This window comes from Apaloderma vittatum, unplaced genomic scaffold (genome assembly GCF_000703405.1).
Source record: "Apaloderma vittatum isolate BGI_N311 unplaced genomic scaffold, ASM70340v1 scaffold39485, whole genome shotgun sequence".
NCBI classification, from domain to species: domain Eukaryota; kingdom Metazoa; phylum Chordata; class Aves; order Trogoniformes; family Trogonidae; genus Apaloderma; species Apaloderma vittatum.
The window spans coordinates 1-63,423 of record NW_009716135.1 but is presented as its reverse complement, the minus strand read 5'-3'; the positions used below and the strand labels follow the sequence as shown (position 1 = coordinate 63,423).

Genomic DNA, 63,423 nt, shown 5'->3' with positions numbered 1-63,423 from the left:
GCGTGCGGAGCGGCGTGCTGCCCTCCCGCAGGGTTACGTTTTCTGCCAGCTTAGCGTAAGTGCCCAGAGATTTTTTTGGGTTTTTTGTTTGTTTGTTTTTATTTTTCCCTTATATATTTTTAAGGAAAACGCGATAGATTGACAGGGTGGATAGAGTGCGAGCTTTATGTTTTGTGTACCCGTACAAGGAATTACATTGTACGGGTTGTGCTATTTATTATGTCGTGCTCTGGGAGGTATATTCACCCTCCGCTTAAATGACTAAATGTGAAGTTTCCAACGGAAAAAAACCCAAACCAACACCATTCTGTAGTTCTTTTTGTATAAGGAACTCCTGGACATTGTACATTGTGAAGTTCACTGGAGTGCAGAGCAGAGTTGACAGAAAGCGGTTTCTAAGAGGGTTTAGTTTATCTATGTCTCAGGTAGAGTTTTGGTTACTGGGCAAAGTGGAGGGAGTTCCTGAACGCTTGGTGGCTGAGGTCACATTTAGGGGCAAGAGGATACGAATTTCTGTCACTGTAGCAGCCTTCATGAGCTTGCACAATGAAAGGAGCTAGCTGTTCTTTTCTGCTTGTATCTGCTCAGAGTGTTTTTTATAGCTCTACAGAGTTGTTAGAAAATTCTACTTGGGTTTCCAGCCAAGCCTCCCCCTACGCCGATAGGGAACTTTAGTTAAAGCAAGAGCACCAGAGCAGGAGGTGCACTGTGGTGCTTTTTCTGTCTTTGCTGCTGCTCACGGTACCTTTCATGGAATCACAGAATGTTAGGGACTGGAAGGGACCTCGAAAGATCATCTAGTCCAATCCCCCCGCCAGAGCAGGAACACCTTCAGTACAGCTCATTCTACGCTGTTAAAGAGCTTTTCAGTGTTTAATTCAGATAATTACTGTAAAATATTACACTGGTATTTAATAAAGAGTATTGTTATTAATAAGTGTCCTATTGAACAGTTTACTGTAATTTGGTAATTGTTTTCTTTCACTTTTTTGTGTCTAATCCCTTCATCTGGGTTAGTAACAGAGTAGTTTTGAGCATGTTTTGAAATAGCTTTTTAACTTCACAGTTCAATGAACTGTACTGTGATCTGCAGCCATGACAGTATGTGGAAGTTGAAACTGTACAAGGATGGAATTTCAGTTGTGTTTATGTGCCTTTGGACTAATAACTGTTCTAATTGAAGGTGATTGATAAATGCAACAGAATTCATTCACTGATAACATTAATGCATCATGTTGAGGGTCTCAGTACCTTGTGGTGTTTAGCAGCTTTGTAAATGATGACTCCTGTCTTGTCTTTCTCTGAACTGCTTGTTGTCTCCTGTATGGTAGGAAAAGACAGAATTATATTTGCGACCAAAGAGGACCATGAGACACCAAGCAGTGCTGAGCTGGTTGCAGATGACCCAGATGACCCTTATGAAGAACAAGGTCAGTAGTAAGCGGAAGAATGGAAATGAGGAGTGATACATCACGTATATTTCAACAATCTTGAAAAACCAAGAACAACAGAAAAAAAGCCTTGCATGAAGTAGAAACAATTAATTCATTCATTTTTAAAGACTGAAGGCAGCTAGCTATTCAGTAGATAAACACCCAAACTCTTAACACTTTTAACTTCCACATTAGGACAACCCTAATAACATGTGTTACACTTTTTTTCCTATGCTTTTAATGATCTTTCAAAGCAGTGTGTTCAAGTACTTCAGTTGATGCCATGTATTTTGGGTTAGTTAGAAATATCCAGAAATTTTTTTTTCTTCCTTTCTTTTATTAACAAACTTAGAGTTTAACCAGTGAAAATTATGGGTTTTTCCACTGTATTAAGTGAAGAAACACAATTTTCAGAGAAGCTGAAGTGAGTTACATACCACTGCCATTGATGGGAGCTGCTCACCTCCTGCGTGCAGCTGAAATTGCCTAATTTGGTGATCTCTGAATATCCAATTTAATATAAATTATATCTGGCTAATCCTGCACTATATTTGTAGCAATATAATTAATCACCAGCGGTAGTACCTTTCAGTGACAGGCACATAACCGGTAAGTTCAAATTACTCAGTTTTTAACTGTAACCATCTTGCCTTGGAAAGGTGCACGTTCAAGTTTTCAGTAAAGATTACAGTTCTTACATGAAGTAAATCCAACCTGCAAATGGAAATTTAAGAGAGCAGAATATTTCTGAGATCAAGACTTGTAATATTCTGATTGCACAAAGCATAGTTTTTCTAATTGCCTTTGTGCTTACAGGTCTTTTAGCCTCTTCACTTTGTGTTATCTCATTGCTTTCAACTCAACCGAGATTGAAGTAACTGCTTCACCCTTTTAAAATTTTATTAGGAATAAAAGTTATGCAAGTGACTCTGTGACCTGTAGAGGGCAGTGTTTAAGCACAGTAGTGGCTGGAGCATGCAGGGTGGCTTTGTTAGCTCATATGGTATGTAATTTCATTTGAACTGTATCTTCCTTTGTCATTAAAATAATTTTTTTCATACATAGATTTGTGTTGAAATGATTTTGCACTTAACTGCCTGTCTTGGCTCCATTACAACTGTATGTAGTTAGTAAGCACATCTAAAAGTTTTGCTCATCAGTAGTGAGGAGTCTGATCAGTTTTATTGCGACCCAGATGAGAACAATAAGAGAATTTAAATTTCAGGAAGATGTTTAAAAAAAACGCAGTTTAGTTTCTGTCAAGAATTCTTCTGCCTGGCGTTTTCAGGTAGGTTCTTTTGCTGGCTAAGACCCAGTACCCAAACTGCCCATCTGTGCTTGGTGCTTCAGCCCCTAGAGATTTCACATAGAGACTCCTACAGGCAATAAAATCTGTGTGGCATTTATGTCTGTTACTGCCTCCACCAGGATGTAAGATGGAGCCTACAAATATTCATATAAAGTAGTTCGTACTTCAGTGCAAAACAGTGTCTGAGGAGAGCTCGTTTTTAACTGTTTACTCCTGTCAGTATGCCATGTGGAAGTGAAGCAGAATCAGAGTTTTTAACTCTGTCTTAGGCAAATTTAAAATCCATTATTGGTCTGTTGAGTGAAGATTTAACAGTCTCTAATGATCAGATGGTGGAATTAGGTTCTCCATTCCTTTTCTGTGGCCTGTGGCTTTCTGTTTCCTCTGGAAAAACTGGAGGCTGCTTGCAAAACAAAGCAAAGAAAGATACTTTTTCTCTGCATCACATCTGGAGAACACACAAACCCTTGGAGCTTTTATCATTCACTGAACTGTTAAGTCACCTTGTGTGGTTTACAGCTGAACAAAGCGGCTTGCCCAGCTAAGTAAATTCTCGTGTGCAGGCTGAATTGCTGTTAGATGTAACTGTTCAAAGTTCACCTGTCTTCCCTCTTATTCGTGGTCTTTGGTGATAATTAAATATTCTGTTAGTAAAAGGTATCTGTCTAGAACAGCATGTGGATGCATATTTATCCTCTAAGCATTTATTTTTGATGCTGGCTTTTAAGAGGAAAGAGAAGGCCGCCCATCACAGACCTGGCATAATAGAGAGACTTATTACAAAGTCTTGGAATGTAAACACAGAAAACAATTCTATTGGTGTGTCTGAAGAGGGGGTTCTCCTCCTGTCTCGTGCCCCACTCCTCTGTTCCGAATTATTCTTTTTCTAGTTGTACATATACCACAAGTATGTAGTCTTGTGTTGTGTATTTGGGTAATATACTAATCAAAATTAAAAGAGCCAATTCTTCCTTGTTTAAATGCCATATTCATTAATTTCACTTAGGTGTATTTTGCTGGATATAGCAAGGCCATGGTGAGAAAGAGAAGTGGTGGGTGTTTTTCCTGGCAATTCTGTATTTACAGCGTGTTAGATCACTTGCTTCCTAAACCACAGAGCAGGGAAGAAAAGAGAGCAAGCCAGAAGCTGGCTGTGTCAGGGACGCTTTACAGTGAAAATGTCTCTCTGTGATTCAAAAGGAGAAAAGTTCCTTTTGTAAGCTCTGTTTGAATACTCTTTTTTCCTTTTCTTATTTTCCTTTCTATTTTTTGTTTTCTTAGCATGTGGTAAATTACTGCTATATTTTAAGGATTCTCTGAAAACTTCTTACCTGAATGATCTTGGGCTACAATGCATCAGGTCGAAACAGAGAAACAATTGATATATCACAGAACGTAGCTGCATCTAATGGGAGTAGAATTTGTGGGCGGGAAGGTTATGGACAAAATGTTTTGGAATATGTTGACGTGCAGAAGCTCCGTTTCGTGTGGTTTTTATTTAAATAAAACTGGAAAGGGCTTCGCTGTACATAAAATAACATACAGGCTTTTCTAATTTAGCTTCTACTTTGAATAGAAGATGTGGTTTCCAGTGTTCAACTTCTATGGCATAATTAGCTATAATGACTCTTTTTATCTTTTCTGCTGTGCAATACACAGAACAGTCATAGCTGGGAAAGAATGGATTTAGTATATGGATAGGCCATAGTCTGTCACTTTCTAATACAGCAACCTGGTTGAGTTTTTTTGGTTTTTATATGGACCTTTTTCATACTTAAGATAAACATGTAATTTGGTATTTTTCCGTAGTTCTTACTTTGCTTCAGGCTTTAATAGACATCAGTCTTTCAGCAGTCTAATTTAGTCAGTAGATCGCTTAGAAAAACTTTGGAGAAAATAAAGTTCTATAGTATTCTTTTATTTCTATCAGTTATGAGGTTTATTTATTTTGTTCTGTCAGTTACAGGATTTGGTAGGCAAAATGTTAATGGCTGACTTTAAGCTGAAAGCATTGAAAGAAATGAAGCCATGTGAAATGGGAAGGTAGACAAACCAGGGTAGCGTTTCATATTGCAGTGTATCTCAGAGTTCACTGTTTGTGCCATTTAACAGCTGTGGCTGATAGAAAGAAATTAAAAATTAATTTGCAGCAGTTTTGGAATAATATTCTCACTGTAAAGCTTGTTTCTGGCCTTATGTGTTGCAGATGGAAGAATTTAAATGTGAAAGATCTCTTGTTTTCACTGAGATCTTTGCTCCCATCAGAATAATTTCTTGGTTTATTAGGCTTATATGAAAGCAGCACTGGTGAGTTTTATGCATGAAAAGTAATTTTTAGTAGCATTACAGCTCTGATAGGAGAGTTAACTGAACATGCGTATGGAATTGCACCTCAAACGCAGGTTGTTGCTGTCTTCTTCCTTCTCTGTTTTTCGAGACTTGTTCCTGTCTTCTCATTTTAGAGACAGTTTGGAAATGGTTTCCACAGAGCACTAATGAAGCAAACCCCCTAATTCTTTTAAGAAAAAACTCGATGACTGATCCGATGTGCAGGATTGGTTTTATGACTGATGATGTCCCTTTCAGTTCTGTGTCTGTAGTCTTGCATGGTGAAACAAGGGCAGATAAACTTGTTATTGGAATATTTGCCCTGTAATAGGAGAGAAACTTGTCTCAGAACAGTGGGACTTCATTACAGCAAGTACAAAGACAAGTGCTGACATGAATGCAGATGGACCTGCCTTCACCCCTGATATTAGCAGACCCCATGAGCTAGGAGAGATTAGGTTGCGTGATGTCAGCAGTCAGTTGCTAACACACTCCTTGTTCTGCTATGATGTAAACACGGTTGTGTTTTTCTCCCCCAAACGCAGGCTTAAGTACATTATGACCTACTGGATCAGTGAGGTTCAGGCTGCATCTGGAAAAAAAAAAATTCAATTTTAACTAAAAATAGTAATCCTATCTATTTCAGATTGCAATTCAGGGAGAATGAGGGGTGAAATCTCTTTCCGTTTTAGTTGTGTTCTAAGCTAGCTGATACACTGACTCATGGGAGTGCGCATTCTGCTGTAGTTACCAGTAGAGGAAATGCTTCCCTTATTCATCTGTATTTTTGTCATTCTCTAGAGCATGGCTTCTGTGCATGTGGGATCTGAAACTGATGCTATTTCAGTGATCAGACAGGTGTAAATTAATGCTTATGTGAGAGACAAGAATGTGTTTTTTAATGCGATAACTCACATTGTTAAAATTTGCATGCTTACAAGGCAATTCTGGTTCGAAAAGAAACTATTTAAGAGAATTATTTTACAAATAACTTGATTGTGCCGTCTTCAGGAACATTTCAAAACTCTTCATGTATTTTTTAGAAAAATGTTTAAAATGACTGATGTTAGTCAGAGGGAATATAGCACTTCAAGTTTACAAAGCAAGCCATCTTTCTTTTACACGGTGTGATCAACATCTTTCTGCTTTATGTCATCCTTGGCAAGAAGCAGTCTGACACTAGCCATCTGTTTCACTGTCTCAGAAATTCTGCTTTTCCTCCAGGCAGCTAGAGATGCCATAATACACTGTACTAGGTATATCTCCTCGGTACAGTGATTATTACAGATATTTTACAAAGCTATCTTGCTGAATAATGCATGATCTATGAAAAATGACAGTATTACTGTAGCTGACTAAATCATACCAAGGAGGTTCTTTCTTTCTGCAATGAAGAGGAGACTGATCAACACTGAGATCTGACTGACTCAGTGTGATTTTCTGCTGAACTGCATTGACTAAGAGCACATCGTTGATGAATTGCAAGTCAGAATAAAATTATCCTTCATTCTTTTTAATACAGCAATAAAAATGATTGAGCAGCTTTTGCTGTACCACTACATAAGATTCATGACGCTGTGGCACAGTGTCCAAGGAGCTGCAAGTGGGAGTGAAACATAAGTCTGGAACTTCGTGATCCCACAAGACAAACACAATAAGTAGACTTACTGAATTCTGTGGGACTGTTTTAGGTAACATCAAGTTACATCAGTTCCTAAATACAGTTTCATGTTCAGGTCAGAATTAATATAACTTTATTGTCCAACAATGGCATTTTCATACCTGCTTCTAAAGGGAAAGTGCTTAAACTTCAGGTTTATGCACATGCTGTTAGCATCTGCAGAAATGCAGTCTGGAGATGAAGTTAGGGAATCCTCCTAGAGAGGAGGAGAGCAGACCATTAAAGCAAAGAAGAAACAACACAGTATTTCTCTTGTTCTTCATAGCTGTGTGTGTGTTCATGCAAAACAGAGAAAGGGAATGGAGATGTATTGCTTTAGAGCAATATATTAGAGACTAGAAGCCCACGGGACCAAGTCCATTATATTACAGTTCTGTACCTGATTTTCTAAAACTTCCAGAAGAAATGAATTATCTGGCTTACCACTTACACTTCATTGTGCAAATCAGTTGGCATCTCAATAAAACAAATGCCCGTTTAAATCTCCACTTTGCTCTTCCATTACTGAAGTATTTCTGTGATGACTTTTAACTGTTCCAGAAATGTACAGCTGTTTCAGTTGAGAGTCTGAAATGACACCTGACTCATTTTCAGCTACAATATGAAGCACAGTTTGGCTTCTGGGAATCAGACAGGCTGGCATGCTCTCACTGTTCCTTGCGTTTGGTGGCATGTGACTTAATCTGTCTCTTACAAAACTGAAAATCAGTTTATTTGTAATTTTGGTTTTCCAGTTCAAATTTTAAGGAGGAAATTTGTGGATTAGTATTCTGGAGGTCATTTAAAACAAAGAAAAATGCATCCATCCAACTTGTTTTAAAAGAATTCCATTAAGTTCTTATGATATACATGACATGATTTTAAGTCTTGCTTGTTCCCCTGACAGAGTCTAAGTCTATTGACTCGACTTTGATCTGTTTTGCAGTTTCCTTTGAATATTCTCAGTGATCCGTAGTCCAGGGAGAAGGACTTAGTTCAGTCATCGATATAGAATTAGTCTGACTTGTGCCCAGTGAGGAGTCGGGCAGATCAGAGACAGAAACAGACCGGCAGGGAAGTGAAAGGCATGTAGCACCCTTGAAGCTACAGAACTGACATGGCTTTGTTAGTACTTCAACTTAGACCTGCAGCCTAGCGGCTTTCATTGAATGAAACCAGTTTTTGGAAGGAGTACTTAACTTTTCTTCTCTCTTGTTTGTTCAGGATTGATACTGCCCAATGGAGATATCAATTGGAATTGCCCATGTCTGGGTGGAATGGCTAGTGGTCCCTGTGGGGAACAGTTCAAGTCAGCCTTTTCTTGTTTCCACTATAGCACAGAAGAAATAAAGGGATCACACTGTGTGTACCAATTCCGTGCCATGCAGTAATTCATGCAAAAATACCCAGATCTTTACCCTCAAGAGGATGAAAATGAAGAAAAAGAGAAGTCGAGTAAAGATTTGGAAGCTACTCCTATGGAGGCTTCTGCTGCCAAAGAGGAAAAAGGATCTAGCTAATGAAGATGCAAGGAGGCCGTTGTCTCCATTTCTCATTTTCAGACACATGGACTTTTGCAGTATGTCTGTCTTATGAGTTGTTAAGAAATATTTCGCACTTGTTCTATACACTGTATCCTAGAAAATAATTTATTACTGAAGGAAAAATCTCAGTGCTACAACTTTGCAATTAAATACTACAAAAAGGATGAATATGTGTATGTACTGTGTAACCTGCTATCAGACACAGTTAATACTTTAACAGCTGTTTTTGCCCTCGAGTTCTCTGTGAGTTTTGACTTGAATAATGTCTTTAAATATATTGCTTTCAACTAAGATTCCACTGGCACACCCCGTCTGTTTTCATTTCAGTATGTTCTGATCGATTGCTGCTCTTCTTTAATGTGTTCTGTTCTCTTAATAACAATTGCATTAAATGACTGTCTTTCCTTAAAGATTTTATTTTGCCAGAGGGATGCAGGACATGGAAAATGTCCACAATCTAGAATTTATAAAATTGTTTCAAATGATCTTACTAGATTATGGTTGCGTTTTATTACTGGTGTCAGGTAAAGACGGCCAGAAAAATGTTGAAATGTATATCGTCTTTGATTTCTCTTACTTACTGTGATGGCTTTTGCATTTTTAAAAATGGTGTGTTGTGCAACTGTTGATTAAGGTGAATGAAAAGAATGTTGGTCATCGGCTTTAATTTTGCTCTGAAACCACAAATTTTGGGTTCCTTTAGTTAGTACCTGCTCCTTCAGTGTATAGACAGGCTCTTCAAAAATACTTTGAGAATACAATGAAAATGTTACCTGGTGTAATGATCTCAACACAGATACTGTGACTGAAGTGCATATTAAAAAGCAAATACTTTATACCTTCGTTGAAAGCTCCTGTGTCTTTGTGGGGTGGTTCATCAACGCTGCTTGGATCTGAGATAACTCTTCAGTGTTGTAAGCAGATTTCGAATCAATTTCTGAGTTGTAAAGATCATTTACTCCAGCTTGTAAAATTTTTATTTCATCTGCTGCTTTTCTCCCTAGCTCCAGACAGGAAGGCATAAAAAAAAAAGGCATAAAATTTTCAGTACTTGTAGTAGACTGGATTATGAAACAGCACTACAGAGGACATGAACAGCTATTAAAATACTTGAAAATTACTTTAGAGGTACATATAATTTAATAGGAATTCCCTATAGCTTAGTACCTGTAGGTAGGGGAATGCTTTGTTCTGTTTTTTTGCTCTCCCTGTTTGTTGTTTAAATTAACCAAAGCTTAAAAAGTTGTATTGGCAGTAATGCAGCCCAGTAAGGCTTGTCATGTTTAAACACTTGCCTGTCTCTGTGGGCACCAGTCTTGAGTGCTCAACAACATTAATTCCATAAAATGTTTTGTTATCTTGTTTGCATGAGTAATTTCAGTGTTGGTCATGATGTTTCTGAATGTTTGAGGAGAATTTCTGTTAAATTTTATGGTGGTTTTCACTTGTTTATATTTTGGTACAGCTGCTGGATTGTCAAGAAAAAATTTATAGGCGATCAAGTAGCTGACATGACTCGGTTTTGAGGGCATGGGTAACAGGTACTCTCGGCATCTTTTTTTCTTTTAAAAGAAACAAAATGTGACAGAGCTTCTCAGTGTGACTTTTTCAGGCATAGGAAGACGAATGCCGCGATAACCTGAGTGAACAGGCACAAAAGCAGCAGTGATAAACCTTGGCATTTAGGCAGTTGGACCTTGAAAATGAAATCTTGGGCAATCATATAAACACTGGTCACCAAATACAATTAAAATAAATCACGTGCACCCAAGCTTTTGGTTGTTCAAATAGAAATCCAGTGCATTACTTGTGAAGAAGCAGGAGCGGTTTGTGAAGGAGGGCTCTGTTCTAAGACCAGTCTGCCTCCTGGTTTTTTTTCTGCTTGCCTCAATGCTCTGCAGGTTTGGGATTTATGCTCTGTAACAGTATTTATAGCATCTGTGTGCAAGACATGAAATGCAAGAATCCTGGTCCTACAGTAACTAGGGACCTAATACTGACAGAGGGAACCTGCAGCACACAAACATATTTGAAAATGTTTTTAGTATGGAGTTGATTCTTTCTAACTCCACTATGACTTGGTAACCTGTTGTGCTAGATCCAGTAGAAATAAGAAAAGCGTGTAAGGGCCTTACATCAAAACCAGTGAAAAACACTGTGTAATTAGTGTGTTTGAGGTGTATCTGAGAAAGGAAGTCATAGCTCTAATCCTGAAGAAGTCTTTGTGGAAGTTATCACCTTCTTCTCCTCATATCCTTGTCAAATTAGAAACTAGCATAACTGTCATCACTTCACTGCTTGTGTGTTCTGGATGGTCCCTTACAAGTGGAAGTGATGTAACTTGGACTAAATCAAGTCTCGTTCTTCTCAACTACTCTTTTTTTTTCCTGTTGTTTTTTTTTTTTCCCCCTCCTCTCTTGCTTCTGCTCCTGCTGTGCGTGCTGGCTGTTTCTGACTGTGGGGTTTTTTATCATTAAAAAAATAGGAATAAAGATTTGCTTGACAAAGTACTAGGGCTGTATGTTGAGATGCAGACTCCAGTACCTCCTGTTTTCTGGTTTAGTTCTTATAGAGTATGCTTCCTATAATGGAATGTGTATTTTGTTGTGTTAAGACAGGTAAAATGCAGTCAGTCTGCCTTATGGATTTGAAGTTTATGACAACCGTGTAGTGTAACTTGCACTTTAGTGAAAGATTAGGCATTAGAATGTAGATCAATGCGTAAATATAGGTTGCCACTTCCTTGGATCCATGAAAATAAAGAAAGATAGTTGTAGCAGATTTTGATAATGCAATTTTAGGATCAAGTTGTCTTTCTTGACTATTGTATATCCTTTGAAAGTTTTACAGAACTTACATGGAGATTTATTTTCCATCTTAGAAGATTTGTTTTTAACCCTAGATGAATGGGAAAAATAAGTTGTCTGGGATTTCTTTTTTTGCTAGGTAAACTACTGCAGTTGTCTGTGTATAGATAATGTAACTAACTGCTTCTATTATGCTGTCCAGCATTGTTTTGTTTACATAATTTTTCTCTTACAGTTGCAAGCTCCCATTCTAAAATCAATCAGTGGTTATTTTAATCTCTAATAAAATAACAAAATGGTCCCTGGCAATACATGGCAAGCTTGTGAAATAAGCAGAATTTATTGTCTGAGTACAAAACTTAGAGCTGCATATTGCTGTCATCTAATGTATTTCATATTTTCTGCATAACTAATGTCTTGGTTCTCTATCTGCCATCAGTGGCCTACTGATTCTTGGGAGGGAGTAGTAGGTTCAAATGTGTATTTAGTAGAGTTTAGCTAAAAAGCAACTGTTATCAGGACATGAAGAATTTCTAGATGTAATAAATGTTTTTAATACAAGTTATTTAGCCTGAACAGTTACATGCAAATATAATCCCAGTTGGATTTTATCCATTTAGTTTTTAGAATAAAAAGAGATCGTTTTAATTGTATTCATCCTGCAGATTATCGTTGGTCCTAAAATACTGCCTTGTATGATACTACTGTGTAGTACTTAAGTTTTTGCACACCCTTGTAGTGCTGGAGTTAGTGCAGTGGTCAAACAAACTGTGGTTTTGAAGGCTGGGTAGGACTGTTATCAGCTGGCACCCCTGACTGATGCAGGCCACAAACTCATATATAACTTGTGAGAACTTGCTTGTTAGGATGGAGTTATTCCTGCAATCAACTTAAACTTGAAACAGTGGAGCATATGTCACATCTGATGTGGATAGCTTGCCTGTAAAACTTCTCTCCTGTAGGTGATTGTTTTAATATAAAATATATTCTAAAATATAATTAATCACTGAAAAGTGGTTAAAATTAGGTTGTGGATTTGTAGCTAGAGCATGAGGTTCTCCAGGCCTAAAACAATACGATGTTAGGGGGGTTTTTTTTGAGTGTGTGTTCTTCACTGTAGGCTACTATGGACTGCGTAAGGTAAGACGATCAGAATTCTGGTTCAAGACTTATGGATCTGTAACTTCAAAAGAATTAACGTTCCTGTGGTTTGAGGATTGCGTGGTTTAAAATCTTAAAAACAGATCCCAAACCTCACGTCAGTGTAAGTGTCTGAGTATTTTAATTGAAGTTTTAAGTACAAAAAAAAAAGTGCTACAATACATAACAAATAATACACTAACTTTTCGAGGTCTGGAAGACTTGAAGGAGCACATCATGTGAATTTTACCAGTTCAAAGAAAGCTTACATCAATCAGCATGGATAAATTAAGAGACATGTAAATGCTTCATAGAAAACTTACTCTTTATAGCAGTGATCCACTCACAAAAGCAGTGCACAAAGTTTGTGCACAAGTACATTTTCCTTCTTGGGAAATCCGTATGCAGGATTTGCAAGTGATACATCAGTGTGACTGCTGAGCAGTTGCTGCCCCTTGTGAGATCCCTTGTCTGTTTGGGCCCTCTAGGCTTGTTCACATGACCATTTTACAGGCAGGTCCTATTTTAGACACACTAAAAGAAGCTGTGCTGCCAATTCTGTATTGGGCAAATACTTTTTTGCCTGTTAATATTCTTCCTATTACTGTGCCTAAGACATGCAGTCACAGGGAGGATCACACAGTATGCAGTAATTTACACAGGCTTACCAAACAATTCTTTTTTGATACAGGAATACCATACCTTCTGTGGTCGTTCTTTTCATTTACTATATATTACCTTGTTTGCTTGTTCTGAGGAATATGTAACAGCTTCTACTACAAAGACAGTTGTCATCTTGCACTGTCTCACGGTCATCTTTATTTCAGGTACCAGTACACAAGAAAATAACATTTTTCCTTTCCAAAGTCTCCTGGAGATCAATTTAAGTTTTCTTATCTCTTCCTTAATGAATACTTGTTCCTACTTGATCTATGCCGTTCACTTCTATTTAGACACTTATTTTCAGACAGGCTAGCTGGATTGTAGCACTGCAGGACAAAGAGTTTGCATGTGTGTGAGTTGGAATTTTATTCTTTTATTTTAATTAGTAGAAGTGGTGATACCAACACAAAGTCAACTTGTGGTGTTGACTCACCCTAATGTGCTTCCGTTTTTCATTTTCAGGTTCAATTCCATTCCTTGGGAATACCTGCTACTCTGTGGAGCAAAACCAATGTACATGAGCTAGTAGTTGGAATAAAATGTTCAATGTTTCTTACTAATGGGGGGAATGAAGTAGACTTAGCTATACAGGTACCAGCAAGTAAACTGGAGATTAAAGAATGGGAAGCTAGAAAGAGGAGAAGAATTAGCTGAATATTTTTGGGTTCTCTCACTCCACTGGCCTTATACTTTTCTCCAAAGTGTGTGTGTGTATCACCTATTTTTGAGATAAATGCAATGTGTGATATATTGATGACTGTCTTGCTTGCGTACAACTTTGCATTTGGTAGTCATTCATCACTATGTAATAGCAGGCCCCAAGAGAACACACTGGGGTATCAGTGTTCCAGATAGTATTTCTCCTGGCGGTAGCTTGTAAATGACCATGTTAAAAATTCTACTAGCAGTAACTCATAGATGACCATGGTAAAAAATAACTTTCCATCCACAGAAATGAACTATGCAGATGTTTGGCATCCCCACAAAATCACCAGTCTGGCACAGAAAGTGGAATATGGGAGTTTGCTTTAATATGGTACTGAGTGTAAACCAAAATGAATATGAGGATCATTAAGTAGGATCTCCTGCAGATAAAGCGGCCCCTATTGAAAGGCATATTCCGTAGCTTAGTTCTAAACCTGTGCTTGATTTTCTTTTATTCTGAGAGGCCCTCTGAGAACAGACTGTAAATTCATGTACATGTCTTTATTTTTGCTGATATTTGAAAGAGAACTAGTCAATCTTTTTCTTGTGAGACAATTTCTGGAGACAGTAAAGAAAGCAGTTGCTACGCTCTTAATTTCTATAAGGTGACATTTCCAATTAAGTCAAATTCCTTGGTTAAGAAGTGTTTTATTGCATTAATTAAGTGGTCTGCTGGGGATGCCTCATTGTTGGATACCACTTTAGGTAACAACAAATAAATAATTAAGAGACAGAGGGAAAGCAATGTCAGTAGCAGAGGGGAGACTTCCTGAAAAGCGGAGAAGAAGAAAGATTATGTGCTCTTGGGAGGGAGGTGAGGCTTTTGTTTTTTAAATAACTGCATGTCATCCGTTTCCAAGTGAGCTGAAGACTGTTCCACTTTTCAACAAATATGAAGTTAAAAAGAAACCAGCAACAAATGGAATGAAAGAAGATTTTTTTTTCAGGTTACCAGTGACAAAGAGAACAAACTCATGTCCTAAGTTGTAACTGGGACTTCCGTCATTCTTCTTTAGTATTAGGTTTTTCTACTCCATGTGCCAGTCAGACAGTGCTAAATGAAGATAATCTCCTCTTTCCTGAGAGCATTAAAAAGTATAGACATGTAATAGAAATATGCAAAAGTAGCACATGTGCATGCTTTTTCTATATAAGCCACTGAAAGAATAGACTGACGTCATTTCTGCTTTACTTGAAAAGGGGATGTGCTCCAGCCAGCTTCATTTGATTTTGAGTCCTTAACAGGGGACACAGGTCTTAAACTACAATTTCCTCAAACTGCTGTGTTGGGGAAGGGTTTAAGTAGCTACCTCTTAATTACTACAGGCTAGGATAAAATTGATTTGGAAAGAATGCTTTTGCAGAACAGAACTTCTTTTAGCTAGAGTGCAGATGTTACCACCTCCTGTATTTCTGTGGAGGAAAACCCATCCCCAGGCACAACGGGAAGGAAGCCTTGCTTCAGTATCTTAACGTGAAGTGTGACCAAGGGAAATAAAGCAGAATGGAAGCGCTAAGTGCCATCAAATGCCAGTGGTCTGGAGCACAGTTTGAATAGTCAGATTGCTCTAAAAGGAACTAGAGCTACCTCATTTCATACACAGGCCAGCCAATCCATTTACCTCCTCCTGCTTCTGCCTTGTAGCTTTTGTAGTGTTACAGTCTCAACATGAGAGCAGCTGCTGGTTCCTCGCATGTTTTGGCTCTTTCCTAGCATTAAGCTTTTTAGTGGTAATTGCCCTGAAACCCTTGTGGTGTTACAGACTGAAGAACTAAAGCAAAGAGCAAAATGACCTTAAAGAGCAAGGGTTTGGATTCGGAATCAAGTTTGAGGCAGGGTGATTTCTGCAGCAAACCTCAGCACTAAGCGTTGCTAATAGCAATGTACAGCTATAAAGCACCTTGTACCAAGATAAGTCAGGTGTTTCTGTTCCCTGATAGGATAATATTGCCTTCTAGAAAGCGACCCATTATATTGACATAATTGAGTCTGTTGTTAACCTGAATTCTTTTAATAAGTGCTATTAGACATGCTTGTTTAGTGTTATGCCACCTGTAAAGCTGAAGGAAGTTGCTGCCTGTTAGTGGTCACTTATAAAAAAACTACACCCAAGTAATGAATGCATCATCTAAGCAGCTTAGACATATTAATACTTCTGACCTCACGTATGGAAACACTAATCTGTATCTTTAATTTTCCCTCATAGAATTGTTCCCTGGGTGTGTGGAATCAGGCTTAAATTAAGAACTGACTTGTAATCTACGTATGATGCACTAGTTACTTTTCTATGATAAGGCTGTGCATTTTTTGGAAAAAATAGTCATGTCCCAGGTTTCCTGTCTAAGCACATGAAAGGAGAAAGGATGGCAAGTCTGCTTTCCTGACTTCAGCTAGGAGCATGTTGAATGTAAACGCATGAACTAACTACACCTTTTACTGCAGTGTTACTAAAAGGCAAGTTCAGTAACTTCTGAAGCAGAAATTATTTGCACCCAGTTCGAAGAATATCTGATACTTGTTTTCCCAAATACGCCTTCCAGGGTTTCACCAGGCTGTTCATGTTCACAAGGAGTTTGCTGGTCCTAGAGTCCTCCTGGCCTGCTATAAGATAATCAGTACCTATTTTAATAAAAAGAAAAACTTCAGTCAATAAATAGCAGAAAACAGAACTAAATGCAGGATTTCTCTGTTTCATGAGGATTTGGCATGTAGCATCTTGGCCAGCATCACCCAGTTTACGCATGTGCCAGGTTGGTATTTGACATGCGAGCTGTCAGTGCTGACTCTGGGCACACAGTGCCCCCTCAGTGCTATCTCTTGGCTCCCTCTTTGGCGTGGAGGAATCAAAGGGCTCCGCCCCAGACAGACTGATGGGAGGGGTTGAGAAGCTGTAGCTGATATTCATAATGAGTTGTCACCAATGTTTACAGGGGGAGAAAAGAACCTGGTAAGCGTTTTGTCCTTACCAGGATTGAGAATGGGACATGTACATCCCCTGTTGGTCCAGGATTCTGGGTAAATGCTTCTGTTGCTCCGAGTGATTTTCACTTTGCCTGATTTCAGGACCTTCTTCACTTTCACAACAACTTCTGCATGGGTCCCTTTGTCATGAGCTGATAGGATTCTTGCTTTTATCACTGCCAGTAAACACATCAAGACAGAGACCAACAATGCATTTCTAACTGAATTTTGGGTTATGCTGCTAAAAGGTAGAATTTTAACAAAGAAGACGTGAAACAACACTGAAGGTATACACAATGTGTGTTCCAGTGCTTGTCCACTTCAGTCATGGTTCTTCTAAACAAATTTGGAGAAAATCATTAGATTTTTCTGTTGAAGTAGTTATCTGATCCTTTCACCATGTTATTTAGCAACTGCTTTTTAATGGGCTGATCTCAAACGCTTTTGGAAATCACAGGAGAGCACTTGTATGTATCCATAGCAAGGGTCGAGAAAAATAGATCAGCAGCCATTAGTTTGCATTAGTTGCACTGATTCCAGGCTTTACATTTTGCAGTTTGAAAACTTGGGTTGAGCTTTAGCACTGGCCTCCCAAAAATTTTGTCCTGTGGGAAGGGACCGTCTGCTCTACAGGAAGGAAGTCGGGAAGTTTCCCATCAGACTGCAGGCATGTCATGGCTAAAATTCCATGACTGCAGAACAAAACACAAAAAGCATTTTTATTTTGTGGCCCAACATCTGCTTGCCATGATAAATTTCTTTTCCTTTCATAGGATGCCATAACTTTTTGGCAGGATAGCCTCATCTAGGTTGGCCCCACAAGCAGGCTTTGTTATGTCATGACACGAGCACATCCACCCTTTGGATTCCAGATTCTTTTCTTGCTTGCTGTGATGGCATGAACTAGCTGTTTGTAAACAACAGTATTAAAATACTGTTTTGGTAAACAAGCATGGACATTTGAACCTGTATAATGAGCGCAAACCCAACAGCAGTTCAGATGCAAGGTTTTTATAATTTATTCTTGATTTAGAGGCCAACTATTCCACTGAGTCACAGTTTTAGTACTCCTCCTGTAAAGAGGGAAGGTAATCGGGTGGGAAGGAGACACCCTGGAGCCTTGCATGAAAAATGCTATTCACTTCTGATCAGAAGTTGGACATGTCACTAGACAAAAAAGGCAGAAGAAATCCTACCTCTCATTTCATGACTTAACTAGTCCTGTCGTTTTTCATAGCTATCAGCTAATAACATGCATAGAGGGAACACTGTGAAGTGATCGTACCTTGAGGGCATGCTACCCACTTACCGTAAGCATATTTCATTTGGCAGAAGTCAGTGACGCTTCCAAGCACCTTTTCTTTGCACACACATTTTTCTAGCAGGACACAAAGGTTTGGAGAAGAGCCAACGTGAGAGAGAAAAGCAAATGATACTCAGTTATAAAGTTACATGTATATAGCTCCCGTACTCTGGATTGACCTTGAGAGTAAGTTTGAGAGTGAGCTCTGTTATTTGTAAATGTTTCTTGTTGGATGATACGATAGTTGTTCTGAAATCTGATCAGTACTGTCAAGTAAAATGCAGCCCTCATGGGGTCTATGGTACAATTAATAAACTGATATTAATAGAGGGATTTTTAAGAAGCAGATCCAGATATAAATCAGGTAAGTAGTAACACCCTTGGCTTGAACCTATAAGTTAAGAAATGCGGACTCTTGCTGGTATTGAGGTAATGTCCATCTCAGAAAGGTCAAGATATGCAATAGGTGGCACTGTTAGCTCTGGGTCTTACAAAACCTTGATGCTGGTAAATGCTGGCCTTCATGCATGGCGAGCGGAACTATTTAAATATTAAAGCTCCCACCTCATTCTGTAAGCGTACTTGCTTTGTAACTTCAGCTGGTTACAGTATGTTTTACTTTCTCTCCTGAGCTGTTGCGTCATCTTACTGTTAAATTGCATTCCACTCCACTCAGAGGTGGTGCGTTTCAGTGTGGCTGACATGATCTTTTTACAAATTACATTTGAAGTTCTGAACAGCACCTGAATGCTTGAGAAGGAGCTGTGTAAAATTATTAGCATTATGACAACAAATATATATAATTATATATAATTATGACAACAAAAGGAAAGTATTTTTTCGGCACAATCCTACTCACACACTTCACCCATTTCCGACACCAAGGTTGGACAGTACAGTTGGCTTGGAAAATAATGATGTAAGTGTAATGATAACCTGTCTAGTTCAGATTAGCAGGTGTTGCCAGCAGATGAGGGACAGACAAGCTCAAGATGACTGGAGAAATTTAAGACAGGGTGTAGAGAAGAAAGAGCTGGCACTGAGTGAAGATACTAAATATTCCCAGACTCTGGGCTGTACCTGGGTGCCTCAGCGCAGAAAATCCCTGCTCATGGTCATTCCATTTCCACTCCTCTTCACTCTCATTGCTTGGCGTTTGTATAAGGTCGGGGATTCTTCCCCCAATGGGGATGTTAAAGAATGGCTCATTGTCATAGCTGGGGGGACACATAAAAAAAAAGCCTTGATTAGGACATGAGAGGTGGGTGGGAGGCAGGTGTTTGCAGCATGTGGCTGTATCCAGACAGATGAGCTTGCTTTCTTCAGGTTGGGAGTGCAAATAAGAGCAAGATTTCATGCCATATGGACAGATCGCTTTTACTTAGGGCTTAACACTGCTGACTTAGCATTTTTTAAAGTAACTATGTGTTGGGCCTTTTTTGCTTTTGTTTTTTTGTTTGGTTTTGCTGAATTAAGTAACTCAAAGTTAGCGACTGCTTGATGTCACTAGGAACTGAGGACACCTGCGGGACTCATAAAACTGCAGTCACTCAACAAATCATAGGCCTTCTGCCCTGATTATGTTTGCAGTACAGATGCCTGCCCTCTAGAAACAAGAGGGAGACCTCATAATGCTTTTTACCTCGGGCACAAATGCTCTCAAGACTCTTCCATCCATTTCCAAGGCAAACAGGTGTATTTAAAGATGACATATATATGTCTGTGGGTTTGTGGAGTTGCTTATTGTTATTGCAAAATAGATCATCATTTCAAGGTTGCCTTGGATAATACAATGGATTTAGAAGTGTGCCAGCCACCAAATGGAATCTAAGAAACCTGTTCTGACTTACAGCCACCTTTTCAAATAATTGTGCACCCTCCAGCATCCTCCAATTACTGTAATTGCTGCAGTATTTCAGTTAATCTTTGTTTCATTTCACAGAATCCCATCTCAAAGTGAACCCAAAGGAGGGCTTCTTTACCCATTGAAACAGTTTCCAGTATGCTGGTCGCAGTCTCTGGCACAGTCACAAGGGCGACAGCCATTTTCTCCAAAGCCCCAGTAGCCCATGAGACATCTATCGCAGTTGGGGCCCGCCACGCCTGGCTTGCAGTAGCAGAATCCCGTCTTGGGGTGGCAGCGCCAGCTTCTGCTGAAAGTTGCGTTGGCTGAACCCATTGGCTGGCAGGTGCAAGCTATGGAGATACGGTAAGAGGTGACTGAGGTTATGTGCCCAGGGCTTCATCTGGTTAAGTGACATTTTTGCAAGGCTGATAAACTCATGCCCTCTTCCTTGCGCTCAGCAGTTTTAAGTCAGAACTGGTAAACATTGCAGTGTGAGCCTGCATTCACGATATTATTGTTTCTTCTAAACTCATTGAGCACAGCAAAACAAGCACAACTGGGCCTCATTTATGTATGAAAGGCGGTTCTTCCCTACTACACTAATCTTGACCATATAGCGTTTTGAAGCGGTAGCAGGAAGCCTCTACTCCCCGTTTGTTTTTAAAGGGGTGAATCCCCTTTAAAATATTTTGCAAAAAGATTCATTTAGCATGAGTGAGGTAAAAAATGATAGCTATTGCCTATGTTGTCTTTCCTGTGAGCACAGAGATCACAAAACTCTTGTTTCCTCGGAGGCTAGATGCGGCTTATGCAGGTGGTTCAGATGACCTGAAACATTCCTTTGATGTCTGCCTCCAGAGAGTCCACAAATCTCCTTCAGGGGGAGTCATAAGGGACACATTTCACCCATCAGTACTACATGTAAGGAAGCTGATGAAATTTTTTGTACAAATGCCCGAGCAGATTTGTTAAAAGGAAGGTGGACAGAGTGAGAGATCTCTAAGCTCACTGGACGTATTTTATATGCAGCTGGAGATAAGCAAAGAGGAGTTAAACCCCCCAGATCTTTCTAATGCTATTACCAGTTTGACACTAGCCTGGCAACCGAAGGCAACTTGGCAGTAAAACAGATAATTACAGCTCCTGTGGACAACTCTGCCTTCACAGACAATAAATTGTCATAATCCCATACCACCAGTACATTCCCAGTGTGACAGCATCAGGGAGTGAGGTGGAAAGTAATACACAGATAGTGGTGCAAAGCCAGCGCGGTTGACTCCTCTCCATCGGGGCAGTGGCTAGCTGAAATAGTCTTGTGCCAACAGCTCTGCAGAGGTGGAATACAAGCAACAACAATACACGCTCGTATCTGATAATCAAACAAGTTTGATTAAAATGAGAACTGAGCTGAACTCCAGGCCTTTGTATTTTAGCTCTTTTCTTTGTATTAACAAATCAGCATGCCCTGGCTTTTGCTTGTTGCAGAGACTGAAAAGGAAATGCATCACTGTTTCATCTATCTGGAAGAAGGCAGAAATAAAAATCTTGTGGCTAAGACCCACTTTAACAGAGATTTTCAGTTACATGTTGAGCACTCAAGGTGTTTAGCTAGCTTGGATCGGAGGGCAGCCTTTTGGATGATTATCTGAACCAAGTACAATCTCCAAAGCTTTTGAAGTTTGCCCATCATTGTTTCTGATCAAACTACTTTTCTTCATAAGCTCAGATAAGAGACCAGATGAGCACTCTGATTTCACGCATCATTTTCCAAGGGGAAGGAACGAGTGTATGACTATAAAGAGTGTTAAGTGTAGCAGGGACAGATTCACTTTCATCTGCTACTTCATGCTTAATGCTCAAGAAAATACCTTTTGAACATAGTGCAAGAAAAAGGTTGAACAACTTTGTTTAAAGGGCATTTCTCTTATGAGCTGCTTACTACATAGTTATTTTTTTCACTGTGCCCTGTGTTCTTCATGCCAATATTTTTTATAATATTATTCCACTGTGCTGTAAACGGATCTCAGTCCGTTGTTTTCAAGGCCCACTAGCACAATAGCCTAAGGACAGAAAATAAGCATGCTCTCATGGGCAATGTACTCGGCACAATGAGCTGGTTGGCGGATGGCAGCAGGCTTGCCCGCTTGCCACAAAGCAGTCTTGACTTTGGGAGCAAACCCAGGGATTTTGCTGTCAGTTTTGGAGAGCAGGTGTAACAATGAAGCGCTCATTAGCACTGACAGTTTCAAAGGCAAGTTCTGATTTGTTGCTGCTCAATTTGAATTATTTTTGCCCAGATTTTTGCAGGCTGACTATATCACTCTAAAAGAGGAGACACTTAGTTCCATCCATCACTAAAGAAAATGGATGTCATAAATTTGGCAACAAGGAGGGGAAATAGAAGCTTCCTTTACTGCAGACAGGTCTGAGCCACAAAAAAAATAAGAGGCTGCCAGCATCTGGGTTGGCTTGAATGCAGGTTTCTGATTTCACTGTAGTAACTCTGTATGCAAGATTTAGCTGTGGAGTTTCCACCTTAAATTTCTTACATTTCTGCAACTTCTGGGTTGGTCTTTATTCCCATCTTATTTCTGATTTTCAGGTTTCATCAGTTAGGGCCACATAACAGATGGGTAAACAGCATCATTAGACTACCTATCACCAACTGAGACTAGATCCTGATTCAGGAAGATGAGACCTTCTCCCATCCTATCCCTAAGGAAAGGTATTACAGGACAGTGACTGACAGCACTGGCAGAAGCTGATGAGGAGGTAGGAAATAAGTGCCCTTTTTTTTTTTTTTCATTTTGGGTCTACAGTTCAGGAAAACTAATGTTCACAAATGAACTGGGGGGCATAGTCCCCAATTAGAAACTGAGACAGCTTCTGGTAGATCAAAAAGCAAGCTGAAGCAATAGATGTACAACACTTTCAGATGAGTTATACAAGTGGCTTGCTAATGCTTTATTCAGTCTGTGTTTATTTAGCATTTCAGCTTGGGTATGTACATTGTCTGGCTTCCAGAGTATTACAGCCAAAATCCCAGTTGTGCATCTAAGGTAACTCCCAAAATAAGAGCCCACATGTCACATGCTGAAAGAGCAGCTGTTGATGACTGTGTTTTATCTGTTTAATAGTGCCACAAATTTGCAGATAAAGAAACAATTAAAGAAACATAAAAACAAATTTCCAAAACTTCGCCTTTTTGTATTTCCCAATATTCGACAACACAGCATCTTTCCCTGCTGATTTTTGCTTCTTTTCTCTTGGCAAACCCCCGTTTTCTCTCCATCCGCCTCCCTGTCTAACAAAACACCAGCCGACATGACAATGGCCTTGTTTGTCAAAGGCATCATCAATTATGTTAGGGACGGTGTGCAGACAGTTCTGGCTCAGAGATGGTTGGTTTATTTGAGTTCTCCCCTTGACAGCAGTAAAATGAAAAATTGCTTCATTATACTTCAGAATTGGCTACCGGTCATGAAGTATCACAAAGCACCCTCTTGCCTTTTAGACTTACTCCTGTACTAAGTTCGTTTTGTCAGAAACTACTGTAAAAAGGAGGAGACCAGGAATAATGAAAAATGAATAATTCATACAGCAGTCTCCACTCAAGTCCTCAATAAATCTGTCTACCCTCAGCACAGCTGTCCTTCCCGTGTAATTAGGCACAGATGTAAAATATAATATTGGTTGTAACAATATGGTTCCAACTTACAGAAAAATAGCAAGTGCTCCAAGTAATTCAGTGGACTTCGAGGCATCTTGCCTCAAACTTGTGTCTAATAATACTGCATAAGATTAGCTATGAGCAGACTGCAGCGATTTGATGAAAACCAGGCAAAATGAAAACTCTCACAAAGCCTTCTGAATATAAAATATATACATGTGCATCTTTGGAGCATATGACCAAATCAGGGCAATTTTTAAAGCATGTCAGATGTGGGGGTTGGCTCAGCCAATGATGTTTCTTAGATGAAGGAAGTAAGACAGACAGCTGTGTGTGTGGTCGGGGCTGATTAAGACAGACTTTGAACCAAGATGTGATCAGGCCTTTGTGATATTACAATTAAAAGTTCTCTCCCTCTGCTCAGAAGTCAAAGGATGAGGAGCAGAGCTTTTCAGAGTGTGTGCGTGTGCATGTGCATCTGGGCACATTTTAATTTTCAACCCCTGTGCTTAGAGGAAAAAAGCTTGTTTTCCTGGACACTCTTTTTAATGGGTCTACGTGCCTGCATTATTTTTTAAGCTAAGCAAACGGTGAGTACAAAAGACGGTGCCATATCAGAAGGATCCCTTAAGCCTCCCAGTAAGCCACAGGAAAGAGCCAAGGATACAGCAGCTTTTATAACCATTGGTTAGGAAACGATTAGGCTTCCGAGTCAAAGCTCCCATACAAGTCCATATACAAACTACTTAATCCTGCGTTGTCACCCCCAGTAACGGGCAGGTGTGTGCCTTGCTCTGGGGCTTTTTTCCTGCCTTCCCTTTTTTTTTTTTTAATATAGATCTAAGCAGTGTCAAAACAAGGCTCTGCACATGACCTGCCTGTCATTTATCCTCAGCTGCTAGGAACAAGAGAAGCAGAGGGATGAGGGGCAGGCTACCTCTACAGACAAAGAGGAGTAGCAGATTCACACTTACATATCCAGTTTCAACAGATTTTTTTTTTTTTTTCCAAGGGAATGTCTTTTCAGTCTCACATGGGAGGGTCACCAAAGGGTGGTTTGGATAGTGCCAGGACATCCAATTGTTATACAACTTTTTTTTTCCTAGCAGCGATTAAGAGAGAATGTTGTTCATTATTATGACTAATGCTTAAAGACTCTTTCTGGGCCTGGGCAGTGTCCTGTTAACTTTCTGGGAGCCTGCGGGGGATGTCACAGCTGAACCTAGGCTTTGCTCTGGATGGCAAAGCACTCTTCAAGCGTGCTTTCTCAAAGGGATTAGCACAGCATTTCATTCAGCTTTTTCATCAGATTTCCTTTCCCAGCTCAGTATCTACTGTACACAGGGGTCAAGTTTGGATCTCCCATTGAGGTGGGTTTTTTTTCCCCTCTCTGAGTTGAAAATGGGAAGCTGAGGACCAGGCTGATGTCACTAGAGTCATCCATTCAGTCTGCCGTTTGCAGTTTATTACTTTTTTTCAGCACTTGCCCAGTGGGTGGGTTTTTAATTTCGTGTTGTGAGTCTGGCACTGGTTGTGTGGCTTTTTTCAAAGTGAAATAATGCCTTGGAATTGTTACATTTAAATCCTCACAAACATGCTGATCCAGAAGTGGCAGCTCTTAAATTTATGATCAGCCGGCTGAGGTATAAGAGAAATGTACCTGATGGTCTAATTGTGTAATTTCTTACATATCAGCAATGCTCAGGAACTGTTTTTTACTGAGTAACCAGAGTTGTTTTTAAGGTCACACAACCTGAACAATTAACTCAGACCACTCCAGATTAAGCTTAATAGCAACACAAGTTTTGCAATGTAAAGGGTGGAGAAGAGGGCTTCTATCTTACATTCTACATAATGCCTTTCAGTTTAATTAATCAGCTCTAGGCATAAAGAGCTGATGATGGTCCTAGAGATGAAATCTTCCCTCTATCAAACTGAGTCTGTCCTAGAGATGAAATCTTCCCTCTATCAAACTGAGTCTGTTGTAACCAAAACAGCTCTGCCTGTCTGCACCGGTGTTTCTGGTTATTATCAGTGACAGCAAAACTAAAGTAGTGAATCGTTCCCCGAAAATTCTCGATAGAGGTAACAGCGTAACATGAAGTGTGCACTTAGACACGGCCTGCAAACCACACGGGGAACTGTCAGGGCTTGGTTCTTTCATCGTACAAAACATTACCCTATTAAGGTACTTTGTCAAATGTCATCGTGGGAATTCTCCTCCTCACCTTAAATAAATAAGAGGCACAGACTAACCACCCTCCTCCGAGGTTTCTCTTCACTCTGTAGTTATATCTGCAGCGTCCCTTCTGTTTCCACACACGTACAAGCATCATGGACACATCAATCTGCTGTAGAAGCTGAAGCTCTCTAGAGTGAACTGCAATACCCGTTCCTTATACCTTGCTATGGCAAGTGCTCATGCATATCTTTACATGCCTGTGAAAGGTCACATTGACTTGAATTATGCACAGACAGGGTCATGCTTACCTATTTACAATAATGCTGAATTAAACCTGCAAAATCTCAACGAACAAACTTTGGTGCCAGCTAGTGATCCAGAATAACTCTTAAGTCAAGGACAAGAAATAGATATCCTCTAGAGGGCAATTCAGATCATCTACCTCAGGCACCTACATTAGACCGCATTCCCTAGAGGTCCCACTGTTTCACCACTGACTGTACAGAGAGCTTAGAAAAGACATATAACTTTCAGGTGGCTGAAGAGGGGTGGCAGCTATCTAGGCCTGAGAGTGCAAGTCAGAGTGGAAACAATTGCATTTTGGGGCCTTCTGCTGGCAGCAGCATGTTCCCAAGTGAAAAGAACATTATTGTGAGTAACTGGCACGATAGGAATAAAGCTCTTTCAACAAGGTAAATTTCTGAGCAGTTTTTCTTTTGCAAGGCAGAGTATTGGCAGGAGGTACTGAGAGGTCTGTAACCAGACCAGACAAAAGAGGCAGCAGTAGAGTCAAGGTCTGATTTCATCTAGGCAGACCATTCTAGGGTTTCCACACAGATAGGGCATATTTTCAAACAGTGTTTTTTCCTCTTCGCTGCTCTCCAGTGCTCCTTGACTTTAGCGGTTTTCTAATATTACACGTGATGTTGGTTACTACACCATCACCCTGCTGTTAAATGCAAGAGTTCATACACAGATTCTTTCAGGTACTATGAGATTGAAAACTAATCTTCTGGCACAACAATTTATTCTCATTACAATAATTCCCTGTAGCAAATCTGCTCAGAGTCGAAACAGAACTAGAAAGAGGCCACCGTAGAACACTGTGAGATACAGGGTGAGTGAGATAAGCTGACCCCCAGCCCTGTCTGCTGATCAGTGTTCTGTGGTGAACGTTGTGAAATGGAAAAGAAGGGGTTGCGTGGAAGCAGCCTGTGCTGGCACCAAGATCCAGTGGGAAAAATACAAAAGAGCAGAAACGTAGGATGTGTTGTGCAGAGACAGTCTAAGCAATATCACAGGCCATACAGTCAGAGGAGTTTTTATAACCTCAGCGTGTAAGGAATCTTGCTGAAGAACATCAGTGGGTCAAAAGCGTCTGATGACAGTGAGCACGAGCATACATGGCAGAGGATGAAGTTCTCTGTGCTGGCAACTTATGTCTGAGCAATGGGGAAGGAAAATAATCCAAAGGGAGAAGTGAAATTATGTGTATTGTTGGAAATAGCAACCGCCCAAATAGATGCCAGATGGAATCAGATGTGTGAAGCCTGGCAGGATACTCGGGAAACATTTACATTAAGTAAGGGAGATTTGGGCTGTGTGCCAGGCTGGCTGGGTAAAAACTACCTTGAGCCAGAGGTTGTACACCCTCTGTGTACAACTATTAGTGCCTCCGTTACTTCCTAACACATACTGCTGAGGTGTTAATGAGGCAATTAATTTGGGCAGAGCACCCCATCATACAGCTGTAGAATTCAGAGAAGAGTCTGAGTGAGCTCTGATTTATTTGTTCCCAAGTGGATATACATTGTCCCACACTTCCTACATCTCCTGCAGCCATTATTATATATACTTATGTGCACAGATGTTGCACAATCAAATGGAATTTAACAACAGCTTACACAAAGTCACACACAGTCTTGTGAAATGCAGAAAAAACAGCTAAATAGGATGTGCTTCAAGAAAAGGGGAACCATATTTTTTTAAATGCAAACACAAGAAGAGTGTACTTTTCTCCAGAATGCAATGCATTTAGAGGACTGTAGCAGTTATCACAAAAAAAAGAAAAAAGGAAGTGTGATACTGGGGGAGAGATAAACACAGAAAATCAGGAAGATGACCTTTCATTAGAAAACTGTAGTTTTGGAAAAGAATACAAAGAAGGGATAGTAATACTCATAAGTTACTTCTATGATTTATTGATCCTATAGGAGTTATCCGTTTCTTTCTTTTAATGATTCTTCCACCATGTCTTCACCACACATAACGATAGTCACTTACGTTTGCAGACCTCTGTAGAAGACATGGGTTTCCCTCTATCTCGGTAATACCCTGGTTTGCACCTCTGACACCGATGTCCCTCTGTGTTATGCTTGCAGTTGTCACAGACTCCACCGCTGCGCTTTCCTGATGCCAGCCAAACACTCAGATCAAAATGGCAGCTGTCAGCGTGGTTGTGACAGCGACACTCTGGTGGGAAACGGGAGAATGTATTTCAGGCTTATGTAGTAGACACAGCAATACTGTTCAAATGGTAGGATTGTCCTACTGTGAATCGCGGATGAAATATCTGAATGTAACACATTTCATCTGCCTACAGTCCTTGATTTTCATAAAAACTAGAAATTGCAACACCGAGTGAGAGTCTCCACAGGGTCCGAGAAGCTTGGGTGGCTGTGAGCTGTGTGGTGTTCTTACAGCAAGGCAAAGCAATCTGATGGTATCATAAGCCCTGCACAAAACCCTGACACACTAATGGGCCTTGTAAATTCTGCTTCCCAAAAGTCCAAGTGGGTCAGATGGGTCAGTAAAACTACACGCATAATGAAGTTTTCCATCAATGACCAGCAACTTTCTCCAGTTTCTGTAATGACACCAGTAGTGTGAATCCACAAAAGTCTTTGTTAGGGAACTTTGCCTGCTGGCAATCTCATCCTGAAAGCCTGCATCAGTAAACTCCCTCCCACTTACTTTTGCATTCGTTTGGTGCCCCTGTTTTTCCGTCTCCTGGCTTCCAAGGCTGATCGTTGTAGAGCGGTGCACATTTCTCACAGTGGTCCCCTGCTGTGTTGTGCCTACACACACACTTCCCATGGACCTGTCAGGGGATAAAGAATACGTGCAAACAGCTACAAGCAGGAACAGAGTGGAGTGCCCAACAGCCTCACGAGGAGGTGAGGCCTCTGCACAGCTCCCACCCAGCTGCCTCTGTCTCTTAGGAAACCCATGGAGCCCGCAGCTTAAATGTGGAGCTTTATCTTTTCACACAGTCACTGATGATGTAGATTTTTCCTCTGTCTTGCAGTTTAGATGCATGTGGCAACAATTTCTTCTTAACTCTTTGGTTGGTGATTTTACTACTACATTGATGAACAGCCTCTAGGCTCTTTAAATGGGGCAAACTAACACAGCTTATTTTGATTTACAAGTTCAGGGCAAGAACACTCAAAGAGCCTGAAGAGGCAGTGCCAAGTACACTCTTGGCTAGCAGAGTTGGGTCACAGGAGAGCACAGTCTAACAGAGGATGATGGGCCTCATCTCATTTGACATTAACAGTGGTCTGGAAGAGAGTGAACGTAAGGCAATGAAAGCACCATGAACTACTGAATTATAAATTATCAAAAGAATGAGCAAATAAGTCTGGTCCTCCTAGCACAGTTGAAATCTAGCAAAAAGTATTGAATCTGGAAAAAATACCAATGAGTATACCCACAGAAAAACAGTCCAAACCACACATTCTGTGAGAGGAAAGCATTTAGGTTTGAAGTGACTTAGGTACAGTAGGCACCAACCTACCGACTTACATAGGTATATATGTATAAAACAGGTTAGAAGAGAAGTCCGAGTAAAATTTGGCCCGTGAAACTTAAGAGCAGTGCAACTCCAGCAGTGGATAGGAAATTGTACCTGCAATGCTGTATTCAGTTTTGAACATTTTGTTACCAGATAAATGAAGAATTGGAAGATATTTGGAAAAAAATGAGCTAAAGCTGGACTGCCTGCAGAATGAGGCTGATCTACACACACTAAGCATATAAACCCACCTAAGCTAGGAAACAACACTTTACAAAATATTTGAGGAGGGAAAAAAGAAAGTGCAAAACGTCTTCCCTAAAACTGGCTGAAGAGTAGAGTTCTTTCTGTGGCTATTTGCTTGAAAAAATACTTTTAAAAAGAACTTGCTTCCTCTGCACTTACCTGCCTCCACTGGAACACAGTAATGATATTTAATCATGGAAAAGTTCTAATATATGTCAGTTTTTGAATCAGGTCTTCACACCAGAAACCTGACCTTGGAAACTGAGCTAGTCCAGCCTTCAAACAGAAAGTTACTATTGAAATTAGTTCTCAAGTAATTGCACACACCAGAAATATAACAGCCAGTTCCACTATAGACTGTGACTTGGTGCTCAAGATTCTGTAGTATCAAGCCATATCCAAGAAGGACTTTACAGGAGGGTTTTTATGTTGTGGTTTGGTTTTTTGTCTATTTTGTTTTTTAATTAAGAAGTAGGATTGCAGTATCTGTTTGCAATGCCTCAGAGAAAGGATTTCCCAGAGAAATTATTTGAGGAAATATCCAATGTAAGGAGTGGGAGAAGGGGAAAGGTGGTACTATAGGTCACGTTCTACACTCACCACAAGAGAAGCTGCTCATTAGTGGTAGGCATTTCACATGAAGGAGACACTTGTGCTAGAGCTGGAAAAGCACTGAAATCAGGGACCAGACCCTTCTTCTTCCTTGTGCTGTTGAGGATGCTAAGCTCTGTAACCACTGTCGCAAGCCCTGGCCCACTGCAAGTTACATGGAAACCAGCGGCTTAAATTTCATTTTGACGAGGGTGCAAACTGAATCTAAAACTTTAATCACGCCACTAATGTGAGTTCTGTTTCTCCACAGCCTTTCCTGAAAGTCAGACTCTCCGTTTGCAGCCCCCCCTTCCCCCCTCTCACATCGCAGGTAACCTCGGATCAGGAGAGAAATGCTCAAAGGAGCAGTTGCGGGAATGCGCTCCCCTGCCCCCAAACTCGTCTCCCTGCAGCAATTTGCTCTCCGCTCCCCTGGTTGCTAATCCTCCCCGAGCAGATATGTCAGGCAGCTCGCAGAGGGGATAGGCTGCAGCTGATGCCATCGCCCTCTCTGGCCAGCTGGCAGATCCGCTGCTGCCGGGCCGGTTGGCTGCCTCCTCACGGAAGACTGAGCACAGACTTCAGGGTATGCATTTCTGTCAGAGCTCAGCACCAGTAAACCTCAGGAGGATAAAGCATGTAGCACATTATGTGACGCCTCTCCGGACCTTTGTATGAGAAAGTCAACCACGTTCAGAGCGCTAAATAGGATGACAAATGACAAAGATAAAAATACTAATAAGCAACAGTGTCAAGCTTCTCCTTGTTTGGGTTTGGCTCTTCAGGCTTCTAAGTTCCGCCCTGTGGACACAGTGACAGCTTTTCAGAAGCCATAGAATGGAAAAAAGGACCATGAATGAGAAAAGATAAAAAGAGCCTGACCCAGAACTGTAGATTTTGATGTCCCCAGGCTTCAGACTCGCTCTGAACTTTACAGCTCATTCCAAAATGGATCAGAACCAAAATCCTGGATCTGGTCACTTAGGAAAATACTTACGTGTTTCAATGCCACATTTGTTAAGTTGGCCCACTGAGATTTTTAGAGATATATGAACAAACTGTGTATTCCCCATATAAAAAAAAAAAAAAAGAAAATATGTGAAAGGTGCTGAGATTGTACAGTTGGGAAATGGCAGATTTAAACCATGCAATCTTGATTTAGCCTTGAATGACATGATCAAATATTCATTATTCCACGGGACCCTGTGCTTACAGTGCACAGCACAGATGGTGCGAACACTCATGAACAATTATTCAGAAAGTAAACAGGAAAATGCAGTGAGAAGGGAAGAGTCTGGTAGTTCTTTGGAGCTAAGTAGATGTGTCAGTTTGCTCATTGCCCACTGGTTCGTTGCAAACTGTAGTTTGTGGAGGCTATCTAGGAATAGTATGTTGTGAGTGGGACAGGGCAAAAAGGAAGCTTCCTGCCTGCGATCCTGCTGTTGAACATCTTGCCCAATATATGTGGAAGGAAGGCTGGCTTGGACAAACAGGCTGAAAAGCCAAGCAGCCAGCAGACAGGAGAGCCACTCGGCAGGCAGAAATAAATAGTGGAGCTGTCATAGAACTTTTTAGAAAGGGTTAGCTCTGAGAACTAACCTTTTTTTGGTATGGCTTTAACAAGTAAAAGATAATTTATTGGTATTGAGGCAAAGGTACAGAAAATGGAAAAGAAAGCAAGTCTGCTGTGCGTGGGTACCTTATGGAAGATTTTCCCACTGAAAATAATCTTACAGACAGCATTCATGGGTGAAAACAGCTAAGAGCAGAGTGCAATATGAAGTGATAATGAAGTACAGAAAGAAGTTGGATAGGAGAGAGCAGAGGCAAACAGCTTTATTAGAACACACAAGAAAGGCAATTCATGGGTGTAAGCGTCCATTGCAGAAGGACTGGTTAATGCAGGAGAAACGGAGCTGTGGAAGAGACCTATCACACTTAAGCATGAGGTGAAACAAGGGGAGGTGAGGTGGCTGCAATTAGCAAGACAACAATTTGTTCTGTTAGAGAGGAAGAGATAGGAGAGGCGGCCAAAAACGAAAGTCCAGGAAGGAACAAGAATGAAATACAGGATGCTGTCAGATAAAATAGGGAATGGGATATCTTCTTAGGAAAGGGAGAATGTGAGAGTCACGCTCCACCCCAACACAGAGAGAACAGGCATGTCCCTGACTTGTTATTCATCGCTGAAGTGAATCCACATCTCCCTCACAAAAGGCTGTCCAAAGAAACTGTATCAAATGCAAGGGTCAGGATGTACTGAATCTCATTGGAGCACAAAGGTGATCATACCGACGTAGAGAAAGTAGCCAGAGAAGTACAGATTCAAAGAACTATGCTGCCCTAGAAAGCAGGATCAGAGTTGCAAGGAGATAACCAAGATGGAGAGTGTCAGGGAACAGCAAGGACCAGTTGCTCTTTAGGTGTTGAACTGCCATAAGCTGAGGGTGACTCCAGCATGGGCTGTGCCCTTACTGAGGCGCACCAGCCTGAGCACAGTGGACAGAGCAGGGAGCTGGGACCACAGTCCATTTACAGCCCCAGACACAGCAAGGGTGTGCACCAGGGGCAATTCAGGAGCAGCAAGACACAGGCCCAGAAACAATCTCACTACATGGGTTAGAAGTCCATCCAGGAGGCAGAAGGAGAGACAAGCTACAACACGTGTGAGAGGGTCCACCAGGAGGGAAGCTACCTACGGCATAGGTCCAGGGTCCTTCCAGGAGACAGGCCAGAGGCAGGGAGGCAGACAGGCACACCTCCAGCAGAACTCCAGCAGGGACTGATGGCTCAGGGCTGAGCCTCAGTGGAGCCCCCAGGCCAATGGACAGAGAGCACAGGTAGGAGTCACACGGAGGGGCTCATCGGGGCTGTTAAACACCTTCTAGTGCCTTCAGGACCCTGGTATGAGTACTTTGATTGACTTTGGTTTAATGTCATTGGAAGCTTTAGGACATCTGACTGCTATAAGGCACCTGAGGAAAGAAAAATACTTCAGCTTTCTAGATTTTGAGCTGGCAATCCACGTAGAGGGAGCTTGAAAACAATGTGTGAGAAACAGTGGCTTACATGAGATTCATGCCATCAGTTAGAAAACCTAGCAAGTTTTCAGCCAAAGTCCAATTAGTTTGTTATGTTTTATATGAATATATATAAATGAATACACATAAATGTATTGGTACAGCAGAAGAAAGATTGAGATCCAGGAGATTTCTATCTCAGATCTCACATATTTCCCTTGATCCTCAATGTCCAGTATGTGATGCTGCATCACTCAACATATACTGATCCTTAAATACAAAAGCGTTTAGGCCTGTATGGGCTTTTCCACAGTGCTGACTGCTGCAATAATTGAGTGCTTCAGAAATATTATGGAATTTATTTTTATGACACCTCCCTTCATCTGTTTCTCCTTGTTACTGTGAGAATTCTAGTTGTCTCCAAGGATCTTTCTCATTCATCAAAGCATCATTATACTGAGAGTTCCATTACTCTAACAATTTTATTTTTAAACTGGATGGTCCCTTTCAAAATTATTGTGGGGAATGGATCAGAGAAATGGATGCACTGGCAAGCAGGCAGACTTTGTGATCATATAAACCTCCCCCTTTCACAAAACCATTCTGAAGTACTGTGTGCCTAACCTGTAATAGTTCGTTCTCTTGCAGTCCTTTCTGAGTGCATTCAGCCAGGGTTACTCATGTCCCTAATGCATGTTATGAACTTTGAAAGATGAAAATTGTTGCTTTAAGTGCTGATATTCTGGCTGCATCAGGCTTCCAGTTCTTTAATCAGCTTTTGCAAGTGGTAGAAGTTTATAGGCTGACATACTTGAAGTTAGAGGATATTACTAGTCCAGGAAAGGAACGCAAGTGGTATGCTGTACTTTCAGTCATATTGGCTTTAATGGCTGCCTGAAAGCAAACTCTGCTTTTGTGTTTTGGTATAGCAGCTATGTTCTTGGGTTGTGGTTTCATGATGTAAAGTCTGTGGGAGAAATCTTGATTTGAGACATTTCTGCTTTTCTTACTCCTCCTTTCTGTGCTATCCTGCTCTGAGTCACGTGTAAATTGGGCAGTGAAGCTACACCATGTTTAAAAAAAACGTTAAAACTGCTCTTTTTCCTTGGCACTAGTATTTTTAATCTGGATTAATTCCCTCATCTGTCTCGCAGTGCAGTCGTGCTGTTACAAGTCTGATATTGCTGCCAAAGGCTTTGATTCACACATCTACCACCTGAGCAGCTTTGAATCAGGACACAGAGGAGGTTATAGCTTCAGGGATGTTAATGCCAGGATGATCAGTTCCAGTCATTTAGTTTGACCTGCTGTACTAAGCCATGAGTTTCATCCAGTAGTTCTTCCATCGAGCTCAGTAACTCCTGGCCAATTTATAGCAAATAGTGTAGAATTATATCCTGCTTTCATACAACGGTTCCAAGAAATTACACGATACTTATTCACCTTTGACTAAACAAAGTTGCTTCACCTGAATTCTGATGTGCAGCTGAGAACAAGTGGGCGTTTTCCATCTGTTTGTCCTCTAATTTTTTGATATTTTTTTAACTCTGTTCAGTTTTGTGCAATGCCTGAAGCCTCTTGCTTTCTCTCTGCCCATTTAGTTTCTTTTACCTTTTGTCCTTCCAGTAAACATTGCGGTTGTTGTTCTTCCTCCTGGGCTATTCTCAGTCTATTTTGGGGCTTTTTTTCCTAATGAATGAAGGTTAAATTTGGAAGCCTTCCAGGACAGAGCAACTGTTGCTGATTCAGAGAAAATGTTTGTCTTTGGGCTCTGTATTCACTTTGTAATGTTGCCAGAGAAATTTTGGATACAGCAGTTTGCAATGACATCAGAGGCTAGTCCCTTACCTGCTTGTAGTAAAATGACTTTTTTTTTTTAAGTGGTTAAAAATAAGACAGCATCTACTATCCTGCTTTGTTTCTCCTACATTTCAAATGGGCTCTGTTGTCTCTCCAAATGAAGAGAAGTATCTATGCAGATTTATAATAAATCCTTCAATATCAGATCCTGAGGAGAGCACATAGGACTTTTAAGAGGCCAAAAAAAGAAATTCCTTCAACTTGTTCAAATTCTCAAAGGCCTAGGAGGAGGGAGTGGCTTGGGAATAAGTCCCAGGTTACAGTGCCTGCTGTGGGTTGATTGACTGATCAAATTCCTGCTCTCATCAGGAATGAAAAAAGACATTATTTTCCCATGTCACTTGCAGGTTTCTGGGAAGAGGTCTAATAAGTGTATGTGGCTAAAAACTAGTACACGTATGGGTGTTTTCTGAGGGAACTGAATGTCTGGCTCATGCTTGGTCCCTTTGGTAAATCAAGCCTGAGAGAACTTGGTAGGGATAAGGAGAGCTGTGACACTTGTGGCAAGGCCACCTGAGCCTGTACAAGTTTTGGTCTCCACAGCAGTGAGTGAATAAGCTGCCCCTGGTTCCAAATTCACTGAATTGGTAATGGTGAAGAAAAATCAGTGATAGTGCTTAGTTAAATGTTCAGACTGGCATTGCTAAGGCCCTTTTGAACAGTAACAAAAGAGCAGGATAAATAGACCAGAAGAGGCCATGTGAGGGAATATAACTCAGCCTGTGACAGTTTCACGACACAACTCCATCCTCTGCCGGAATTCACCTCCCTCAGTCTTGACACACACGCCTGGTTATGCCTTAGCCCACATTCCACTCTGCTTTCTTATTGTTTTCTTTCTGAATTCTCATTTGATTTTAATTCTTTTTGGGGCTAAGCTATCCTCTTACTTTTTACCTGCAGTGCCAACAACTCCATTATCAATGTGTAACAAACTACATACAAGTAACAGCTGTCACACTAAAATGCAGTGGCCAGCTCCTGGTCCTAAGAATAGAGGAAGCAGAAAGAGGAGCGAGGCTCAATATTTTAAGAGGTGAATGCCTGAATCACAATATAACAAGGAAATACCACCATTCAGATCTCCTGAAAGTGAATTGCACAAGTGAGTTTGGTCTTGTTCAAGGCTTTGTTCCTGATGCTACCGAATGGTCTGGTCCGACTGCCAACCTTTGAAGTAGAAAGATCCAGAATAAATTTTCAGGGGAAGAGGAAACAGAAGGAGATTCTGATCTAGATTCTGATATATGGACAAGAACTCGTGGATCAACAGCTCAGGCATAATGAGTTAGCATACTGTGGACAGTTCAGAGAAGTTTAGACATGACCTGACAGGCAAATAATTCTGTCAATTACTTATTTCTTCGTACTAAGTCTGGCTTACTCCAGCAACTGTCTCGGCATAGCTGTGTTTCTACTGGTTAATCCACAGTGGTTCCAGGGTTAGTACACTCCCTAAGTGGGCCTGTGAGCTCTTCTCTGAGTTTTTACCTCTCTACTGAGTGGACTTGGCAGCATGCATAGCTCCCATTCAAGTGAAATTATGTTGAGCAATGGAATAGACGAACCCAAGACAAAATTAGTTTTGTGCAGCTTCTCTGCAGATGGTTGCATCTTGGATAGAGGGGGAAGGGCAGGGCTGAAAAAGGTGCAGGGCCAGCCAAATTTATACGGAATCTGGGAAGGAAGAAAAAGTCCATGATTTGCCAGAAAACTTGTGCACAGCAAGGAAAGGATTGTGAATGTCTGAATGGTGCAAAGCTAGTCCCCAGGACCCTTCCAGCACAGTGAGTGAACCAAGGCAATGAGGTATCTGTAGGATTTTATAACTTTTGCACTAAATAATGGAATTTGTTTGTAATGTTGTGCAAATTTTCTCCATATTTTGTGTGCATCTGCTGCCAAAGCAGTAACATGCAAACTCCATGCACCTGTAAGGCACAACTCTAGAAGGATTTGCTTAAATTATTGGGAGATTTATTGGGGATGAGTGAACTGGCTGAAAGGCCTTGAAAAGCCTTGGTAAGAGACTGAAAACTTTTTTTCTAGTAACATGTAGGTGACCTGAGGACAGAAACAACATAGCAGTGTATTCAGACCCAAGGGAGCTTAAAAACACAAGGACTTAATGTATGAGGCCAAGCACAGCAGCTTCTATGGTTGTCACTTCACAGCAACTTCCTAGTGTTGATGGCTGTGTCAAACGCAACTTAGAGAGACGGAACAGTTTATATTGCTTGGAGTTTAAATGAACGAACCTCAGAAATATGCTGTACTATGGGACATCAGAGAGGTAGTGATAACAAGTGGTTATCACTAGCTGTGAGATGAAGCAATTATTTATCTCTTTTAGACAGACACAGACTCTTGTAGCTTTAATGTGAAAAGCAGTCCTTAAATAAGGCTTATTTTACCAGCGCTAAGATATGTTTACATGTGTTTCCAATCAAGTATTTCTACTAGCAGGGTTATTAGGGTTCGTTCACAGAGACGAAAGTAGCAGAGAACATCTCTTAAGTGATTAAAACCACAAAAAAACCCCTATTAATGACAGCACTTATGCAATAACATTAAAATATGTTTAAATAGCTCACCCATAGCCAATGCTTTTAGAAAAAGCTGTGTTTAAAGGCTAATACTGTCAGATAGGAAATTGTTTGCTACCCTATCTCACAAAAGAAGGAATGATTTCCTACAAGTAAAATGAGTGTTTGCATGGACGAATTCACACTGAGCCCTGTATTCAGGAAAGCATTTAGGCATGTGTTTAAACACCATTTCTGAATAAGCATGCTTTTCTGATTTGAACTTCAGTAGTAGTAAAAGACATTTCCACAACAATAATCAAATGTATGAAAAACTTGTTGACTTTATAATTGCAGAAGTCCTGCTTTTAACCGCTATATGGGTCATACCATCAAAATTGCGGTTATTCGCTAAACCATAGATACTCAGATATCATGTTGATGGTATGAATGCCAGATGCTCCAGCTGCAAACCACAGGTTCTCAGTGGAGCTCATGGAGAACCTGCATGAGTATCAAGTTAAACACGCTGATTATAATCAGAAGATGGTAGAACCACAGCCCACACGCCCTGTGTGCAACAAGTAAATGAAAGACGTGCTATGCCAGAAAGTATGGGCAGGGTACACCAAAGTAGCCAAATTAGCCATCTTTTCTCACAGAGTAATTTAATTTCAGAGCTCAGCAGTCAGTAGGGTGTGTGCCCTCTGAAAGGGAGTGTGTTGGCCAGCGCTGGTGGATGAGGCTGCACAACATTCACTCAACTACCTCGGAATGGTCCCCGGAACCATTTTAGACCTAACATTACCTGAACCTTACCTGAATGTCAGTTCAGAACCGGGTGACCTACTGCTTACATGTCCCTGCTGTTCTAGCTGAACTGGCTGTAATGCAAAATAGTGCTGATTCTGTTGAGAGGGGAGGACAAGCTTGTTAAAGTTTGAGTCTACTGTTGAAGAGCCAGAAAAACCAGAAATGTTCACAAAAACTATGGAGAGGAACACAGGTTACAGAGCCTAAATCTGTACTGAACAGGACGCTGAAACTTTTGAGATCTTTTCATCACGACTACTACTCCAGGTTTTGTGCAATTCTGGGATATTCTTGGTGTAGCATTTGAGTCAAAACTATAAGAAACCTACCCAGAATTAATACATTTTTTGAATGGAAGCAGCCCAGACACCAACCCAGTAGTGTGCTAGAATTTGGAGGATACAACGTATCTGAAATAAAGGGGGAACATGTACCATGTCTTCACTTTGATTCAAGTTTTTAACAACTCAGAAGGACAGGGGTGTTGATTTGTGGGTTGGCCAAGAACCAACTCCGTAGTAATGGAAGAATCACTTTACTGTGCCAGTCTTCTTCACTGTCAGGCTGAAACATCAAGAGAAGCTTAGGAGGTATAGAAAAGATCTTTTTTAGATTTATTTAGGTAGTCTTCAGTCAAGGTTTCTGGTGACTTTTGTGAGAGTGTGATAAAATAGGATCTCCTGGATGTGACTTACAAGACAAGCCTTAATATCCATTTCCAACTTTTATCTAAGTAACTGTTTGAGAACTTAACTGTCATTTAGAGTCACAGTTTTGAAGCACATCTTGCCCTAGGAAACTAGAAACTCCCTAAAACTGCCCAAGAAAATTAAAGAGAACCTTTCCATGATGCTCACCAATCAGCTTTTTTGTCTATGAACACAAATATCTGAAATTTCCACCTGCACGTTCCCACAAGGAATCCTGAGAAATACTTTGGTCCACTCACTGTGAGTAACAAAAGTGTCAGCAACATCACTTTCTTTTCATGTAGTTCATATAATTCATGGCTATTTTTTGCTCTGTAATTGATACAATCTTCTATGTTTTCAGATCGTTATGGGCAGAGCTTGAAGTCCATATTCAGTTTTAATTTTTAGAAAAGAATCAGCACAGGGATCTGTTTCTGGAATTTATTCTGTCATGATCTAGAAGTTCTTGTCTTTTTTTTCTATTTGGTTTTTTTTTTCACATTCCTGACATATTCACGTAGTTGATGTACACAGGTTAACTTTTTCTTAAACAAAACCTACTCTTTGAGTTGCCAGCTACAGCAGAGAACACCTCCTGCATCTCTGTCTGCTGGACATCATACAGACTGGCACAGCTTGGATCAGATAATGTGAAAACTTAGCTGGGGATTATCAGTAGAACTGCACAAGATATTTGATGAGGAGGTAGTATTTGCAAGGGATACAACAGTCAAGTCACCTAGAAAATTGCTGTAGAAAAACAAGTTTTACCTTATGTAACCTCCATTATGCCAAACAAGGAATCCTACTTTAGGACCAGATCCTGCTCCCTTTGAAGTAAGTAGAAAACTTTCCATTTGCTTCATTGTGGAGGACCAGACCCACAGGGAGTCTAGTTTGTCTCTGTAAACAGGATAATGAAGCAAAAGAAACATCCGAGGCAACTTGTAAGAGTTTCTTGGCAGTGTAGATACCAATAATTAAGAAGTATAAAAAGCCTAATACTTTGTACAAAAACATTTTAATCCACAGTTCTTTCCTCTGTCCATACTTTCTTCTCATGGACAAGATAGAGAATTGTGAAATATTTGGCAAATAGCCTTTGGTCTAGATGCTGTGTTCTGTACACGTGCACTTTCTGCTTTGTAAACTTTGTTCTGGAAGCACCCTTGGGCCCAGCTAAAATGTTTCATCAAAGCAGATCCTAAACCTGACAGCTCTTACTTTGTTGGAGCTTAATAAAGGAATAGTTTACTGTAGAACAACACATAACTTTGTATATCCTGCAACAGCAATACCTGGGACAGGATTACGTTCCATTGCATCCAGTGGTAGAAGAAGACTAGGTATAGTCAGGTGGCCAGGTCCTGGCCATTGTTTCCATTACAGTGGCATATTAAAGCCCTCCATTTAAAAGAAGACGCTTCTCTGTAGTTTTTGCAGAAAAATGCGTTCTGAATAATTCCCCTCGCTGACAAGGGAGCTACTTGTAAAAGTTCGAGTAATACAGGCTGTGAAATTGAAGAAGGTGAACTTTATCCTTAGCTATGATAAGAAGCTATTTGAGTTGAGTATGACATCCCTATGTCTCTTTTTTTTATCTGAGGAAAGGAGATAGAAAACAGGAAAACATCACTGTCAATAGCAATAAACCCCAAATTAAAGATATGTTTTTCCAAAAGTTTCTTGCCTACCGTTTACAGCTCCCATCTTTATTTCTTTTCTCCTATCGACATGATATTCTCTGTAGTTAATAAGGGAAGTGTGATCCAGATAAATTTCGTTGAGGTGGGTGCATGGCTTGTTAAAATAAAAAAGCCATACTGAAAGAGTAATTTCTAGTTTTCTGCCAAAATAAGGATTCAAAGGATATTTCAACTGAATCCTATAAAAGTCCACTTTGAACCTTGTGGTACTTGGTATTTTCACAAATGACTTGTGACCAGAGAGAATATGCATGAAACTACCTAGGATTTCATTTGACAGAATGAGAATGAACTGCTCTCCACGATCATTGGGGGAAAGGGCACAAGAAGCAATCACCTTTTTGCAGCAGAGATTATTTAGGTGAGAACTGAAGAGCTTTCAAAATATAAAAATGGAAACAACTACTGAGGGTTGCTATTGAATTTTCTTCATCAGAGATTTTTGAAAACTAGTTCAACAAGCATTCACTAGTGATTGGCTTAGGTATGCTTGATCACTCACACCTGTATGCAAGGACTCCGACCAGCAAACTTATGGTCTTTTCCAGCCCTCACCTAAGATTCTAGAGGTCGTTAAAGTTCAGGAAGACTTTTCTTACTTTTCTCACAGCTGCATTTGAATCCCTGCTTAGGCAAAGACTTGCTAATATCTGTGCCTGTGTGAATGATGTGATGCATCCACCCTCTTGTCTCCTGGGACATGACTCACTCTTGAAGTGCACTTCATCAAAACTATTTCACCTTCTGCCCCATGAAGTCATTGATGGCATGGAAAGATTCTATTCCCTTGTGACTAGAGGGGGAAGAAAATAATCCAGTCATAGTTTACAATGGTTATGCCAGTAATATACACAATATTGTGTTTTCCTTTTTTGATGGGCAGAGTGTTTATTCTTCTACCAGCTGTATTCATTTAGCATGTTATTCATCTATTTGATTTCACTATGTGTACATTTAACAGTTTTTAGTAGGGAGGATGAACTCTTTAAACAGCTTTACTCCACACAGTTATGCATTGAGTGAGTCTATATTTATAGTTAATCTGATAATATCACCTAGTGCTAGAATACTGTAGCTGAATCTTAGCTTATACCACAGGTGGAACTGATTCAGAAATTATTTTGCAAATATTGTGAAACTCATACAGTCCTAATTATCTTACAACATCTACCTCTGAACGTAGAAAATTTGAAAGGAAGATAATGAATACACATTGCAGAAGAAAATAAAGCAAAATGTCAGGTGCACCATATATTTAAAGGGACAGAAATTAGCTGAGGATGTATTTCTTGAGTCTATTATGTCAGAGTGCACCAGGGACTAAAGTTCTAAGAGTTATTTTGGTTTTTAAAACCCATTACAGAAACAGACAGCCTTCTGGAACCAGTGGAGCCATTGACTAGTTTGAAATTGGCTTGAATTCTGTCTGTGACATGCGTGTTTAGATGAACCTGGATATGTGGTTATCATCATTTCCCTGTGACTGTTATTACAGTTCTTCTATATAATACTTGCAGCTAAATCAAAAAGGAGACAGCAGTCATTCCCCCTGAATCACAGCTTCTGAGTACGCATACAGACACGGCTCACATCTTCTACACTTCCAGGCTCAAATACAGATAAAAGACTGAGCAAGGAGGGGCTAGTCACAGTACCAGTGAATAATTCTCCTACAAAGTTTGCCTTTAAAAAAAAATTAAATTCTAACTTATTTTAAGCTGAATGGGTAAAAGAGGCGGGGAGTGGAAATTTTTTTCACATCCTGGACACTGCTGTCTATGTGGTGAAAGTAACAAAACCACAGAAGGCTGAAAATCTAAAAGTAACGGCTGAAACCCTGAGTATAACACAAAATCTGAGATGTGAGACCTGATGCTGGCAGTCTTTGCATCAAAGAGATTAGTTCAGGTCTGTGCAGGCGTATAGGTAGGAGATTTCCTTCACTGTATTTGGAGTTGGATCTCTATTCCAATTACAAAGCCCCTTCACAATTTCTAGTATTTGGAGGTCTAGCATTTTCAGAAGGACCTGTCTCTAGCAATGCAATTAATACACTTGGAACTGCAGCAAGGGTTATAGGAAATCTTTTCCAGAGTGGTTCACTAATGTGGATTAACAGTGCTGCCCTTTTTAAGACAGGCTTAGGGAGGCTTGGACAAAAGGTGCAGTTAGGCTGAGAAAGCCCAACAAGTAACACAGGAAGTAAGTTAGTGAATGTCTAGAACTCACCACGTTCTCCGTAACTCCTGTTGTGTTGGCGAGCTCGCATTCCTCTGCGTGCCCATTGCAGAAGCAGCTTCCTCGGATGATCAGGTCATAAATGGCGTAGTGGGCAAACCTCTGAGGTTTCTCTACCAACTCCGAACTGTGGCATGGACATTCCTGTCTTTTTAACAAAAGGAGGCGGAGGTTGGTGAGTTTCAGGAGATCTTGGGCCTCAGGACTGTAGGGGTCTTCAATCTTGTTAGCTGGAGTTAAGGCACGATAGATCACCTGAAAGATGGAAGATGCACGACCAAGAATAAATGTAGGACCCTGCATACACAGCAAACACCCCAAGGCAATGTTCAGAAAAAAGTAATAGATCCTATTTAGAAGACTGCATGAGCAATTGTAGGCTGTGACGGATCTCAGAACATCACAGCTGAGTTAGTACCACCTGGCCCAGCCACAGCAAGTGCCTGCATACCCGCTTTCATCCCATCTCAGATGTGAGTTAGGAAATGCCTTTGTTTAAATATATCTCCCTGGGGTTACTGAGCCCAGTCACTTCTTTCAGTTCAGCCAATATGCGGTAACTTGTCAAGCCCTGGTTACTTCCTTGTGTTTCTGAGCCAACTGACAACAGTGTTACTCAGAGAAATGCAAGGTTTATTGGCATAAATGCAGTATTAATGGTATCCAAATTTCTCAAAGCATTTTAGGAACATGGCTTTAGCATCAGTTGTAGAGTCAAGTAAACTAAGGCACTAAGGGGATCTGTGAAAGAAGTGGAAACCATGATCAGAATTTTGGCTTGGTCACTTGAACTACGTGCTAGAAAACGCAGCTTGCCCCAGGGTAGGTCAGCATTGAGAGAACCCTGTGTTCAAATAAAGCTGGCTGTTTGATTCACTAGGAGAAGAGAAGCAGCTGCACTGCAGTGAGCTTACAGGACCACAGGCACTTGGTGACTGGTGTCTGTCTGTCGGTTGTTGCACTTTTGCCACAGCTTTTATGTTGTTTGACAGTTCTCCAAAGCAGCAAGATGTTGGGTTTGAGTATCACAGTTCTGATTTGGTCTTTAACAGTGACTAAAGGGACATGTATGTTAGTTCATGCACTGCTCTACCCCTCTGTGTCTCTTAGGGGGTGTTAGTTTCTGATGCTTTTGGCGAGCGGTTGACATAGGAGGGCTGCACCACAGCCCATGCCAGTGAACTAGAGAGCTGTTTGCATTCATTCCCAGGCTTAGATGTCCTCTATGGATATCTAACTCCCGTTTGAGAGCTATTTTCTCCTCTGGTTGAGTTTTTTCCATCACAGCAGAAGGACTTGCCCCCAGGGTTCTTTGGCCCTGCTTTATAAGTGGTGACAGTGTCTGTCTGACTAACTCCATTAGTGGAGTGAAAGCTTTGTTTCCGTAGGGATTCCCTCTTTCTCTCTCTGTGTGTTTTTCTTTTTCTTTCTTTCTAGTGAACTGACCAATTTAAATAGATGCAGCATGTAAAATGCTTTTGCTCCTTTTTACTTGCAGGAGCCAGAATAGAGCTTATGGTACATGCCTGGAAGATAACTCTGTTGCATGTTGATGGCACATGGGGAGATAAACCCCCTTAAACTAACAGAATCAGTGCCAGGTTTTGCACAGAGCCACACCTGCAGTACCACAGCAAAGGCAGTGCTACATTTCCCACCTGTCAGCAGCATTTTCTTTTTGGTTAGCTCTGTTGTGTTTGGGGTTTTTTTTAATTTTCTTCTCTTATACTGCCAGCTGCTTACAAAGCTGCAGACAGCCCTGTTTGGTGAGATCAGAGGTGCCCATATTTCCTTGTTTGATAGACTTAATGGGCAGATAGCCTAGGCTGGGCAAGGCAGTTGCCTACATTCCCCTGACCAATGAAGCCATGACAAAACAGGCCAGGCCTTTCCACTCCAATGTCTGCATTCCTGTGGTCGATAGAACCATAAGCAAATGGCCCATTCTGGTTTGTCCAGGTGCCCAGCATTCCCCTTACTGATGGGTTCACAGGACAAAGACCAAGTCTCCTCTGTCCGGTTCCCCTAATCCAGAACATTCTGATCTTTTTAGGGGAAAACAGTTTTATGAACCTTCTCTCCTTTTTCCTGGTCCCCTGTGGACCAGACGGAGGTGGAGTGATTTCTCAGAGTCCTGAGCACCTGGTCACATACAGACACACACATCTTCCTCCCACCTGGTCAGTTAATCTACGACCAAGGCAGTGAACCGGATGGAATTGTTCTGCAGAGCCTGATAAGCTCAGAGATCTCAAAGCAGGGTTAAAAACTAGCTACTGGGATATTAATGGTTAAAAGTCCTGTGAAACTGTTTTAAATTGGCATAAAACAGAGGAACCAAGGGTAAAGCAGTCTGTTCAGCTAGTGGTTTTTATAAGCTCTGTTCTCATAGTTCTCTTGTTTATGGCTTCTCTAATATGTATGTTTAGTAAAAATGGTATCCCCTTTCAGGATAGCTCTCTAGAGGATACCTAACTGATCACTGGCTTCGGACCGTAAATGTTAGAGGTGCTTTGCTCCAGGACAAGACATCTGAAAAAAGGTAACCAATATGTCATTTACTTCTGCAAGATCTGCACTGGTCCTGTCAGTGACCTCCTTATACAAGGCTGGGCAAGTGGATAACGTCTCTCTGTCCCAGAGATCCCAGTTATGAACAGCTATGGATCTCCTCACAGGAGATGGAGAGGAAAGGTGAATGAGGTGAAAACCAAGAGTTTTTATTGGGTCTCTCTGAAAGAAATGACTGGATAATGGCCAAGGTGTTTCTTTTCATTGTGTCTCTCACATTATACTTTTGCTTGGTGACAATAGTCTTGCACTGAGGTACGTTAACTGCGAAGGAAATCTTGTGTGTTGTACTGCACTACTAGAAACCTATTGTGTATACAGCAGGGCAAGTTGAAAGAGATGGATTCATGTTTTAGGATCTCCAGTCAATTATCCATCTTCCTCATGCTTTAATTGGCATCCAGATAACACTGAGTTCTTTAGGCAAAAGAACAGCTGTTGGGTGCTCTGCTCTCAGCATAGGGCTATTTGTTTCACGAAGCTGTGTTGGGTTTTGGTTTTTTTCTTGACAGCTTGGAAAAAGGTTTGGTTCCCTGTGGGTTTATTGTTTTGCAAATATTTTCATTTCTGGCCTTGCATGTCTTGAGGGGACTTGCTTTGGCATTTTTTATATCCCCTTAGAACTCTGGACATTATTTGTAAGTAGAGATGTTAATAGCTTGGATGTCCCATAGGGATTGTGGCATCCTTTTAAAAAAAAAGAGTATTCCATTCCAGTTGAGGTACAAGAGTTTGCTTGTATGATTAATTCATGACATATTTCTGTCTGGAATAAGCTCAGTGACGAGACTGGATTTGTTTGTCCTTATCTCTCCCAAGGCAAGACTTGTTAAGTGTTAAAGATCTGATTTGCTTGATATAACACTAGTGAAGTCTTCTGGGAGTAGCATTTATGTGTTCTTCTAGGATTCAACAACTGCTAAGGAATTAGCCTTCTTTAACTTAGCAGAAAGCAAAGGTATTGAGAACTTACTTAAAGACATTCTGTGTCAGCAGAGTCAAGATGTGCTGTGCCAATAGAAGTCAAACAGTTTAGGTGAGCTTGCACAGAGGTAGCACAGTTTTATTTCATATTTAAATGAGTTCAGCAGCATTACTTCATATACGCATAAAACTGGAAAATGGGTTTTTCTCTCCCTTCCCTTCTGGAGGACACCTTCCTGCAATATTGGAGGCTAAAATGCTTGAGCACAAGAAAGAGTATAGTGTAATCATTTTTAATGTAATAATTTTTAATATTTAGTTGGATGCAACAGTCATGAGATCTTAACATATGTGTTGCCCTACTGTCAAGAGCAATACGTTGCAAGCTGCTACGTTTATTGATTCAAATAATTGTAGAATGGAATGAATTTTAAAAACAGATCTGACCCCTTCCAACCCAATGCATTCTATGATTCTATGATCTCACCTTACATGTCCAGAATTAGTTTTCCATAAATGCATAACTTAGCTGGGAAAAACCCAAAACACAACCAAACCACTAAACTTTTTTCTGTACTAAAAAGACATGATTATATTTTAAATTAATGTATTTGTGTTTATGGTTCCCTAAGAAAAAATTAATCCCAAATTAGGAGACAGATTAGTTTATATGGTACAGGGATGAATTTTATTTCTGTAAAAACAGAAGAGATGTCACTGTGACCAAAATACAAAGTTGGGAATGTGATAGTTTGTTCAAAGCCCCAGCACAATTTTTCAGTATAATGTTCTGCAAGGGACTTAAGCCTTACGCTGTTCTGGATTGCTGCTGAATTCAGTAGGAATAAGAGAAGTCTGCTGTATGTCCTGCTTACTTTGTTAAAAACTAAAATACTGGTATTCAAGTACTTCATGGAGTGGGATGAAGATTAATAGATTTATATCTGTAAAATTCTTTGAGAATCCCTGGAGGTGGATGTTAAATACATGTAATTTTAATAATAATAGTAAAAGATAAGAGTTTGTCTGTCTCAACCATTTTTGCATAAATGTTTAAAGATTAGATTAGAAATGGATCCAAGTATTGGTGAACTCCTAAAGTCATGAGCTGTGGGAAGAGACACTCCGTATTTTCACTGTGCTATTTGTTGCTTTTTTTTTAAGTTCACAAAGTTTGTGTTTCTCTTCTATACAGATAGATGTTTGACCTCTGTCTGCCTTTTGCAGAAAGGCAGAAATGTGATTATTTTTTCATGTCCCAGATATACCGTGCAGATTTCCATTACATTCATGTAAAAGACATGAAGAGAGTATAATGAAAAAGAAGTTCTTATAATTAAGATGCAAGCTCTGAAAAGAGCTGCCCATGATGTTCACTGGAAAGCTCTTTCTCTTCTAATTAACTCTGTCTGATATCAAGCTTTGTGGAAGCTCTGTTCTCGTTTTGCTGTAACAGCCTGCTCTGAAATCTCCCAGTCGTTTCTCTAAACATCAGTGTGCAGCTTTCATAAAAGTAGCATAAGCACAGCTGCAAAAGAAAATCTGATGGTGATTAAGCCTGCCAAGGGACGCTAGAAATCTCCTCACCTCCACTGAATTGGGGGGAAGTTGAGAGTATTCAGCACCTCTCTAGTCTCAATCCTTTGTGGAAATACATCCTAGATCCTGAGTTTCCTTTACAATTAGGAGCTGACTCTGGAGCTGGATGCTGAGTAGTGCATTCGCTCTTATCTGCATATCTGCTATCAAGCGCATATTTGTCATTCTCATTTTCAAAATCAATCAGCTGCCCCTCAAAAAGATGGTCACTACCCTGTCCTCTCCTGACGTTTCTAAGAGCAAGGAATTTTTGAGAATGCTGTAAGTGTGCAAAGCTAAAGAAGGTATCCACAGTTAGAGCCTGTTAAAGGACTGATTTTGCCGTACACAAGCTGGCACAGCTTCAGAGGGGGTGATGTTTTATCACCAGTCAAGAGATCATCTTCATTCCAGAGACAGTGTCTCAGATTTTTGATTTCTAGCCATATGTTTTGCTTCTCCATTCTTGATGCAGATAATTCTGTTTTCTTAACCTGATCTTCCAGCCAGTATTAGTCAGAAGAGACGCGGACACAACAAAGGTTCCCCCTTGCAAGCTCATAGCCTAAGGTCAAGGAGTGTGAGTCATGAATGGAGAGTAGTGCCAGTGCATGGCCTCCTACAAAAGAAGATCCTTGTGCAGAACAAGAATTTGATATTACAAATCTTCCTTAAGCTATGTTGATCATGTTGCACACAATCAGGTTAATGAGATCAGAAATGTCTATGTGCTTATACTAGGCCTGTCAGAAGGAAGCTGCAATAAAAACTCTCTTCAGCCCTAAATCCGCTTCATTAAGAGATTTTCCTGTGAGTTGATTTTGTTCTTAAAGGAATAGTAAACAGTTCTCTGGAAATTTTTCCTACTCAGTTGCAAATAGCTCCTGATTTATTTGATGGAGCCCCTTGACTAAAATGAATTCTTCCATCTTGTCACAGAGTAGTCTCTACTGGGAAGTAGTGTTTTTCCTGTTTTGACATACTCTTTGGAGCATGGGGAAAGTCTAGCTATTCTCTTAGCTATTAGAAGGCCCATTATGGAGATTCATGGAATAGTGTTTTTTAGTCAAGATCCATTGCTTTTCTGCCCTTCCAAATAATAAAACTTAGAAGCCACTATACAGTATACTAGTTTGTTAAAGAAGTAATTGTGCAATTGATCTTTTAAATTTCTCTGATCTCGATAAACTCAGCTGCTGCCAAGACAGTGGCATCTTGAATTCATTCTGGGTTATTCAAAACAGAAAGGGTCAATGTCCCTTCAGTTTGCATTTGCTTTGAGGTCATTCCAGTAATCTAGTCAGTGTGGCATTAATATTAATATTTAGGCATTGCTGCTGATATGATGATGGGGAAAGACTGCACAATCAAAGTTAGAGGCATAAAAATTTGAAGAGCCATGCAGACTTTCTCAAACAAAATGTATTCTGTAAGTTCATGTTAATAATACCTGTGTAGAAAGGCAGTATCTGTATGGAGAAGCAGTGTCTTCTGTGGAAGAGTGCAAAATCTAGACTGTTGGGCACAAAACCCTTCAGCCTGCAGACTGTATACAGGAACTGGACAAAATTCCTTCTAATCTACACAGCACCGCTTTATGTGGGGATGTGAGAGCATTTTCATGCTCCCACAAAGTGTAATGTCCTTTAGCATTGTGAGGGATGATACTTGCTTTGAAACAGCAAAGTTCTGTGATGCAGACAGCCTGCCTGGGTATTAGATTGAGAACAAGGAAACTTGTTTCACTCTGTCTGCTGAATTGTCAGGGGAAGTTAAAACAACCCATCACCATCAGTGTCAACCAAGCTGTGTTCTCATGGGAGAGGCATCCATTTCTTATAAGTGGAACCACTTATAGCTCTAGGTCTTGGCTGAAATCTTACACATGAACAGACTTAGCTAAATGTATAGTTTCTCCGTGACAGTGATGTGTGGACAACTGTAGAGCAAACAGTTAAGTGCTCTCCTGCCTGGAGTTTGAAAATTACAATGAATCTCTGAAGATTCATGGTGTTTTAGGCAAGAATTTTTTCACAGTTGAGACTTGAAAATAGAAGTCATGGCTGCAACTCCATTAAGATTTTATAAAATAAGGTGAGAAGAAAAATTCATTTGATATCTGCTCTTGTTTGTTCAGGAAATGGAGAAGCAATGCTCAAAAAACCACACTACTATGTCTTTCTGGAGGATTTATAAAGTTCCAGTGTTTCTGAAATGGTTCATTGTGAATGAGGTCAGAATAGGACTCTTGGTGCCCTCCTGAAGTTCACTTGCCAGGGATGGGAATGCTGGCCTGGTCTTGTCAGTTCAAATTCCCTTCAGAGCAAATCCTTGAGCCCCTTAATTCTTCCTCCAGGGAAGCAGGGCCTGGCAGTGCTATCTGCTTGTTTACACTGCTGGCGTTAACTGCTTCCTCTCAACTTGCCTCTGCATTCTATCTTCGCTACAGTTCAAGTTGAATGAAATGCTGAACAGACGGCCCTAGTCATAACATTCCGGCTCTTACCTTCACTGGTGACTAATCCCTCCTGGAATCCTTTCCATCTGGAAGTTGGAATAACTTGAGCATCGAGCAATTTTGAGAGGCCAGTCCTGGTGACTGCTGGACAATTCACTGCAGCGCAAGACCTTGCCTTTGCATCTTAGCTAGTAAGAATTCAACTTCGTGATGTGTGGAGCATGTTTCTTTCCAGTGACCCACTGCCATATGAGATCAGGCCTTTAAGAAGCCACTGAAGCCTCAGTGGTGACCTCTTGAATTATTAATGTTGCCATTTAATGAGGTATGTGTGTGTGTGTGCAGAGGATCCTCCTTTGTTGATTAAAAGGTTTGGCATGAATACACTAAAGGAAAAGCCTGAGAAAAAAACAGCAAGAATATGGGTCCTTGGAACAGCATCACATGCACTCCACACAGAGCCCTGTCTCTGGCCTGGTTTGGTGTCTGCATGCAAGTGCTCCCCCTTTGCCATAACTGTTGCTCAGGGGGCCCCTATATATGGAGAAAGGCAGCAGTGTCAGTGCAGGGGAAAAGGCCTTCGTTAGGGTTGACTGTGGGTTCTGTCTGAAAAACCTGGTGGCTTTTGAAGCAGACAGAACTGCATCCCATCACAACATGTCTTGATCTGGCGTTCACAGAGTGTGTTTAGAAGAGTGATTAAAAGTCTTTTAGCTACAAAGCGAGTCCACTCATCTTTGACAAAAGGCACTGCTGGGGACTTCTGTCCCTAAAGAGGTCACCACAGGATACAAAACGGAGAATGAACAGGTCTTCTGCACAAGGCACACTTAACATGTTGCCATAGAAACCAGTTACTTAATTCAGGCATACACAATTCTTCCAGCCCCCAGTGAATTCCAGTAATGGGTTTATTATATCACACTTCATTGGTGTCATCTGTCACACAGACACTAACATAAATGAACCAGTCTTTGACTCAAAACTCCCTTCCACTAGCTAGACCCAATAGGGGAAGGGTCTCCTCTTGGGTCTGGTGGTTATAAGCAGGTCAGTGTTCTACCCTGTTCTGCATGCTAATGTCTCCCTTTCATGCAAACACCATCTTCCATGGAGGAGAACATTTGTTTTCATTTCCCGGTTTTCCAGTTTATTAAAAACGTGCTCTTAATCTCTCAGATCCTTGAGTGCACGTGCTGTCAGGATGCAGGTTTAAACATTTTGATCCCTGTTTCCCCCATATGATGTTTCAACTGTAACTCACACTGATGTCCGATGCAGTGTAGTGGTAATTTCTGCTTTTGTTTGGGCCAGTTTTGATTTACATTAGCTGACCTGAAGGCTCATTTTAGGCTCTGTGATTATATAGTACAGTGTTTTTAAATTATAAAAACATGTGGATAGACAAGTAGGTTAAACATGTCTCAGTTAATGCATAAGATGACATTCAGGTGTTGCCTATAGATGCACGTACAGTAGATGAGTAGACCTTAAAAAGGTGGGCTTGGTTTTAGCTCATGATGTTATGTTAGAGGTTGGCATAATGAAGCTGATGAGCATAGCAGTAACTGTTCTCCCGTAAGAATAGTTAAGAATGTTCTCCCTTAAGAGTAGGACAAAGATTAGAAGCAATTGTTTCCCATTTAATATAGAATTTCTCATAGTGATTGAAATCAAGAGGCAAAACATAGAGTACCTAACAGCACTTGGGACTTAAGACCTACTAGTGGAGAATTTTCACTGAGCACTGTTTATAAGCGTATAAAGTTAGTTGTTGATTTTGTGGTGCTTCATATGGGGCAAATGATGTGTAAGCAAGTGACAGTGAATAAATTGCTGTTCCTCCTAGACCAGAAATCATGAACAGAGCAAATTTATTGGCAGAAGAGTTAAGATGGAGGGACTTATGATCTCAGGTAGATAGATTCTAGCTGAAGAAGTCCTCTGGATCTAAACAGGAGTAAAGGAATGCTGGAGTAAAAGAAAAAGGAAGTAATCTCCTTGCATTTCTACAGAGCTTGTTCCCCAATGTGTGACGTCCCCAATGCTGGGATGGAATGAAGGTGTGTGACTGTGGCAGAGGTAACAGATAAGGGATAATCTACAAGAGAGAAGAGATACAACTTGTCTTAATGATGCATTATGTTCTGTTGTGACATTGTCACCCAAATGTCATTTGCTTCCATTCTAGTCTCCTAAAAGTTTCTCTTCTGCCAAGTTTCCCATCGTGCTCCTAGGAGAGGAAGTCTCCTCTCAGACCTGCATTCTCAGTTCTGGAAGCCAGTTGACCTGAAGTCTTGTTTCATGATGTGTCCCACATGGCTTTTAAAACTGAGTGTTCTTAGTAAGCTATCTCTTTTTTTTGATTCCTTTTGTGCCCTGTTAAAAAGGGATTTGTGCTTCTTCTCCAAGCAAATAGGGGAACACCCAGGAAAAACCTGAGTGTTATGCAGTGGAAATGACTTCAACTCCCTCAGCAGATAAAACTGGCATTTATCTCAGAGCATTAATTACCATTTAAGTTGGAACAGCTTTGATCATTTCAGAAATGTTGTCAGCTTGTGATGTGAGCTCCTCAGAAAGCCAAAGCTTAGCCAGAATCAGTAATGGGATGGGTCAGAGTGAAGGGGAAGAAGTAGCAGAGAGCACTGCAGAGGGAAGTGGTGAGAGTTCAAGCAGCTCCAAGTCAGTTGTAAGTAAGTCAGTGCTTAAGAGGATACCCTGGTGACATTTCTGACATCTTTAGTATAAGGTGTAAAACTGCAGTTCTGAAATGCATAGACAAAGCTCCTGTGAGACTTGTAGTAAGGGTAGCAATGTTACTCAGGCAAAGCTGATCAGGTGTCACTTTAAATAAGTACACTCTGCCTTCTTTAATAACAAAAGAATCTGCTGTGTCATACTGCTGACCTGGAAAGCCTGATGCTTTTGCACCCTTACCATGGTGGCATTTCATGGATTGATGAAGAGATCTCTGTAAAGTCTGTGCAGAACTTCAGAATCCTTTTGGATTAACATGCTATGAAACAGTATTTGTCTTGTTCTCTGCTAAGTTGCCATACAGGTTCCTGTGTGCTGCTTTAAAGCTCCAGCTCTCTGTCCCATGGAGGAAATGACCTCTGTTTGTATTCAATTCATGTAACAGTCCATGAAAGTATTTGGGATGTGCAAGGGTACAACTTGTAAATATGATTGTTCTTGCAATTGCTATTGCTATCACTATTAACTATTGTTTTCTAATTTCTCCTACTACAGCGTGAGTTGATTAAGTATACACATACTCATTTCAGTATAGTTGCTGCCCAAGTTGATAGAATCATTTTCACACTTGTAATCACAAAGGCTTGTGTTGGATGAATGTTTTATTATTTGATTTTCTGCCATCCACTTCTCAGATTTGTTGTAGCAGCAACACATGGTCTTAATGATATTCCCCAAGGTTAAGTAAGCACAAAAGCCCACAGAGAGCAAGGTGACAGGGCATATGTACTAGAGAAGGAAGAGTTGTTTGATTTGCATTTAAGGCCAAGGCATTTGCTTCAGATCCTGTATTCTGTTCCTTATTCAACCAGAATTGTCCTGTTTTACCACAAAATATTTCACCTTCCTGTTCTGCTCTTTTCCCATCTGTGAAACGGCGACAGGACACTTCCATGTGTGCTGAAGATCATTAAATGGATCTTGCAGAGTACTTCCAGATTTTTGATTGGAAGGCACACGAGAATGGAAAATTGTATTATTTGCCTAGATTCTGAATTGACGTGGCAAATTGTAATCTCTCTACAGAAGACATTTGAATATATTAAATGTATCATAATAACTGATCAACAGAATTACTACTCCAAGAACAAGACAATTTAGTAGTCAGATGGTCTGCTCCAGATTTCTAATATGCAGAGATGTTTCCCATCCTGTTACACAAAGATCAACTCAGTCTCTCCTTACTGCTGTTTCCATCTCAGATATGTAATATACTAGTTTCTTTCTGCTCAAGAGCATTTTGAAGTGCACTACTGAAACCACAGTGTTTTTTGAAGCCTGTCTGGACCATTCACCTCGCACCTGAGCTTAATTTGCAGCAAAGTATTACAGCCAAACCTGCATGATCACTTCCAGGCAGGGAAACCAAGAGGACTGTGACTTCTCCAAGGAAGAGAGAAGTAAAAGGGCTCCAGCCTCTGTTGTGACTTTAGGAATGTCTTATAATCTCCCTTTGTGCCTCTGTCTCCTCTATAAAATGATACCAATGATATTTACCCATCTTAACTGTTTCAAGATTGATGAATGAAAATGGTTATAACTAAATTAACTATCTCATAACTAAACAGTTGTTAATGCTCTTATTAGTGGAATTTATCAGAGCAATTGTAAATTTATTTTAAAAGAAAGCCTTCTGCATATGTTTAATAGGACAGAATAGCACAGAATAGTAAGAGAGGGCCTTTTCCCACAGTTGAATAGTGAAACCTGTCTGCTCACCGCCACTTCTTGTTTCTAAACAGTTTCATTTCTGGAGCCAGTGGCTTGATGCAATCAGCACTGCCAGTCCAAGCAAGAAAGGTTACATTAAACTTAGGAGAAGAATGTGTTTAAAAATCATGCAATCATCTAGCACTTTTTATATGGAGAAGAAAAAGAAAGACTGTGCAGTTCATGTCATCCTAAAGTAGGAAAACAATTTGGATAAGTCAGACTATACAAATGTGTTTTGCCCTACATCTATATTGTTGGAATTCTAGTTCAGTTATTGGCATCTGCAACGTAAAATTAGGCAAGATTAATCCTATCCTGCACAACCCTCATGAAATAATTTTGTTAAAGCATTTCCTTTCCTTTAACTGACATATAATTTCTCTTCTCTCCCCTTTTCTTTTCTTAACACAAAGCCTTTGGGGATGGGCTACCTTTCTTAATTTATGTGCACAGTAACTCTTTGAGCACATACTTGCTGATTTTCAGCCAGTCTTCAGCTGTTCAGCATTAAACTTAGTTATTGCTTACCTCTCCTCTGGTGCAGGGCGCTGCATCTGAATACCTGGAAGTGCACATGGAGCCCTCCTCAATGAGATCATCCTGGAGCCCAAAAGTCGCTGTACAGTTGACAGAGAAATACTTGTAGGGCCTCCAAGTCTGCCCGTAGTCCTGGGATCTTTCCAACACCATCGCAGCTGGGCGAGGTGACTTGAACACAACAATGACATGGGTCAGGTAGAATTCTGTTTCAAAGTCCAGTCTGATTTCTTCCCTGTGTACCCCTTGGGCAGACTGCCACCAGGAGACGGGGTTTGCAAAGAAATCGTCTGTCATGTCGGCAGGGAGATGGGAGTTATCAGGCTGGTTGGCATTGCATTTGGTGCAGCGAGGCTGCCCACAGCCATGGGGGACCTGATGGAGGAGGTTCTGGTCTGGGAAGAAGCAGTACAGTTCTGTACTGTTCTGGCCACACGTGCTGAGAGTGACCGGTGTCCTCCCTCTTGCAAGGTTGCCCACCGGAGGGTTGCAAGAACGGCCATTGCAGCGGAAGGCTCGTAGCCTTGTGGGGTCTGAAAAACAGGCAAAAAACCACGGCTAAGTAGAATTTCTCAAATAATTCCTAGGCTGTGACACAATGTGATGATGCAAATGTTTGGAGTCCTGCTTCATCCTTCACAAAAAGTTTCGAGGGAGTTTCTCAATAAATCTAGTCCTTGTTTTGGGTGCCTAACTCAGAAACTGAGATCTTTAGAAAACTCATGCTTAAGGAACTTAACTTTGGTTTCCGTTGAAAATGCATTTGTGTCAGTCTGTTGAATTTCATGCTTAACCACATAAATCTTGGTTTTTCTTACTTTCACTCTAGGGAAGCTCTTTATCTGAGGACTGAATCTATTCAATACATTTATTTACATTGTTATCACAGAACAAAGTTAAACTACTATACATTATAGAAACGTTAAGAAAAGAGATGATTCCTGCCTAGCTAATTACAGACATTAATTACACATGCAAACACGTAAAGAAAGCATGTATTTCTGTAGTCCTACAGTTATGCATTACTGGCATAATTCTGAGCTTGGTTGAGCTTCTTCTACTCCTATTGAGATCAGCTGGAGTTGTTAATACGTAGCAGAACTGAAAATCAAGTCTCTCTTTTATTTAAATACTGTGACATGGAGATAGGTGACTATATTCTGCTTGCCAAGTTTGCAAATACAGACAAAAGTTTTGACATCTTCAGTGTATGTATCTACTTACGTCTAAATTAAGAAAAGGTAGGGATAACTATGAAGTCTTTGTATTTTTCAGAAATCAGTAGTGCCTTTTAACAAAGGAATTAAAAGTCAGTCCCAAAACCTTATTACCACACTGGAGAAAACCTCCTTTCTAATGACATACCATCTCTTCTTTGCAACTTAACAGTCTAGAAGGAGTTAAAGACTGACCCTGCAGGGTCATAAATTTAATCCAAGAGGTCACAAGTCAGATGACTGGATGTAAGTCCTACAGGAAATGACCCTTGCAGTGAAACATAGGATGACCGTAAACCGTAGGTAATCTAGGAAGAGTTCAAAGGTCAGCTATTAGTTCAACATTCTAGGTCAAATTTTAAAATCCCTACTTGGTTTACATTCAGCCCTTCCTCAGGTAAAATTCTTTTTAAAATCAAGTTGGGTCAAATAAAATACTCTTTAATTCAGCCTTATAAAAATATTCAAATTGTAAGGGTGGTTGGATGAAACTGATGTCCCTCTCTCCAAAAGAAATGTTTAAGGTGAAAAAATGTGTCCAGCGTTCACAGTTTTGCCTTTGAGTTGCTTCTGTCTTTAGTTCCTTATTGACATTTCTGCACAGGCCTGAAGAGAAGGGTCAGAGATGGGCATTGTTTTGGAAAACACCTCAAAAGCACATTTTGCTTCCCAGGATTAAGACACAAACGGAAGTTGCTGTGTGTCCACTGAATCCCATTGACCAATGGTGTGTGCCATTTTAGCTTACATACAGCATAAGGTAGTCTTAAACTGCAGATAGCAAGGAAGTAGATCATCCAAAAATGCTCTTGACTACTTTAAGAAACAGTTGGAAGCTGCCTTGAAAGGAATTTGGACTTACAGACATTGGAAGCAGCAGCCTCAAGGAAAGAGAGGGTGTCCGGAGACACAGTAGGTTTCCTCCTAGTGGAGGTTTTCTTCCACCAGAGGTTGGATTAGTCTAACCAAGATATTTTTTTAATATCCCAGTGAAGTCCTAAGAGACTGACAGAGCTTAGAGGGTGGCAGTTCCTGAATTACATGTGCACCTAATAGCCCTTGGATCAAAGGAATGAAAGCTCTCTTCAGTCCTGCCACCACTCCCTGTGCCAGAGGTGAATTTTTCTGAGAGAGGAGGAGTTGCAGAAGTCAGCTGGAGAAGAAAGGAGAGAAAATGGGGATGTTTGGCTCTACCAGTTCTGTTCTTTGCTCCCCAACTTCAACTGAGCAGGTGATTCTTAGCACTACTGGAGATCCTCCACCAAGCCCTCACACCCTCCTGACTGCTTGATGACCATTTCAGTGTTTTTTCTTTGTGATTATGAACTTCTTACTCCATCTGAGCCTAGCAGAGTTACAGGGGAACACCAGAAGCTTCAGAGATTTTATCTGGGAAGATCCTTGCAATTTCTCTCAGTCTTTTTGTCCCAAGAAAAGACTTGAGTTTCCACAAAGGTTTTTTAAAACTTTGTTATTTTCGCAGAGCATCTGAAATGCCAGATTTTTGTCTACTCTGGAGGTTGAATTTCACTAAGTCACGCAGAATTCTTGAAATAAAGATAAATCTATCCTTGCAGGTCAGCAAAAATATAAAAAGCCACAACTGTATTCTTCAAGAATGTCTTTCCAAGTGGCATTTGGATTTATGCTCATGTCCAAGCTGCTTGGTCAACATTGCTGGAAATAAGGAAAGCGCAGCAATTCCTGTACTTAAAGTAGATTGGATATTGACTTATTTTACTCAGTGCTGCAGAAAGATGTCATCTTTGCCTCCAGAGATTTTAAGTGGGACTGGTCTTACAACTGAGCTTTGAATAATCGTCTAAGAGTCACATTACTTAGTTTTGATTAAGAATGAGTCCATGTTACATATGCTGTTGGGTTATGGATAAATTTACCATGTAATTAAAAGAAAGTCCATCTCTGTTGATGCATCACACTACAGAAGCTTTCATGTAGTAAATGGGATGCTGAAGTTCTAAATTTAAGGAATTATATAGAGGAAGCTTTGCAGATAACAAGATCAGAAAGTGAAAAAAAAGAAACACTTTTTAAATGGAATGGCTGCTTTTTATATTTCCCATAAATGGGCTGTTAGCCTTGTATTGATTTTTTTCAGCTGTTTTTATCTGAACCTGGAAAAGGAAGAAAAACATGGTTTTTCTTCTGAACACAAGAAGGTTTATCTGCTCTGCTCGCTAATGTAGCACATCAACAGTTCCTGTCTGAACTGCTGTGTCATTAGGAAAATGGAAGAAGAACAAAGTGCAAATTAGCAGAAGGCAGTTTGAGAGGAGAGTGTTCAGAAACCAAAATCTGCAGTCGATTAAAAGCTTTGCCTTTAAAGAAATCAATTGGCAGAACATTGCTTGGCCACAAGGATAGCGCAGCCTGTCCATCACTCACTGATTTTGCAGAAACAACCTGAAATGTTGAATCTGGACAGTGAGGGGGCACCGCTGCAGAAGACAAACAGCAGCCAGGCGAACAAACAACTTACCCCAACTGCCAGGAGGACTCACTGAATAATTCATAAAGAACTAAACAGTTTGTGCATGGGCACTGCATGTTATTATGAAGCTGATTAGCTTTTACTCCATGGAGGATGGCTTGGCTCCATAAATGGTCCGATTAATTTATTTGTTTGTTTTCTGGTCCTTCAGAGCTGTGCCACAAAGTGGCAGGTCAGTGTTACAACAATGGTGTTATCTAATGATTAGGGAATCATACAGTTCACCTGAGGTCATACTGTTGCTGTTCTTGGGGCACCATTTCAAACAGACATCTCCTACTTCAGAGCCTTGTAATGCAACAGAACATTGTAGACCTCAACTAAAAACAGGTTCTTGTGTATATTTAGGGTTTTTTTCACTCTCCATTTGATACCTGATGGAAGAATGGTCCATATGGCATGTCAGGCAAAGTCTGCTGTTGTGACTAGAAAGATACCTAGTATATTCTCAGCTATTTAAATGGAAATTTTTATTTCTTTTCCATATGCAAATTTATGATTTTGTGTATTCAAATCCCCCACAGTGAGTCTCCACTCAAGAGAACAAATTTCATAGTTCTGAGCAACATGTAAACACTAAAACTTTTGGGTGTCTTCTGCTATGTTTTGATGGAACAGCATGTCCAACATGGATTTCACTAGTTTTATATCTGTTTAACTTTTTTCTTAATAACTAAAACCTTTCAAATGTTCTTTTAAAGCTAACCACCCTGAGAACACAAGTTGCTCAAATTTTTATTAATCAGATGTAGAACTTTAATGCTGATTACAACAGAAGTGCTATACAACCCTTTAGTTTGTCTGGGGCCAACACGCAATAAGTTTGGCAAATCTTCATCCGTTTATGAGTAGTCCGATGTATTTCTGCATTAAAATCGCCCTCATAACTGGAGCTAATGAGCCAGCCTTCGTAAATACCCCAATAGTGAAGTTCTGAATATGCTAGAAACGAAGCTGCCTCCATGACCTGAGGCACAGAGAGAAGGAGAATAAAATCTCAGGTCTGGACAGTATTCCGCTGTGGCCGGTTATATTCTGTCTGCCACATCCCTTCTGCAACAAGGGTGAGCTCCGACACCTACAGCTTCATTCGCAGGTGAGCTGAGTAACCCCAGATCAGAGGAAACCAAACCCTGCTGATAATTGGGTCCCGCAACTGATTTGAGGCTTGGTGCTAGAAATGGCCATTTTTGACCACACCACGCCCCCTTTTGGAGGGCTGCCATGGGGAGCAGAGCTGGCCCAGGCACTGCTCCCGGGGTCCTGCTCGCCTGGAGGGTCCAGGGCTGGCTGGAGGTAAAGCAGGAGCCCAAGCTGTTGTCAGTCCCATCAATTGTCCCAACTTGCAAGAGTTTTCAGATGACTGCAGAGTTTATTTGAGGGGAAGAGCAAACCTGCAGAAGACTAGAGGAAGGATCACACAAGTGTCACATCTCACAGTAGAAAACATAGGTGCCTCCTTCAGCCTAACCACAAAGATTTCCTTTATTTTTTTTTTTAATTTTCCCTTTGTATTATATTTAAAGAGCTACGGAGCTAGTCTTGACAATCCTGTCTGTCTTCTCTGCACAGAGGTGGCAGAAGGCAAATATTGCACTGCCCAGAAATATTGTACTCCATGTAGTCCTTACACAACTGCCCCATCAATTTGTTTCACTTCTGACCAGGAGGGGCCAACTATAGGGCTGAAAAGGGAGTTTACTGTATAGGCTAATAAAGTGTGTCAGAAACATACTTCCCTGGACAGCCCTCTGCTCAGGAAAAGATTGAGACTTCCAAATCATTTTTCACAGACTGTCTAAACACTGCCTGAACTAACCTTCGTCTGAATTGTACTGACCCTGCCTGTAGCAGGACCTGTAAAGATTCAAAAAGAAATAAATATTAATAATAAACAGGTAATCCTTGCGCTTTCACAGGCTGATGGTTTGTGTAGCTTTTGACTAAGGAGTGTATTTAAAGTGACATTGAATCCTTAGCATCATCACCTTCAACGCCCAATTATTTTGCTGTTTTGCTGTCATTCCCTGTGTCCCACACCTTTATTCTGAGTGTGGTTAGCTCTGTACCAAGCACACTTCCTCCCCGCAAATTCACTTTCTGAGCAGTCACCTGTGGGCTGTGTGATGAATCTTTGGAGATTCACTTTCGCTTTGTGAGTTGCATGCAGAGCAAATTTAGGCTAGTTTATAACGGGCTGCTTTCTGCAGTAGTATCAGGAACTTGACAAGACATCTCTGTAACCTTTCTGTGCTGTGTCAACATATGTATCCTATAGGGATGGCCCTCGCCTGGGAAACTAGTGAATGCCCAAGATAAGACACTGAGAGGACTAAGCTACTGTGTTATTCCTCCACTCCTTCCCTGTGCTGTTATGATAGACAGCCTTTTTCTCAAGTGAGTCACTGGATAATATGACAGGATTGTAAATTTATGAGCTGTTTTCAGTTTTTAAGAAAATATATCTTGCGGTTATGGAAATCTAATGTCTATGTTACCAAAAGCATTCTAGCTAGGGAGTAATCTGAGCTGAAGCCACCTGATCTGCCTTTGACTTTACTGGAGCTTACGGGGTAGCTGAACACTTCAATTGCTTTCAAATCACTGCATGAAGAGTGTTGTTCCTGTCCTAATACTCTGAGCACACAGGTGAAATTCAAACCACTGATATGTTTCCCTGTACAGAGAGATCCCAAGCCAGTTTCTCAAAGGAAAATTCACCAAGGATGTTATTTTATCAGTAATTATTTTTATTTTTCTGACCTGATCTTTGTAGTTCATCCCTTTTAAACTTAAAGATGTGTTAAACCACTGCAGAAAGAAAAAAAAATGCTTTCTCTCCTTTCCTTTAAGGAATTTGTCTCCATCATAATCCAGGCATTTTTAGGACCCTATGTAAATACCATTACAGCTGTATTATTCCTGTATATACTTATTTGTACACCCACATATACACACAGAACTAATCAACTTCTCTTTCTGCCCTAATCATTTTTTTCTCTAATGCTAACTTAGTCTTGTCCACTGCATCTTAACTGTTAAGTCAGGGAATACACTGAATGAGTGGACTGATAGTAATTCCTAAACAGCATCACTGACTTTTAGCGATGCAAATTGAAGTTAACAGAGAATAATTCAGATTTCTACAGTGATGCTGCCCAAGGATGTTGTCATTTCACTCATGTCCTGCCTAGGAAAGCAGTGTTTCATCCTCAAAACAAATATCCAGCCTAACTCAATCCATCTATCTCTTTCTTTCCCTCTTACTTTTCTTCCATTCACAAAAATAATAAACTTTTTTTATTTTAAGGATGTATGAAACTGTACATCCTATGACAAGTCTTTGAGAGGAGGCTGATCTATAAAGCTCTGTACTGCAGGGAATAAGAAGCAGTTCTATATATTGACTAACCCAGATTCCTTACAAAAATCCCATCTAAAATAAAGATTTTGACATGTCAGGGTTTTTTAAACAAATAGACCTAATTTCTATCCCCCTTCTCCTTGCTAAACTTAGGATAAATTGTTTCATGAATGACAATATTGATTTGTTTTGCTTACCTGCTTCCCCACGGCCAGAAATAAAATATTCCAAGAACACAATCAGTATGATGCCTTTATGTTGCATGGCTGTCAGTAAAATATCTGTCCTCAGAGAAGCATAAAAAAAAAAAAAGCTGCAGTAATCTACAGGTTTGGTGCTTGCATATCTTTTCTGTATTTTCTTTCTTTCTTTCTGCTCACCTTCCTCTCAGTGTCGAGGTCAAGACTGTCGTCTCATTCTTCTTATTCTCGTTTGGGTCCAGAGGTGCTGTGGTTTTTTTGGTGGCTTTTTTTTTTTTCAGGACTCAGATGCCTTCTGGGTGTCACCCGTACATTGCTTCCAATAAATAAATAAATAACAAGGATTTGCCGTGTCTTTACCCCTCTCCATGCAGCGGGCCGGGGACATTCACATCCGCGATGCAGCTCCTGGAACGCACCATCGGTTCGGTCCGGTCCGGTCCTTTGGATGCTATTTCGAAACTTTCATTTGTGCTCCTTGGTTTTGGTGGAGCTTCGTTTTGGCTTTGCCTGGGTTCACCCCTGGCAGCCTTCCCTCCCCGCCCTCCCT

General features: G+C 40.5%; 2 protein-coding genes across 2 annotated transcripts; one reads left to right on the top strand and one right to left on the bottom strand.

The window, feature by feature from the left end:
* Positions 1-1,331: 1,331 nt before the first annotated feature.
* CHCHD4 (coiled-coil-helix-coiled-coil-helix domain containing 4) lies at positions 1,332-8,250 on the top strand (the record flags this gene model as incomplete). Its single annotated transcript, XM_009869415.1, is given in 2 exon segments — positions 1,332-1,430; positions 7,955-8,250. Coding segments are annotated over 2 exon segments (395 nt in total), but the record flags the coding sequence as incomplete, so codon positions are not given.
* Positions 8,251-16,072: 7,822 nt separating this feature from the next.
* Positions 16,073-62,937, bottom strand: LOC104268152 (netrin-4-like). Its single transcript, XM_009869414.1, has 10 exons — positions 62,871-62,937; positions 55,572-56,113; positions 43,031-43,294; positions 28,526-28,652; positions 27,836-28,024; positions 19,837-20,050; positions 18,935-19,071; positions 17,861-17,929; positions 16,557-16,727; positions 16,073-16,209 (listed from the first exon to the last, which is right to left on the bottom strand). Exons 1-10 carry the CDS (start codon positions 62,935-62,937, stop codon positions 16,073-16,075), a joined length of 1,917 nt encoding a protein of 638 aa, XP_009867716.1.
* Between the last annotated feature and the right edge of the window lie 486 nt (positions 62,938-63,423).

Excerpts from the sequence above, each read along its gene's own strand:
- LOC104268152 (XM_009869414.1), bottom strand. The coding sequence starts at position 62,937 with ATGCAACATAAAGGCATCATACTGATTGTGTTCTTGGAATATTTTATT. Across the intron at positions 19,072-19,836 it reads ACTGGAAACTGTTTCAATGG|CTATGACAATGAGCCATTCT; the intron begins GTAAAGAAGCCC and ends GTGTCCCCCCAG. Across the intron at positions 17,930-18,934 it reads TTCTGCGCTGAGGCACCCAG|AAAAATGTGTGTGCAAAGAA; the intron begins GTACAGCCCAGA and ends GTGTCCTGCTAG.